The 70,324-nt window shown below is 38.6% G+C and overlaps 6 protein-coding genes across 10 annotated transcripts; 4 read left to right on the top strand and 2 right to left on the bottom strand.

Annotated features, from left to right (window-relative positions):
- Positions 1-7,878: 7,878 nt before the first annotated feature.
- On the bottom strand, positions 7,879-11,364 carry LOC121978471 (caffeoylshikimate esterase-like). Its single transcript, XM_042530812.1, has 8 exons — positions 11,230-11,364; positions 10,616-10,645; positions 10,151-10,277; positions 9,918-10,064; positions 9,685-9,815; positions 9,471-9,608; positions 9,209-9,307; positions 7,879-8,232 (listed from the first exon to the last, which is right to left on the bottom strand). The coding sequence occupies exons 1-8, from the start codon at positions 11,362-11,364 to the stop codon at positions 8,014-8,016; spliced, it is 1,026 nt and encodes a 341-aa protein (XP_042386746.1). The 3' UTR covers positions 7,879-8,013.
- On the bottom strand, positions 10,174-16,188 carry LOC121975797. 4 transcript variants are annotated; one of them, XR_006110422.1, is made up of 7 exons: positions 15,881-16,188; positions 15,664-15,795; positions 14,738-15,121; positions 13,726-13,865; positions 13,250-13,611; positions 10,616-10,645; positions 10,182-10,277 (listed from the first exon to the last, which is right to left on the bottom strand). XR_006110422.1 is itself a non-coding variant. In XM_042527671.1 (6 exons), the coding sequence occupies exons 1-4, from the start codon at positions 15,994-15,996 to the stop codon at positions 13,730-13,732; spliced, it is 768 nt and encodes a 255-aa protein (XP_042383605.1). In that variant the 5' UTR covers positions 15,997-16,188; the 3' UTR covers positions 10,174-10,277; positions 10,616-10,645; positions 13,726-13,729. The 4 variants fall into 4 exon arrangements, 3 of the variants coding, with proteins under 3 accessions (XP_042383605.1, XP_042383603.1, XP_042383604.1); XM_042527671.1 differs by lacking the exon at positions 13,250-13,611 and having other exon boundaries at positions 10,174-10,277; XM_042527669.1 differs by lacking the exons at positions 10,182-10,277; positions 10,616-10,645 and having other exon boundaries at positions 13,014-13,611.
- A 4,360-nt stretch (positions 16,189-20,548) lies between these two features.
- On the top strand, positions 20,549-21,751 carry LOC121975799. The gene is made up of 2 exons (XM_042527674.1): positions 20,549-21,027; positions 21,119-21,751. Exons 1-2 carry the CDS (start codon positions 20,576-20,578, stop codon positions 21,228-21,230), a joined length of 564 nt encoding a protein of 187 aa, XP_042383608.1. The 5' UTR covers positions 20,549-20,575; the 3' UTR covers positions 21,231-21,751.
- LOC121975798 (phytochrome-associated serine/threonine-protein phosphatase 3-like) lies at positions 21,543-26,109 on the top strand. 2 transcript variants are annotated; one of them, XM_042527672.1, is made up of 10 exons: positions 21,543-21,749; positions 22,927-23,073; positions 23,171-23,238; positions 24,222-24,279; positions 24,446-24,556; positions 24,660-24,710; positions 25,035-25,178; positions 25,258-25,350; positions 25,524-25,595; positions 25,737-26,109. In XM_042527672.1, the coding sequence occupies exons 1-10, from the start codon at positions 21,669-21,671 to the stop codon at positions 25,818-25,820; spliced, it is 909 nt and encodes a 302-aa protein (XP_042383606.1). In that variant the 5' UTR covers positions 21,543-21,668; the 3' UTR covers positions 25,821-26,109. The 2 variants fall into 2 exon arrangements, with proteins under 2 accessions (XP_042383606.1, XP_042383607.1); XM_042527673.1 differs by lacking the exon at positions 21,543-21,749 and adding an exon at positions 21,892-21,921.
- A 1,490-nt stretch (positions 26,110-27,599) lies between these two features.
- Positions 27,600-30,419, top strand: LOC121975800 (receptor protein kinase-like protein ZAR1). Its single transcript, XM_042527675.1, has 2 exons — positions 27,600-29,366; positions 29,583-30,419. Exons 1-2 carry the CDS (start codon positions 27,869-27,871, stop codon positions 30,227-30,229), a joined length of 2,145 nt encoding a protein of 714 aa, XP_042383609.1. The 5' UTR covers positions 27,600-27,868; the 3' UTR covers positions 30,230-30,419.
- A 2,304-nt stretch (positions 30,420-32,723) lies between these two features.
- Positions 32,724-37,998, top strand: LOC121975802 (glutathione reductase, chloroplastic-like). The gene is made up of 11 exons (XM_042527676.1): positions 32,724-33,139; positions 33,585-33,810; positions 33,914-34,192; positions 34,275-34,451; positions 34,539-34,592; positions 34,673-34,821; positions 36,541-36,604; positions 36,688-36,858; positions 36,947-37,087; positions 37,234-37,287; positions 37,642-37,998. Exons 1-10 carry the CDS (start codon positions 32,775-32,777, stop codon positions 37,267-37,269), a joined length of 1,662 nt encoding a protein of 553 aa, XP_042383610.1. The 5' UTR covers positions 32,724-32,774; the 3' UTR covers positions 37,270-37,287; positions 37,642-37,998.
- The last annotated feature ends 32,326 nt before the right edge of the window (positions 37,999-70,324 follow it).

Genomic DNA, 70,324 nt, shown 5'->3' on the forward strand with positions numbered 1-70,324 from the left:
TAATAGACCTAAAATCATATACTAAAGATTTTTAGATCACCATGTGCCAATTAGATTGATCCTAGAAAACTCCTCAAATGAGATTGGCACATCCTAATCACCTTAGGAATAATTCTTAATTTCATTTTCAAGGCTTGATTATACCTTGAAAAATCCTAAAGTGCCACCTTTTGCCATGATTAGGTTAACTACCTATTCAAGTAAGGTTGACACACCCTAACTCATCTAGTGTGATTAAATCACGCTCCTAGGAACCCAATACCTATTGGAGTTCATTGGGTTCACTAAATATTCACTAGGGATGACTTCCCTAGCAATCATCCTAATGACCCTCTTAGGCTTTAAAGCCTTGATAATTTGGGACTCATCAAGATCAACTCTAGGGGTGACTCCCCTTGTGACCTTGGTGATGGTCTTCCTAGCCCTAGATTTTGTTCCATAATCGAATGGAACATTGTGATAAGTGGGCTTGACCACTTGGGACTTAGGTTTGTGACCCAAACCTTTCTTGTCCTTGGACATTGGTTTTTGACCCTTAAACGCTAGAGATGACTTCTCCAAGTTCTTAAGAGCCTTTTCCAAAGTATCAAGTCTTGACCTCAAGACTTGATTCTCCTTCTCTAATACCTCAATTTTTAATTTTTCATTTTTCTTTGAGGTATTCCTAGGCATATGTCTAGATGATTTGGGATTTCTATCTAGGTTCTCCTTAGCCTTAGATGAGTTAATCCTAGGGTTGACATTTCTAGTATTATCCTTATCTAAGCTAACATGTTTAGCACCTAAGCACACATATGGTTTTCTATTGTTAACATGCTCATCATTATTTGCAATAGCAATAAAACTACTAGCATGTTTCTTATTTGAATTGCAATAGTGTGCCTTAAAAGGTACCTTAGGGTTTGCCTTAGCTCCCCCTATCGATGTGCATCCCTTGTCCTTGTGAGGTTGCCTCCCCCTTGGACATTGACTCCGATAATGTCCCCTTCGCTTGCATTGGAAGCATACCACGTGCCCCTTGCGTGTCGGGACTCAGGCTCCCTTGACCTTTGGTGCCGGTGGAGTCTTCCTAACCCTCCTTGGACACTTACTCTTGTAGTGCCCAAATTCCCTACACTCAAAGCATATTATATGTAACTTATTTGAAATTACGATGCTTGAGTTACCTAGGGTTGAGGATGGATGAAGGCTCTCTTCCTCATCCCTTCCGGAGGTAGATGCTTCTTCTTGCTCCGATCTTGAAGAAGAGACCTCCTCCTCTTCTTCCTTAGACGTTGAGTGACTCTCAACTTCTAATTCGCTCCCTCCATGATGTGAGCTACTTGGCTCACTTGACTCCTCTTCATGGCTTGAAGTGGAGCTCTCCTCATGAAACTTGGCCAAGTTATTCCACAACTCCTTGGCGTTGTTGTAACCACCTATTCTACACAAAATGTCATTAGGTAAAGAAAATTCAATGATTTTCGTTACCTCATCATTGATGGTTGATTGGTGGATTTGCTCCTTGGTCCACTCCTTCTTCTCTAGGGTTTCTCCTTTCTTGTCCATCGGAGACTTGAAACCTAATTGAACACAACTCCAATTTTCAAGGTTAGTCATAAGAAAATACCTCATTCTTACCTTCCAATACACGAAGTCGCAGCACTCGTAGAATGGTGGAAACGTGATGTCTTCTCCGAGTCGATCCATTCTCTAGCTTGTGCTCCCCCGGGTGTTAATCCGACGAAGAGCAACCTCGCTCTGATACCACTTGTTAGGATCCTTCGTACGGAGGCTAGAGAGGGGGGTGTGAATAGCCGACCCCAAATCGTCGTTTCTTTCTACAAAACGTGTTAGCCCAGCGCAAAATAAACACAGAAACGAAAACAAGAAGATCAAACCTCAACGCGTCGATGTAACGAGGTTCGGAGATGATACTCCTACTCCTCGGCGTGTCCGTAAGGTGGACGAAGCCTACCAATCCGTCGGTGGATGAGTCCCCGGAGAACCGGCTAATAACTACTCCTTGTGGGTGGAGAAACCTCGCCACAATACTTGTAACAACAAGAAAGGAGTACAACAGATACAAGAAAGTAAAAGACAATATGAAACACTTGCTTGCCTTTCTTGTTGACTGGAGTGAAGAAGCAGCAACCTCACACCAGCAGCAGCAGATGAGAATCCAGTCGAGAAGCTCACGCGAAGCTTCAGCAGCGAGGAGCTCAACAAAGCTCTGATCGCAGGTAAGAACATAATCTCTAGAGCACCGTAAGTTCTAAGAAAAGAAGAGCAGCAGCCTTCACCTAGATTTATACCGCGAAGAACCCGCAACGAAGGACGAACCCAGCCGCTGTCACCACACGGCTAGATCCGCACCGATCGCTTCACCGATCGTCGCTTTCGACGGTCGTGGGGACCGATCAGGCCCTGGTCCACGCACTGATCGGTCCTCAGGCCGATCAAAACTCCCTGGATCGGTCCCTGACCGATCCCACCTCAGTGGTAGCGTCCCGATCGCCCCGGACCGATCAGCTCCATGTCGATCGGTCCCCACCGATCGGAAGCCCACGTAACCATGATCGCCATATCCGACGGTCACGCACCGATCGATACACAACGATCATCGGATCGGTCTCAGATCGATCCGAGCTTGGTTTTTGCCCAAACCAAGTCTCAAACCTTCCAAACCAATATCCGTCAACCTCGACCTATTGGTACATCATGCTTAGCATCCGCTCACCTTGACCTACTAAGACTCCCCACCAAGTGTCCGGTCAATCCCTTTGACCCATTTGGGCTTTCCTCGTGCCAAGTATCGATCACCCCTTGATCTACTTGACTTCCCAACACCGGATGTCCGATCACCCTCGATCCATCTGGATTTTCCTCGGCTTAACTCACCGTGACTTTCACCTAACTTCACTCACTAGGGTTTTCACCGCTTCACTCACCAGATTTCCATCTGCCTCGCTCACCAGGACTTCTCCGACTACCGGCTTCACTCACCGGACTTCTCACTAGCTTCACTCACGGGACTTTTCCCGTGCCAAACTCCTGTTTGACTTTTCCCGTCTCCATACTTGGACTTTCCGCGTGCCAAGCTACCTGCTTGGACTTTTCCCGAATCAGGTCAACCAAGTCAACCTTGACATAAGGTTGCACCTACAATCTCCCAAACACCTATTCTTGTCAAACATCAAGAATACAACTCTTTTCTCGTCAAACATCGTCAAACATCAAAACACAACTCGAGTCAGGTCAACTCGAGTCAGGTCAACCAGGTCAACCTTGACCTAAGGTTGCACCAACAGATTCTTCCGTATTACATTTTAATACCTCCGGAGAAGCCGAGATAAACAATAGAGGGTACAATTGGATTTTTTACAACCTCATAAATCCACATGACCTGAAATGGATCTAATTGGACCTATTTAGATCAATCAGTGAGTTTCAAATCATATCAAGTCCAATGTGAGGTTTCTTATTGATTTTTCTTTATTACATTTTAACATCTCTGGAGAAACCGAAATAAACAATAAGGGGCACCGTTGAACTCTTTGCAACCTTAAAAATCCACAAGACCTAAAATGTGTCCAATCGAACATGTTTAGATCAATTAGTGAGTTTCGATCAAAACTCACTAATCTACCTAGATATCACAAATTACAATCATTTTAGGTTCTGTGAATTTCCAAGATTGCAAGGAGTCCAACAGTGCACTCCATTGCTTATTTCAATTTCTCTAAAGGTGTTAAAATGTAATAAAGAAAAATCAGTAAGAAAACGCACGTTGGACTTGATATGTTGGACTCCTTGTAACTTAAAAAATCCATAGGACCTGAAATTGTTCCAATCAGACCACTATAAGTCAATCACTGGTTTTTGGTCAAAATCCACTAATTAACCTAGAGATCACAAATTGTAACCATTCCAGGTTTTGTCGATTTTTGAGGCGGTAAGGAGTTCAACGGTGCACTCCATGACTTATTTCGTCTTATCTAGATGTGTTAAAATGTTTATCAAATGAATCAGCTAAACCCTAAACGTGGGTATGTAATGATTCTATATCAGCCCAACGCGAGTTTGATATGAATCATATTAGGCCGATGTGGAATTTCTTATCGATTCTTCATATTATGCCCAATGTAGGGTTTCTTGTCAAATTTTTTTATTACATTTTAACATCTTTGGAGAAGTCGAAATAACCAATGGAATACACCGTTGGACTCCTTGCAATCTAAGAAATTCATAGGACCTGAAATGAATCCAATCAGATATGTTTAGGTCAATTAGTGGGGTTTGATCAAAATCCATCGATCGACCTAGAGAACTCAAATTGCAATCATTTCAGGTTCTGTGAATTTCCGAGGTTACAAGGAGTCCAACAATACTTCCATTTCTTATTTCAATTTATGTGGAGGTATTAAAATGTAATAAGAAATAATCGTTAAGAAATACTACATTAGGCCCAACGTAGGATTTCTTATCTATTTTTTCTTATTAAATTTTAACATCCCCGGATAAATCGAAATAAGTAATGGAAGCACCGTTGAACTTCTTGCCATCTCAGAAATCCACATGATCTAAAATGAATTTAATTGAATATATCTAGGTCAATCAGTAGGTTTCGGTCAAAATCTACTGGTTGACTTAGAGACCTCATATTATAATCATTTTAGATTTTAGATCTTATAGATTTTTGAGATGGTAAGGATTCTAACATTTTAAGTCCTATGAATTTCTAGGACAATAAAAAGTCCAATCATATTTTTCAATATTTATTATTTTTCTTAAAAAATATATATATTAAAATATTAAACTTTAAACGCCAACTATCCGATATAAACAAAACAAAGGAAAGAGAGAAGCTGGGCAAGAGGAAAGAAAGAGAAAGTAAGGTGGCGTTTGGTTTAGAGGTTTGGGAATGAGGAAATGGATTCATTCCCAAACCTTGTGTTTGGTTGATGGGAATGAAATCAAGATTTTAGAATGAAACCCAAAAATTTAGGTATGGATGAAACTCACCCCCTCCTTTAGGTTTTGATGAAATGAGAATAAAAATTAAGTTTTGGACGAAAATACCCTTAGTATATTTATTCATTTTTTTCATTTCACTCTCTCTCTTTTCAATCATCATACTTTTTCTCTCCTCATTCTATTATCACATTTTCTCTCTCAACATACTTTCTCTCTCCTCATTCTCTCTCATCACACATTCTTTACTATTTTCTCTCTATATTCTCTCTCATCACACACACTCTCATTATTTTCTCTCTCTTCATTCTCTTCTCATTTTTTTCATCATTTTTTCTCTCTCTTCAATCTATTTTACCATACTCTCTTTCCATATTTTATCTCATCACACTTTCTCTAAATTTGGGCCCGAGTTAAATTACCTTTGATCCGGCGGTAAGGACAGGGGACCCCCACTTTGAGGAGTCAACGCCACGTGGAAGTCAAAGGGCCAGGTGGTCCATCGGAAAAGGATGGACCGACCGGACGCTCGAGAGAAGGTCGGACCGATCGGCCGACCGGAGAAGGGTGGCTGACCGACCGGATGGCCGACCGGTGTTTAACTGACGGCCAAAAGGCGCCCCAATGGGAGTCGGGGTTCCGGCGCTCGATTGAACAGGAACGAAGGGCCGAGCGGAAGTCACGCTCGGCCGAAGACATAAGGTAGCATACTGTTAACAGTCTCCACGAAGCGACAACGTTAGCTAAATGAAGACAACAACCATGCAACAAATGACAATGACGATGGTAGCAATCAGTGTACGACAATAGTGACTTGGGCTATAACGACAGCGACATGTCGTGAAAGATTTTGTGGGTAAAATTAGAGTTAGAAAAAAGAATATGAAAGAAATTATAGGAAGAAAAAAAAATTAAAAGAGGAAAATAAAAGTTCGGGACTAGAGAAGGTAGAAGGAAATCAAATAAAGGAAAATTTGACTTGGGAAAAGAGGGAAATGAGTTAGGTTGAAAGGGTTTTAATTGAAATTTTTTGCTAAAAAGATGAGAAAGTTTCAAAATTTATGACTATACATTTTTTTTTATTTATTTGCCCACTGTATTAATATTTTCCTTGAATTTCAGGGGGTGCAACCGTACCCCCTAAGCCTTATATAGCTACGCCCCTGCGTGTACACCTCGGTATGTGTGTACTCGCTTCTCCACAGCCCTATATAAAGGTCCTCACCCTTCGCCAGAGGTACGCGTTCTGGGAGACTTGGAGTCACTTTCTTGTTGTCGAGCTTTGCCTGACTTGAACGTCAGAGGGTCGCCGTCGGGAACCCCTTCCCGGCCCGACTTCTATGCAGATTCGCCAGAGGATCATACAACCAATCGGAGATCCACATCAATGACTCAGAGAACGTCACATTCTCAGCGTCCGTTGATTTAGCTTTCGGACAGGATCAACCTTAATAAATTTAAACCTTTAATTTGTATTAAAAAGCACTACTTAATTTTTCGAACTTTTGAATCCTGATCATCGGTTCAGTAAATGTCGATTTTTCTTTAAAAAATATAAATTATACTTAATTCTACTTTTGAATCTTGACCACGCGTAGCCCGTCTTCGTTCCTCCGCTCTTTAATTCTGACGGCGCTGCGTACCAAACCCACACGTGTCGCGCGCGTGGACCCTCATTTCCCGCGACCGCGCATCCCTGACCGGGACGGGATATCGCTGTCACCTCCAATCAGGGAGCAGCTAACTATTGGTCAGTTGCTAACAAACTGGACGGAGAAGCGCAGTCGCTGTTTGAAATTCGATAGCGGATACTCGCCGGCCTTACCCCAAGGTGAACACGTGCTGACGCAGCATCCCAATCCATTTCCGCCAAGAAACCTTCGTGCCTCCTTCCTTAAGCTACTCCGCAGGCGTATTTAAGGTAAACCCACCCCGCTACGCTGCGTCTCTTCTTTTCTTCCGATAATTTTGCATTAGGGTTAGGGATTTGATGGAGATACCTGTGGTGGCGGAGGCGCTGCGGATTCCCGGACTGGCCGCGCGCCTTCTCTCCGACCTCGCCGGCGCCTGGACTTCCGTCGCCCTCCTCGTCGCTGGGTTAGCCGCCTTCTATGGGTTCCTGCTCGCCCGCGCCAAGCTCGCGCTTCTCAGGTTCCGCCGTTCCGCATCGGCCATTTCGTTGCACTCCAACTTTTCCTTCTCCGGCGATGATGACGAGGACGATGTCGAGTCCTCAGAATCGCCGTCAGATGAGGACGAGGAGGAAGATGATCCGCCGTCGTCGCTCTTCGACGATTCGGCGTCGGGCAACAGCGGCGTGGACTGGAGGTGGGATGGCGGGTTTTTAGATCTGCCGTTAGGCGGCGCGGTGGTGAGGACGTGGGAGGGATTGGGCTTAAGGTTCGACCGCGCCGGAAGCGGCCTGATCTCGCTCGTGGACCTGAACCGCGGCGAGGTGCTCCGATCGTTCCTCGGTCAGAGTGTGGGACGCCAGGGCGTCCGGCGAGCAGACCCCCGCGGCCTCCGCCGAGTGGCGGACCACCCGCCGACGGCGGTTGGTGGGAGTTTCCGGCGGGGAGGGGAGGATTTACATGAGCGACGACGACGGGGTTGTTACGGCGGCGGACTTGAGAAGGGGCCGGTCGCCGCTAGTGGTGGAAACGTGGCGGGAGAAGAATTCACCGCTTTTGCCCCCGCCCAAATGAACAAATTGCTAAACTCATTCGTTACCATCATCATCATTATTTTTTTCCTTAAAAAATCATTAAATTTCTCTCTTTGTAATTGTCTCGAAATTATTTGTTATTTTAAAACAAATTATTAGTGTTCATGATTTATCTCATAAAATGTAGCTCGGAAAATTTGTACATAAGCTTATTACAATTAAAAACTTAAGGAACCTAATGGTCTTATTATGGTATCACGGTCACTGTAACACATCGAATAATTCAGAATTAACATTAATAAATGCTGGAGAATCATATAAGAATGGGCAGTTTTCGATATGAATTACTCTCGGCTCCCAACGTTGTTTATACTCTAGTATGAATTATTTTGGTGTTAAATTTTTTCAACGTGATTGTTCAGCCAAGAGATGATATCGCCAAGAACCTGATAAATAATCTCGTCAGGCTCGCCCTCTAGAAGCGCATGATATGAATCCTTGTAAAGATGCAGTTTCTTGTCAGTGCTGCGAGCTTGCTCATACAGAGCCTTGCTAACTGAAGGATCGGTCACGATGTCAGCCTCGCCGTGAAGGATTAGTAATGGTAGAGATACCTGAGGAGAAACTTGATTGGTGTTAAATTCAGATGTTACAAATGAGTAGGTGCTACAACATATAAAAGCTATTCGATAACCATAAAAAATTAACTATTCACTCATCAAAATTACTACACACAAATCACTATTATATATATAAAAAAATATTAACTTGGTCAAAATTATTAAAATTCATTAAAATCACTTGAAATTACTCAAAATGGCTTTAAAATAGTTATAGTTAAATCTTAATTCCTAAACTCTAAAATCACTTGAAAATAATTATAGAAGCTACTTAGTAACTTTTGCACATTATAGCATTACCGATAACTATTATAACACTATCAAATAAGGAATATTCTGGGAATAAAATTTTTGATGAAGTGTTCCTTTGATTGATTGATTTATTTATTTAATTTTTAAAAAAAGAAGCTTTCTTTTTGATGATTTACATAATTTGGGGCATCCTTTGGATTTGTCTAAAAATTTTTAGAGTTCATCTCTTGTTTCTTAGTTCCTACTGTTAGTACATGGTTTTACTCTATGATGACTGAGTCCATTAATCAAATATATATCAAATTTTGAACTTTAAAGAAAGATGACTGAGTCCATCTCTTGTTTCTTAGTTGCCCATGTATACAATTATTTCTTATGTTTCTTGAAACCTCACGCATCCATCTTAGGCTCTTAGCACTGTTAATATTTACCTTACTACATTAACTTTTTCATGTGAAGTTTCCTAACCATCCAACACTTTGAATGAGTGTCACTGTCTTGGCAAATTAGATTCTAATAAATCTAGAATTCATATGGAATATCATGTCCATTAATTGGTATCATTTCAATGGATTTGCCCTAAATTCACTACAAGAATAATCTAGGGATACGTCTTATTAGATAAATAACATTTGTAATTCATATTTCGACAAATGCTAGATGGAGTATTAAAAGTAATAGCAAAACCTGTAAACAAAATTATTAGTCATGCTCACACCTCATGCAATCGCTGCTCTATCTCCTGGGTTGTTCTCAGCATTTCCACTGCTGTTCTCAGGCGTGGATTTCCCTTATAAGCAATGGCATTATATTTGGTCTGCAATCAAAAGACACTGTTTTATGTATCACTTATATGTTATATGGTTATGAGAAAAGGACAAATTGGACAAAGGAATCGAGAATTTTATAGAATAATACCAAGAATCATATGGGAAGCAATAAGAGATGAATGAATAATCTGATCAAAGTTTCAGACTGACCTGCTGTAATTTCTTTGGATCTCTAAAAGCCATTTCTCCTAAATCCTTTTGAGGAACTAATTTCTTTTCTGGTAAAAGTTTAGCTATACCGATGAGGAATTGCTTCACAGGCCATGGAGGAATAACATTATCTGCTATCTAATAATAAATACTTCATTCTAGGGAACACAGGCCGAACGATGAAAGTTCAAAAGATTCATGTCAAATATTTTACCTTGCACATTGGTGCTACTAAAATTGCACCATTCCAAGAATCTGGTTGTTTGAAATGCACCTTAAGAACCACAGCTCCGCCCATTGATTCACCAAACAGAAAGCTCGGAAGGCCATGGTACTCAGGCTTCTCTGCCATCCAAACAAAGCACGAATTTGCAATTTCAAAGGTAGCAAATTTCTAGTGGCAAAAAAATTGAGCACTTCAAAAACTGAAGAGTAAAGGTGACCCACCTTTGATTTTCGAAAAATGCTCCACGACATCATTTACAAGACTATCGAAGCTTGGTATATAGCCATGAAGTCCTTCTGAAAGACCAAATCCAGGGTAGTCCATAGCAAAAACTCCAAAGCCACATGATGCTAGCTTCCTGGCAACACCTGAGAATTGCAACATGCAGACAATTAGAAGGCAAGTAAATCATTGCCAGAAACATGGCAGAGATAAATACAGACAGAAAGCAAACCTTCTAAGAAAAAGGTACAGGTGTCTCCATAGCCGTGACAGAAACAAACAAGAGCCTTGATAGAAGAATTTTCAGGAAGCCAGCTTTTGGAGAAAATTTCTACTCCTCTAGAGTTCACCTCATATAACTGCATAGAAATACTAGAATATTCATTCCCTAAAATAAGATAGAATGAACATGATCTCTAATTAATATCGAAAGATCTAAAAGATACCAAAAGTTCAGGATTGACATGAAATCCAATCTACCAATGAGCGAGAATGTAGAATACTAATATTGAGGGATAATTTACAGTTTACTCTTTAACGCTGAAGATGTAAAGATCTAGCAATCCATAGTAACAAGCATAAGCCAAGCATACAGAGAAAGAAGGAAAGGAAAGAGGACAAGAAGATGAAAATTGAAGCAGAAGCAAACCTGCAAAGGATTCTATTTTCAAGCAAAAAAAAAAAAAAATGATCTCACCTCTTCTGTCTTTAATCCATCATACTGTGCCTGCAAGTAATGACACAAAGAAGTTATAAATAAACTTTCTTCATGAAGAACTTAACTGAATCATGAAATATTTGAAGAAAAATCAATCTAAATTGACTACTTGTGGAGATTTACTCTCCATATTGCAGCAAAATATATTGCTACAGGGAAGGTACGGTATGTGCAACAATCTATTTTCAAACACATTAATTAAAAAGCATACGTTTTGATTCATATGAATACGTGTCGAATTAAAAGAATAAAAAATGAATTACTATCGAAAAACTCATTCCTCTTGGAAGCATCCAGAGGCCCCATCTCCAGAGGAAGAGTTCAAAATAAAGCAGAATCTGTGGTTAAGTGCCGTAAAATCTATTGAAAGCCCAGTGCTTTCTCGCTCGAACAAATCAGAGAGACAACGCGTCACAATTAAATCACGTTACAATTGCATTTCTGTCTTTTCAAAACTCAAAACCCACATGTTTCAACTTTCAACAATAAACAAACCCTAAGACCGATAGATTGTCGTATATCATCACCAAACAGGCGAGGAGGCAAAAGAAGATCTCCACTATCAGCTAACAAGTTCCCGATGCGAAAAGTACCTTGAGGAGGCAATGGTCGATCCCGAGCTGGACGCCCTTGAAGGCTTCTCGGATCCTCCGGCGGTCGCGCGCGTCGTTCGGCTTCGCCTCCGACACCATCCTCGCGAGCTCATCGTCCACGCCTTCCCACCTCATCCCTTCCCCCCCCCCCCCCCCCCCCCCCCTTTCTCTCTTCTCTCTCTCAATTACCGATCCGAAACGAAGAAGAAATTGAGAAATCGCCCTGCGAATGCAATAGGCGAAGAAAGAGATGAGGCGGAGCGGAGGATGGGAAAAGAAAGGTGGCGAAGAGTCTTCTCCACGGAAAGAAATCAAAGAGGAAGGAAAGCGATTTCTCCAATTCAAGGCCCTTTACACGACGACGCAGTAATGTACCCGCGAGCCACACAAAGGAGTAGGTGGGGCCGGCCTTGTGTACGAGTGTCAATTCCAGACAATAACCACGACTTCAAGCGACATAATTTTAGGGAGGAAAAATGACGTGGCAATAACCTTAATATCTACCAAAAAACAAGCATATTAATAAATACCGCGTTAAGTAGTGATCACATTTAATTATAAATTAACTAGCATATATATATCAATGATATCTCTTAATTGCCACAATTAGACCTCTAAATAGTGAATTAGACGTTTAAGATTTAAATATCAACTGTAATATATTACAATAATTTTTCTCTAATAGGATAGCAAATCTAAGAATACTATTATTTGAATAAATTCTCATAAATATTTTTTAATTTATTCTGATATCGATAAAAAATTTTATAAATATAAACCGATCATCATTAGTCGATTTGAAGATCCCCATACTATCCGATGATAGGTAAGGCAGTGTGCCCATACAATTATAGTTCAATTCTTTTCCAGGAGATATCAAACACCTACAATACTTGAACTACTCATACCGTTCGATCATCCGTTAAAATTTATCTATACTATACAAATTTACCTAGTGTGATCTGCGAAGTAGAACCAGCCATATTCAAAAATAATTAGATCACGAGAACTAGATATCCTAGTAAAAAAAACAAAGATATCTCTTTTAGATTAACACCTAATTACTTTTAAATATTAATTATTAGACCCCACGTGCAACTTACTAACAATATGTTGTAATTTTTTAATGAAATTTTGGCACCCACTGGTTGGCCATGTTCATATGATCTGTTTGAATTTTCATTTGAGAGGCAGACAAGCTTAAATTTTGCACCGTCACTGCATTGATGGTTAACGTGATTTGAGTCCAAAAATTATGTACTTATCTTACATAATATTGACTGAGGGACTATGTTGCTCTCTTGATGTGCGTGGGTAAAATAAATCATGAGTCACTTGATCCCAAATAAAAGGCCACTGTAAACAAAATCTCTTATAATCTACCTCCCTCCCTTAAATCGTAGAAAACAATCCTTAAAAAAATCCCAAAATAAAAACTATCATCTTCTACTACGGTACCTAAACAAGGACAATATTCACGCTCGCGGACTTGCCCTCTCCATCGAGTAGTTCTAAATGACACTTAAGTGAGGGGCGGATCATAGCACTCCATTAATGGCCAACCTCAAAAGTCGAGGCCTACCCCATTAGAAATGTTAAATTCAACTTTCTTCAATCTCTCTGCTTAGCAACAAACTATTCTTCTGCTTAGAACTACTCGATCGAGTAGTTCTAAATGACATTGAAGTGAGGGCAGGATCATAGCACTCCGTTAATGGCCAACCTCAAAAGTCGCGGCCAACCCCATTAGAAATGTTAAATTCAACTTTCTTTAATCTCTCTGCTTAGCAACAAACTATTCTTCTTTCATCATCAAATTCTCTTACACTCAAAACATAATAATAGAATATGCAAAATGTACAATAACAAATTTTCAGTCATATAATTCAAACAGTTTTACCAAATAATTTGTTTACTAGTGCAAAAATAGATGAATGCTTTCAAGATAACTTCTATCAGTTGGAACAAATAATTTACTTGGTAGAATATGTTAAAAGCAAAGTCCTCTGAGGTAACTGACCTCGTAAGCTTGCATTCTTCATTTGTAAGATATCTAAAAGGGCAGTCGGGTGCTCGAGTTCAGTTAAAATGGATTCCAGAAAAATGGTCTTATCTTGCATTGCAAGAGTTTGTTTCCGTGACTTAAACTTGTAACCTCAAAATCACATGATAACAACTTTATAGTTGTGCCAAAGCTCCCCTTCATCATTTGAATATTTCTTTTCGAAGAAGTCATATGTAGTGATGTTGAAAGTGGGGTAGCAGAACGAAAGCAAGCCCAGAGTATTATCACATCCTTGTGGAATAAGATTTCCCAAAGCTCGGGGGCACTGATTGTTCTTCTGTGTGACTTAAAATTCCCACCAGGCATGGAATTTAGTCCTATGATGAGCGTAGTGCATATGGTGAAATTGTAATGTATGGCTAACCCTACAGGCTACATCCACTGAAACTATTATTGTACACATAAATATAGGAACTATGAACAGAACCTACCTCATCATGGCAAGGTTGGAATTGATCCTTTCTCCATTGAAAAGAAGCTTGCCCGTCCATTGTTGACATAGCAATACTTCAACCGCAAACCATCACACTCCTCCAGGTTTTCTAATTCTGATATTGAAGGTGGATTATCTCTTGAAAATAGAAAACGTAAAAGAAAATCATGAATCATTTGAGGATAATGTTGAAGGAGACTTAATATACTGCATGCAGTATATAACTAGAAGTTGCAAATTTCTGTATGAAAAACTAGTAAAATGAACAAAAAATAGCAAACCAAATGACCGCTTCTTTCTTAGAGGATTCCAAACAAGAAGTATCCTAAATATCTATGACAATACAGCAAAATAGGCATTTAGTATGTACCACCTAATATCGTAGACACATTATCTTTCCAAGTGTTTAAATATATTTGACTTGTATGATTAGGCCTTTGACCATGATTCATTGCTCAGTGGGCAAAACAAACAGCAGAGGTCACAAAAGGTGAACTTTAAGTCAAATATGAGTAAAGACAACAAAGTTTGCACGACTTAATAAAAATAGCAATTAGTTAACTAGTATTTGGAACAAGGTTCAAATGCTAAATGAGAAGTCAAATTTGAAAAGCTAAGAAACCACTTGTCAAGACACAATGATGCAATTCATGAATGCATGTTCAAACTTCAAATGGCAAAAGGGATTAATGTAAAGCAGCAAGTAGTCGAGTTGGATGGACAAGACGTATATTATCTTGGATTAGTAAAAGAATAAGTTTATTGATCTATATGCATATTTGCTCATGCATAGATAGCCAATATAAAATTGTTTTCAGGAAATAATTAAACACTGCTTCAAGATTTTAGTATCTAGCAATTACTATATATTTGAATGAAGATAGCTAACTCTACAATTGGTAATACCATGATTTCTCAATAGAAATTAATCAAATATAGAATGGAAATTTGAAAGTATCAGATAACTTATCGAATAAATACTTCAAATAGATACATGTTATATTAGGTACCTTAATACACACAGCAGGAAATCTGGATCACCAGGGGAAGATTTTCTGAACTTGCTGTTAGGCAAGTAAACATTATACAATGGCTTCAGGTTGTTGATTCGCATTCCTTCTAACAAGTCAGAAATTGAATCTAGGCCATCATAAGTCCCCTTATTTTTACATGTTGAAGAATTGGAGCTACAGAAGATTTGATCATTCTTAGATGTCCAAGAGGTGTCACATCGCTGAATTATGTAGCCAAGGGATTTCAGATGCTTATATGCCTGAAAAGACTCCCATGAACACCCAAATTTAGCTCCTATGACCTTCTCATAAATATCTCCAACACTGAGTTTCTTATCATTAGGACTTGTGAGAATTAATGCCTCTTTTTCAGCCAAAAACCTATAAAAAACAAATAGCTCTGAGAGATAGATAAAGGTAGAAAAAAAATAATTAATTTACTTGAAGAACAAATTGCTTTCAGTATGAAAAAATGGATGTCTTTATTGCTAAACTTTGAGAATCTAATGACTCAGAAAAAATAATAATCATGCAATTCAGATGAAGATCAGAGTAGTGAGACTGCCATGGGGGCAATAAATGCCATAGAATGATATCTAGCTTCTTCCATCTAAAGTTTGCCAAGCCAGAACAGATAGCAACATATAAAGGAAAATGAAATGCAGATATAATAAATGGTAAATTTTCTAGAACAATATAAGCTCCTTTTTGAGATTAGTCCAACAACTTTGAAAAAAGGCTACTGAAGGTGAATGTAGAGATTTCATACCCACCAAAATGTAACTTTATTGTCTTTTTATCTAATCAGGAAACTTTGCTTGACAGTCTAAATAAACCAAACAAAAAGGTTGATTACCAACAAGTTATAGACGATAAAAAAATCTCATCCATGAAAAATAACCCAACCGAAAAAAGAGACTCACAATATTTCTTCAATGTGGCAATAGAGCTTGTTAGTTTTTGCTACACCAGTGGTGGACCACAAGCTTCCCTTCTTTTCCACTATCTCCCCCATACCCATCTCTTCAACCCAAAGAGCCTTCGATACTTCACTCCTTCAATTAAAACGAATGCAGCACAAGTTGGCTGTAGTTCTTAATTGCATCAACAAACGTTTTGCAAGGGTACAAGGAACTTTACCGGAATTGATGCTTAGAAGCTGAAGGTTTGTTGACGCTATTAGAAAGGAAAGGGTTTCGATGGTGCTCTTCATCTTCATCTTCGTCCTTTGCTCCCCATCCTCCTCCGCCTTCCATTATTCTTCAGATAAATTAGGCGGCGCTCGCGAGCGGTGGTGGCGACCGGCTCCAGGAACTCGCTAAGCTACGGATGGAGGGCAGCACCGACCAGACGCGAGCGAAGGCGGTGGGGAGGTGGAACGCCGTCGATAAGAGCCGCGCCGGTTCGGGGAAGGCGGCGGAGATGAGGACTCGAGAGTTTCTGTTGGGATTTTGGACGGGTCAAGGAAAATCAAATAAATATTAACCAAAGCAAATCAAATCGAATAATTTTTAAAAACGATAATTAAAGTAAATATTGGTTTTCACACTCTGATTTTTTTTTTTTTTTGCCTTTTAAATATTTTTTATTTATCTTAAATATCATTTTAGTATTAGACACATTTTATTCACTATTTTTTACAAAATAAATATTGAAAAAATATTTTTCAAATTTCATTATTTATTTTTTAAACAATTATTTATTTATTTTTATATAATTTTAGTATACATATCCTCGAATTAAGGTTCATATACGCTATACTAAATTTGAATTTAAGTTTATAGTTTGATTTTATTTGAATTTTCCTAGCCAAATTCTACGCCGCACCAATCGGTCTCTCATCAACGGTTGTACTTGATTATGAAAACTTAGGATCATTCGACTCGGTCAATCTTAAACTAATCTGATCCGAAGATCTCTCTCGACCACCTCTTCACCCTCCCACCACACCTTATAAAACCCCCCTCCCCCACCCCTTCATTCGTCGAAGCCAACTATTTAACCATCGATCAGAGGGATTAATTAATCATAATCCTCGCTTAATATATCCATTTTCCCTCGTCATTAATTAATTAATTAATTAATTAATATATCGCTAATTAGTAATGGCGGAGACTAAGATGGTTGTGGTTGCCTTCCTCCTCGTCGCCATGCTCGTGGCCTCGTCGGCGCCGGCTGTCGAAGGCGCCCACTGCTTACGCAACTGCTTCGCCCGCTGCCCCAAAGAAACGGACAACACCGTCACTTCCTGCCACGACTTGTGCGTGCAATCCTGCATCATCCCCCGAAGGAAGCGTTAACTGAAGCGAGCTGGATCCGGGCGGCGGCGAGGAACGTCTCTTCTTCATTGATTCAATTGGGAATAAACTTGTATTAATTGCTGGTCATTGGATTTGCCATTATATAACTGTTATCGATGCTGAGTGATCATTATTTGGAAGGATTCTTTTGTGGTTTAATTTGGTTTCTTCAAATTATTATCGTTATGGAGAAATTTGGATGTTTGTGGCCGGAGAGCTAGATCTTCGATCGTCTCCAAGTCTTAAAAATATATTCCTATCCTAAGTAAACACCTAGTGCTAGTCTTGCTCCGGCGTGACCCTTCTGATGCCGTGAAATACATCGTTGATGAGAAAAATTATAAATATTCTTAACTCCTGTTAGGATGAGATGAGATCCTCTGTCCCACTTTTTCTGTATCGGACAGATCACGTTAGCTTATACATTATTGAGATCTGACATTATTTAATGTGATCCGTTCTATATGTGAATGCAAAGATTTGCATATTCCTTCTTCTTTTGGCCCAACTAGACCTTAGTCGGTTCGGCCTAAGTGTTGACCTTTTGTCTCAAAAATATAAAATTGTCCCTCTATCTCAAGTTATGATATGATATCAATTATGTTCTTTTTTATTTTAATATTATATAGACCGTCTTTTTTGAATTAGTTCATAGGATAAATCTAAAATATAATTTACGTGCATTCAGAAAATAGACCTTTCAAAATATATTTAAATTCGCTCTCGTAGTTAAAGCTATCGGACGATGGATCAGTCCAATGCATTTCAAGATTTTAAGACTATTCTTTTCCCAACCATTTTCCGAGCTTGAATCTCGTTCAATCGATAAACAAGTGCAATACCATCTCCAACTGAGCGACCACTCGAGGGATCTCATCCAATTTCAGATGAGTGCCAAAGTTGCTAATTCTACTTTACTTTCTAATAGAGTGGTTAATTCTGCAGCTCTGGGAGAGAGTTTCATAATTCCATTTACAACTAGATAGAAGGGAGAGTCCCACGACAAAAAAACCTACTGGCAACTTATTGAGATGTCCAGTCAGTCGGACTACGCCTCCTTCGACTAGACTTGAAGGGGAGGCAAGTGATCCGGCGGTAAGAACAAGGGACCCCCATTTTGAAGAGTCAACGCCACGTGGAAGTCAAAGGACCAGGTGGTCCATCGGAAAAGGATGGACCGACCGGACACTCGAGAGAAGGTCGGACCGATCGGCCGACCGGAGAAGGGTGGCTGACGATCGGATGGCCGACTGGTGTTTAACTGACGGCCAAAAGGTGCCCCGATGGGAGTCGGGGTTCCGGCGCTCGATTGAACAGGAACGAAGGGCCGAGCGGAAGTCACGCTCGGCCGAAGACATAAGGTAGCATACTGCTAACAGTCTCCACAAAGCACATGACCGAGAATCTCCCAAATAAACCACTATATATGTCCGGCCGGACGTAAGGAGGAGGCTGTCCGGCCGGATGTCCGGCAGGGAGTAAGAGGAAAAGGACAAGGGACATCTTTTTCTGACAGCGGGCATGTTCTACGTTCAGGCCATACTCAAAATCCTACAACAGAAGGATCCGCTGTCCCATCAGAGACGTGCTCAAACTGTAGCAGTATGGTGTCAGGTAAGTTCTTCTGACAAGCCCACACTACGGTGTGGGAAAGGACACGTGTACACCTCGGTATGTGTGCACTCGCTTCTCCACAACCCTATATAAAGGTCCTCACCCTTCGCCAGAGGTACGCGTTCTGGGAGACTTGGAGCCACTTTCTTGTTGTCGAGCTTTGCCTGACTTGAGCGTCGGAGAGTTGTCGCCGGGAACCCCTTTCCGGCCCGACTTCTGTGCAAGTTCGCCGGAGGATCATACGACCAGTCGGAGATCCACATCAGCGACTCGGAGAGCACCACGTACCCAATATCCGTTGATTCAGCTTTCGGACAGGATCACATGTAAAAAAGAGAAAAAGAGAATAAAGAGAAAAAAAGAGACTTTGCACGCATAGGAGAGAAGAAAGATAAGAGAAAAAGTTAGTTTTAACATAGGGGTAGAATGAGAAAATCATATAATTGAGTGTGCATTTTGGTAAATATTAAAGTAATGTATGTCTTTTGATCAATTCAGAAATTTACTTACGGCTTTGGTAAATTGTTGAATTTTTTACTATATCCATTTAAGTTGTCGAATTCAAATATAAGAATATATATAGTAAGGATGGAATCAAGAATTTCATATCAGAGGGAGGAAAAAGTTTGTATGTTTACGCTGAGGGGAAGGTTTGGCTGTGTTATTATTCGACCTTCACTTTATAACTCTAATACTTTTTTACTATAAAACGAAATCCATCCATTATTTTAGATAAAATTGGTTGATGGACTTAATTTTTTTTTTTTTGAATTACTTCAAATTAAAATTAATATATTTCTGTAACCCTCCTTAATATATCTATGTTATCAAATTTAAATTTGGAGCAGATCTCTTGGACCACTATTTTATGATCCAGGGGATGTACCACTCGTATTTACGGTCGGATCGTGGTCGTGATCCGGTCGTAATTGGTTGCGATTTCTTCTTGGGTTCACCGCCCCCACCAGATTATAGTTTGATTCGGAGCGGACAGTCAGAGGCTGCCCCGAAGGCCTCCGGTGGTGGATAAGTGGCCAGGTTACTGGGCGCCGAGCGAGGGTGTCCTTCGGGCAGCCTCCGATCGTCCTCTCCGAACCAAACTATAACCTGACGGGGGCGGTGAACCCAAGAAGGGATCACAACCAATTGCGACCGGATCGCGACCACGATCTTACCGTAAATACGAGTGACACATCCCCTGGACCACAAAAAGTGGTCTAGGAGATTCTATCTCTTAAATTTGATAGTGTAAATTGAGAGTAATAAATTTTGAATTTATAAAAATTTAATTAAATTTGTCACACACTCCTAATAAGTTTTTATGACAATGATAATCAACGGGTTCATAGACTCTCCTAATTTAAAAAATATTAAAATTTTAAATTTTTAAATGAGTTTGAGAAAAAATTTATTGATAAATATAGAAAATATTAAATCATTTTCAATCAAAATTAATGTAGTTTTAATTTTTTTTAATGTATCTATACTTTCAGATTTAGATTCGATAGCTTAATAGTAAATTTCGGAATGGACTGCAAAAAAAAAACTTGAACGCGGAAAGAAAAAATTTAAACTCAGAAAGAAACAGAGGTATAATGAAAAAGTATAAACTATCAAATTTAATAAATTTTATAAATTTAAAATTCATTACTCTCAATTTACTCTATCAAATTTAAATATGAGAATATAGATATATTAAGAAGGGTTCAGGAATATATTATATGTTTTTAAAATTTTAAAATTCAGATAAATTAAACCTTCTTCATTCTCATCCAAATGCTTCTAATTGTAACAACAACTTTACTGATCGAAGCCGCTATTTTATTTTATTTTATTTTATTTTATTTTCAATTAGCTGAGGCACTGGTTTCTCCTTTCTCGCCTCTGCTTCAATTAATCCACCAACTCGTAGACCCATCTTATGTCCGGCTCCTCCGCCCTCTCCTCCGCCCTCCCACCCACCGCCGGCGCACCCGCCGCCATCTCGCCGCCGCCTGACTCGGGGCGCAGTTCCTCGACGGAGTGCGCGAAGAAGCATATCTTCCGGGCGCAGGCGGCGCCGGAGACGCACATCCGCGTCCGGTACCGCGTGGGATGGAGCCAGAACTCGAACACCCCGTGCGCGAACTCGCAGCGCTGCCCCCGCCGGCACGCCCCGCTCTGCCGGAACTCCGAGCACGGCACGCCGTGGTTGGGGAACTTCCTCGGGTCCCGCCGCCGCGCCTTCTCCCCCCGGTGCGCGTACGGACACGTCATCCACTGGTGCGGGTACGTCTTCCCGCACCGCCGCACCTTGAACTCGTACATCAGGAACTCGTCCAGCTCCGCCCGCGTCACCCCGTACGCCAGCCGCGCCGCCTCCGACAGCCGCAGGTACGCGCACGGAACAGCCAAATAAGGCTGCTGCCCCTCCATCAATTACCCTACATTGCCAATTTGGGTCACGAAATCGACGTATTTGTAGGGGAATCCTTTTGTTTGGTTGCGCATGCATGTTAGGCAAGTGTAACCACGGACTCTGCCACCAACTCCAGTGGTTAAAGTCACTCGAGGCTCGGAGAACGGTAACGAGTTAACTTTGACACCGCCGAAGTAATTGCGCAGAGGAGCTTCGTCTCAGGGTTGGTGGAGATAAGGCGCCACCGGGGGAGGAGGTGGAAAGCGAGGGGCGGCGGCCGCGTGGAGAGGCTTCATTTGAGAGGTTAGGGGAAGAAACGGCTGGGAGGTTCGTTTGTCGGAGCTCGCCGGCCGGCAGCTGACAAAATGTCTATGAACTCGATTGTTATTTCTAGTGGGATGGAAGAAACCGTTTTAATTCTGGAAACAAATCGGGGCCGATACGCTACATAGTTATATCTGCTGCTACGGCAAAAACGCTGCGGGTTGATTTTGCTATTTTCCACATTGTAGCGCTTCGGCCCTATTTCGGAACTCTACGACCTCGATTCATCGTCTCGCTTTGGATCGATCGGAGAGCGAAGCGGCCCGAAGGTTAGGAATTTGTGCTCTTCGCCATGGAGTTGGATCTGTGGATCTCCAAGGTGAAGGAGGGGCAGCATCTCGAGGAGCACGAGCTTCAGCTTCTCTGCGAATATGTACGCTAGGGCATTGTTTTCGTCGTTCCTCTTGATCGCAATTTATGTATTCTTTTTCGAATTCTTTTTCTTATTAGTACCGTTTCTGTTGATTGTTTGTTGGCGTGTAATCCAGCCATACGTCCCTCTGCAACTTTTTGGATCGCTTGGAAAGGAAATGTTCCGTTTCAAGGTTCACACTTTAGATGCTTTGAGAAGGTCTAACTGTTTGGAAATAAACCTGAACCTGTAGCTTTGGGAAGGAATTGTCAGTTTTGTAAGATTATTATAGGAGCTGAAGTTCGTGTAATCTAACGTAATTGTCCATGGTATGCGATGTCATTATTATACGTTTTTTTTTTAATTGATTTGAGTTGGAGAGTGCATTCATGGAGGACAGTTGGCTATACTAGTGCACATTTCGAACTTATCATTGATTGAGAGAAAACTCAAGATTGACTTTTTTGTGACCCCGAATATTCAGGTCACTTTTTCTCTTGTTTCTCTAGGTCATACTTCCTCTTTAGCATCCTCCCATCTTCACTGTAGGTCACTTGAAAACGTCATGTGACCTTGACAAACATCTTGAGAACTGTTAGTAATAAGCTCAGATTTGTTATGGCTGACTAGTTCCTTACACCTTCCAGTTTTTTGACATGCTAAAGTTCCTGTCCTCACACCATCCAACCATGGTATCCTGAGGAAATGGTAGGTTGTCCAATTCTTTTGCTATGTAATGGAAGTTTGATAAAGTGAGTTTGTGAAGAAGTTTTAACCTTTCTAATTGATGCATTCTCTTTCCATCTCTTGTAGCATAGTTCTCACTTATAATTAAACAAGTTTCATAAAAAAACTTATTATTAAACAAGTCATCTTCATTGTTAAGATGCACTTTGTCAACTCTTTGGGGTAGCCTGCATGAATCTTATACCTCCATTGAGCACTACACAATACTATGAAGTAAAAAAGATATTTGTGCCAGAAATCATGCATTAGATCTCCCTTCCCTGGCTATATAGAGTATTCTTTTACTAAAACTATATCTTTCTTGGATAATATTTTACTTCTTTATGTTTGTTAGACTAAGCTCTTAAAAGGCAACGTCTTACTTCAAGTAAAGTTTTAGAATCTGCTAGGATAGTGTTATATTTTAATGATCATAATTGTTGTCCCCTTTTCTAATTAATTTCCTTGACAGGTCAAAGAGATACTTATTGAGGAATCAAATGTACAGCCTGTTAATAGCCCTGTCACTGTTTGTGGTGACATTCATGGTCAGTTTCACGATCTAATGAAGCTATTTCAAACTGGTGGTCATGTTCCCGAGACAAATTATATTTTTATGGTAAATTTCTCATTTTATAAAGTATATTGATCCATTTTGATCGATTATATTTGTGCGAGAATACCTACTATAAATTTTTTCTCAATATCATTGTTAGGGTGATTTTGTAGATCGCGGTTATAACAGTCTTGAAGTTTTCACAATCCTTTTGCTTCTAAAAGCCAGGTAATCAGTACATGTTTGTGATGCTGTTTGTCATTTACTTTCTTAGTCTCTTTTTTTCCTTCCTTTCTCTGTGCAACATGTCATAGTTGAAAGTGTTTGTTTTGCAAAAATAACAAGTTACTGGGCATTGGATTGGAATGATCTGGAACTGATATGTCAAAAGCCTAAACGTGTTATTGGTGAAATATAAATATGATTAAAATTAGTCAATATATTTTTTGAATTAGATTTTGGTCATTGTACATTTGTGGCGGTGATGGATTACAGCACATTAGTCCCTCTCTAGAAATTCTTACCTTCCTTTGTGTTCCCTTTCATATTCCTCTTGTTCCTAATAAAACTGCAGACAATGAGTTGCATAAATTTCTTTAGCAAATTGGGCTTACTAGTTATGGAAATTTGTGTATATCATGTTCCTGAACAACTTGGAAAAATGTATTCTCAAAGAACTTAAATGTTCTCGTAGCCATATAATGTGACGAATTTGTTCCTTTATGAATACTGAAGTCAATCAGCTTGGAATCTAATATTCCAAACATATACGACATCTCCTGGCCACTAAAGATAGATAAATGCTCAACTAGTACTCACTGCTCTTCAAGCTGATTTGCTATTAGAGTTTATATTAGTAAAAGTTGAGCTCTATAAATACAATTTACAAGGCTACAAGCCGTGTGCATGCTGCATTCTTTTTCTTGTTTGTGAAGTGTTTCTGTTTAAATACCTTGAGCCTACTGTTTTTGCCTTACTTCCCCTTGGAAGTGATACAAAGGTCTAATTCATGCCTTTTATTTTGTAGAATATGTTTATAATTTTCACCTAGGGAATTTACTCTTATGTATAGCAGTTTCAATATTTTCTTAAACTGGCCTCTGGAACTAATTTTTTTTATTCCTTATTATGAGCTACTTTCAGTCACTTTACTGAGTTTTGCGAAGTACTTCAAGCTCATCTTATTTGATTTTTAATTTCTTGTATATCAGATACCCTGCAAATATCACCCTTTTACGGGGCAATCATGAGAGCAGGCAGTTAACTCAGGTACTTAATTTGGTAGCATGTTTTGCATATTATGGAGTCAATCATGAGCTTAAACCACCTATTCATTTGTTCCTTTAAAATTTGGTTAATTCTCTAATTCATCCATTTCAGGACTTAATTAATTGTATCTCTTTTATATATTTTAAGTTTGAGTGTGTTTTTTTAGGTATATGGATTTTATGATGAATGTCAGAGGAAGTATGGAAATGCAAATGCGTGGCGCTATTGCACAGATGTGTTTGACTACCTTACTCTATCAGCAATTATAGATGGCACTGTAAGCATGTTTACACTTGAATGCACATAAATTTTGTATATTGTGAATTAGATTTCCCCTGCTCTGTCTCAGATTGCTTGATTGACATAGTAATTGAATGCAGGTGCTTTGTGTCCATGGCGGTCTTTCTCCAGATGTGAGAACAATTGACCAGGTTTGTCTTTTTTTGTCTTTAAATTGTGTGCAAAATCTTAAACAATGTCTGATTTCTATGCTTTTTCCATCATTTGAGCGGTGTCCTAAGTTTGCATAAACTTTTAAGTATGACCCTTGTTTTGGGCTGAAGCACCTTGTTGCCACTTTTGTTACCTTAGTGGAAGATATATTATTTCTAGATATGCAGAACTACATTTAGTAGTGAAAAAGTGAAAAATGCAAGTAGATGTAAAAAGATGCAAGTCTGTGGGAAATGATTTCTGAGATTAATTTATTTTGTATTAATAATATCCTCATTCTTTTTTTTTTCTTTGGTGAGCAGATAAGGATTATTGATCGCAACTGTGAAATTCCGCATGAAGGTCCTTTTTGTGATCTCATGTGGAGTGACCCAGAAGAAATTGATACTTGGGCTGTTAGCCCTCGAGGTGCTGGTTGGCTATTTGGATCAAGGGTTACAACAGAAGTAAGAAGATATTTCTTGGGTTTTTTTAGCTGGTTTATAGCTAAGCTGGTTGGACTGATCAAATGTTCTGTATTCGCAGTTCAATCAAATAAACAAACTTGATCTTGTTTGCCGGGCTCATCAGCTAGTCCAGGAAGGTCTCAAGTATATGTTTGACAAGGGGCTTGTAACTGTAAGTTATTCACAAGCACAAACTGCTCTCTTCCCTTGTTAACCGCAACACAAGTTTCTCAACCTTCAATTGGAATCTTTCTTTATCTAATTCCGCAGAGAGCTTTATGGATTTTTATCATGCAGCATAATTTCACAAATTCTAATTCCAGTAGACTGCATAATCTTTTCCAGGTTTGGTCTGCCCCAAATTATTGTTACAGATGTGGGAATGTGGCTTCAATATTGAGCTTCAACGAAAACATGGTACGACAACCACACTTATATATAGCTTTGGTTTGTTTGTGAACTTGCTAGCAAAGAAACGTATAAAGCTTTCTGAAGTTGCCTTGCTAACTCATATCGGACACTCGAACCACTTTTGAGTTTCCTTATTGGTCATTGCAGGAAAGGGAGGTGAAATTCTTCACAGAAACGGAGGAGAATAATCAAATGCGTGGGCCGAGGTCTGGAGTCCCCTATTTTCTTTGAATGAAATGGCATTGGCGGCTCAAGTACATTTCCACACCTCAAAGAATCTGGTCAGTAAGATGAAAGGTCGTCGTGGGTATTTGCTGATCAGATCCCAACCCATTGGCAGCTACACCTTGTATACGTCTTATGCCACACAGTAGAGATTGTCGGTGTTCCGTATTTACTGTTGTTTTCTTACATTTATAGGTTGTGATTTACAATTGTTATTTTGATTTAGGAGTTCTTGGTGAGCTAATTTGTTGTTGATACTTCATAGGTTATATTTAAATTTTCTAACTTGTTTCCACTGACTCTTTTATTCTGTCACTATGCATCTGCTTCTCCTAGAGAGTTATCTGATTGAATCAATTGATTTTCTTTTGCATAAAACTAGTGACATTTATTGGAATTAGGGTTTTGGCTATTTTTTTTTTGTTAATCTAGGATTAATAGCGGCCTTCCCCTCTGGTTGGTCTACCCGGTAAATTCAAAAGTGCTCATGGTAATTCGTCCAGCACTCAACTTTTACAATCGAAAATCCACGGTAAGGTAGAGTTTGTTCTGGCCCCAGTAGAGTTTCGGGCCATAGTATTCTGAATGTGTTGCTGTTGCACCGTGTGGGATGAAACTGAGCTGCCATCCCTCTTTAATTTAACAAAACTAAGCCGTTGGACGAGCATTCTCAACCTTGAGCCCGAGGGCCTGTTCATTTACACAAATAAAGAAATATAAAAGATGCAATTCAATAAAATCCCCAATTTCATTTGTTGTGCTAACGGCTATTTCTTAGATTCCATTCCCCAACTTTCCTTGTTGGACGTATTAATATTTAGATTGCATCGGTGGGCCCAAATCTCACCGACGGTCGTGTTATAGTAATGGAATAAGCAACTAATGCCCTCTTTGTATTTATGTAATATTGTTAACTTACAATCGTACGACTGACTGCTCTATTTTTTTTAAAAAAATAAATATTGAGAACTTACAGTTCAATTAATTTTAAAGATGGACTGTTCAATTTAGTTTAAATTTTTTATCGACCAAAATACATGACTCCAGACGATGAGTTCCCTAAATTTAGGATACCATCCATACCAATTTTTTTATCTAAAATGTATAATTTAGGATAAAAAAATTACTTTATTAAATTTAGATATCCATTTTTCAATACATCATATATCAACTTTGCTAATGAAATTTATTTCCTAAATTTAGAGAAGTACTGTTCATAAATATATAGTTTAAGTAATCGATAGAGTAGCTGATGTAAAAATTTTTTAACTATCTTATTCAAAATTTAAGGTAAAATTTTTGAATAGGATAACTGATGTGAATATCCTCATCATAAAAATTGAGACGGAATTCCTAAATAAAAAGTGTTCAAATTTAACCCAACGCACTCAACCGTTCGCATAAGATCGAATCCGTAATCTCTAGATTAATCTGATTGTACGAGTTGGAAACTTGATTATAAAAAAAAAATGAATATGCAAAATCTTTCTCTTTTTTAAAAGTCTTCGATCTGGGATTTAGCAAATATTTTGTGACATTTGTAATAGTAATTACAGTCCTAAGATAATAAAGAAGGTTTTTTTTATCAGAATCAAACAGTTAGGCATAAAGTAAAGATAATTTGTAAAAATAAAATAGAATGTGATAAAGAAAAAAATAATTATATACACATGTCACAATTTTTCTTTGGTATTAAAATTTAGTACTTTTTAATCAATTACTCTTAGGAATATTTTGAAGGACAAATTGCATAAATCACCCTACATGTCAGAATATTTTGAAGACAATTGTTTTAGCCAGATGAGTCCATGCACACTGCAACTTCCTTTCTATTCAATTTTCTCTCTCTTTCGCTTTCTGCTTTCTCTTCTCAGATTCCTCTGTTTTTTTTTCTCTCTCACTCCTCTCTCCTCTTCTTCCCCAACTGATCGCTCCAAAGCTCTCGCCTTTGTTCGGCTGAAGGTCTCATTGCCGATTTCACTTCTACGTTTCATAATTCTTGCGCGCGCTGTGCTCTCCGACGGTCAAGTTCAGTCCTTGGAGTCATCTCCCTCATGGCCTCGCCGCCGCCGCCATTTCCTTCCCCTTACTTGCTCCACTTCCTTCTCTGCACAACCTCCTCGCTTCTCCTCGTCGGCGGCCTCAACAGTGAAGGCACGGCCCTCCTCTCCTTCAAAGCTGCCGTCCGAGACGACCCGAGCGGCTCCTTGGCCAACTGGAACTCCTCCCACTCCGACCCCTGCTCCTGGAACGGCGTTACTTGCAGGGGCGGCTCGGTGGCCGCCCTGAGCCTGCCGAAGAAGAAGCTGGTGGGCTTCCTCCCCTCCGCCCTCGGCTCGCTCCAGTCCCTCAGGCATGTTAACCTCAGGAACAACAGACTCTTCGGAGGCCTCCCCGCCGGCCTGTTCGCTGCCCGTCGGCTCCAAAGCCTGGTACTTTACGGCAACTTCTTCTCCGGTTCTGTCCCGCAGGAGATCGGGAACCTTTTGTACCTCCAAAGCTTGGATCTCTCCCGCAACCTGTTCGCCGGCTCCCTCCCGAGCGCCTTGACGCAGTGCGAGCGGTTAAAAACCCTAATTTTGAGCCATAACAACTTCACCGGACCTTTGCCCCTCGGTTTTGGCGGCAGCCTGGCTGGTCTGCAAAAACTTGATCTTTCTTACAATGGATTCAATGGCTCAATTCCTAGCGACCTTGGTAATCTTTCCAACCTTCAAGGAACCCTAGATTTGTCCCACAACAGGCTCTCTGGTTCGATCCCGCCGGGACTCGGGAACTTGCCGGAGAAGGTCTACATCGACCTCACTTACAACGATCTCAGCGGCCCAATACCTCAAAATGGGGCTCTGGAGAACAGAGGACCGACGGCCTTCATCGGAAATCCCAATCTCTGCGGGCCGCCATTGAAGAATCCCTGCCCTTCTGATTCTCCATCGACTAATCCCTTCTTGCCTAACAATTATTCTCCAATGGCACTCGAAGGAAATGCCACAAATGGCGGAAGAAGAACCAACACTAGAGGGCTGAGCAAAGCTGCAGTCATCGCCATCGTCGTGAGCGATGTGGTAGCAATTTGTCTGATTGCATTGCTGTTCTTCTACCTTTACTCCAAGGCAACTGCTTCACTTGGGATCAAAGAGGAAACATGGAAATCCGATTCGTGTTCTAAGTCGAAGAAGGAGTGCATATGCTTTAGAAAAGAGGATTCAGAGACCTTATCAGACGATATCGAGCAGTATGAGCTAGTGCCATTAGATAAGCATATGGCATTCAATCTCGACGAACTTTTGAAGGCTTCGGCCTTTGTTTTGGGTAAGAGCGGCATTGGTATCGTCTACAAGGCTGTCCTGGACAGTGGCCTTTCTATGGCTGTCAGGAGGCTTGGGGAAGGTGGATCACAAAGGTTTAAAGAGTTCCAAACCGAGGTAGAAGCAATTGGTAAGGTTCGACATCCCAACATCGTAGCCCTGAGAGCTTATTACTGGTCGATCGATGAGAAGCTTCTCATATATGACTACATTCCTAATGGCAATCTCTCCACTGCTATTCATGGTACTATTTCAACTCCAAATTCAATGTGTTCTTCATATGCAAGTAAAAATTACTTTGGTGGAGATCATTAGTTGCTAAGTTCATGTAACAAGATCTTAAGATAGCATTCATTGATCCATTTGATGCCAAATTCATCTAAACTTCAATCGAAATTTACATGAATATTTTGTTTTTCACCTTTTAGTATCTTCACTCGATTACCTCGGCTTATGACAGGGAGATCTGAAACAATGAAGTTTGCACTCTCATGGGAGGTGCGCTTGAAGATCATGAAGGGGATAGCAAATGGTTTGGCTTTCTTGCACGAATTCAGCCCGAAGAAGTATGTTCATGGGGATCTCAAACCGAACAATGTGCTTCTTGGATTAGACATGGAACCCCACATTTCTGATTTCGGTGTCGGTCGGTTGGCAAACATTGCCGGAGGATCTCCATTCCTGCAGTCTGATCGAATAGCCGCTGAGAAGACTCAAAACCAACAGCAAGATGTTGGATTTAGTCCCATTATAAGTAAAGGATCTTGTTATCAGGCTCCAGAGGCATTGAAGACCCTGAAACCATCGCAAAAATGGGATGTTTACTCGTATGGAGTAATTCTGCTGGAGCTCATCTCAGGCAGGTCGCCGGTTTTCCTACTGGAGACCTTCACAATGGATTTGGTGTGTTGGATCCAATTCTGCATCGAAGAGAGAAAGCCACTCTCCGATGTGCTCGACCCTTCTCTATCGCAGAATTTAGATCGACAAGATGAAATAATTGCAGCCCTGAAAATTGCTCTGGCTTGTGTTCAAGCTACCCCCGAAAAGAGGCCGTCAATGCGATACGTCAATGATACTCTGGAAAGGTTGATCAATGGGAGCTAGTTTCTGTAAGAATGCTTTGGTTAGAATTGAATCGATGAACTGGAAAGGGTAAGAGAGGCCACTAAATTGAGATATGTTGCTTAATTATCCTTTCGCTTACATATTCAAACATGCTTGTATTCATTATGAATGTTATAGTCCTTTAGTATGTTATTAAATATGTAAAAGTTTCTCTTTTCCTCTTCTCTAATAAGGGGAGTCTAGTCTCGATATAACGGTGAAATTAATATCATGTGATTTTGAAGTCATGAGTTAAGACTGAAAATTGATTCAATGTGGTCCGATTCTTCCTCAAAATTATGAACTAATGGGAGATTTGTGTATTAAACTATTTTTTTTTCCTATTCTCTAAGAAAATGCTGCAGCAACTTTATATCATAGGTTTGTACAAGCTTGAAATCATCATCTTTGTTTGACATCTGCGTCCTCTTTTATGATGGCTGGAGCCCAATGTGAGTTTCAGATACAGTGAGACAGGCAGGCAGAAAGGGGCCACCTTCATCTCCTTTTTCTTTCAACCTCTGATCTATTACTGGATGTTATGTATCAAAAGGTCGGCATGATACCAGCACTCTTGCTTAAAATTTTGAACTTTGGGTAAGAGGTGTGAGGTTTGAATGATCTGGAGAGCCATGCCATGGAATCTTGTGCACTTTACGATGATGATGAATCGTTTTCAGTCAGGAATCTAGCTCTTTAGTGTATGACAGTATGAGGCCAAAGGAGATCCTTAAGATAATCCTATGCGATCTTTATCCACTTTCACATAGCTAAGGAGGAGCTTTGAAGTTATCGTTAATGCAAAGAGGAAGGCGACGCAGGAAGAAGAGTTGTAAGAGAAGTTATTATCATGGGTGTTACGGTGAAATTCTACTATTTCCGGACTCGGCCAGTCATAGGGTGTCGATCTATTCAGCCTGGTAAAATGTATAGGTGATGGAACGAAGAAGATTATTAAAAACAGAATCATCATATCAAAATCTCTACTTATCTACTCTATTCAGTAATGGTTATGATGTTCCTCTTTATGCATCAGCTTTTCTAATTACAGAATTTATTTTAAATTTTATTTTTTATATGGAAAGATTTTTTACATAAGTTATTTTATCCATTTACTAAATTTATATTTTATAAATAGTAATTTTCTAAATTTAAGAATATAATAAAATTATATTACAATAAAAATAAATTTTTATATTTTTTTAAAAAATAATATAATAATCTTGAATTATGGAAAATCATGATAAATCATGCATAAACCGTGAACGATTCTAAATCGTGAATCGTAATTGTCTTAAATGGTTACGGTTAAGGGTTGACCCTTCAAGAACGTTCGAACTAACAATTTCAAACTATCGAACCGACGATTCCAAATCGTTAAATAATAGATTCCAAATCAAGGTCGGATTTACCCCCTCCCTCCCTATCAAACTTCTATTATGAACACTTGAGTACCTTCATTTAGGAGCCACAAATTCCTTTGCATCAAATGCCTGAGCGCCAAATCATTTCTTCATATTGGGCTAGATCTTTATGATCAAATTATTCTGCGACAAAACTTGCATACCCTGATACTCAAGCTTTTCGCCTCCCCTAGCATGGATTCTTTAGGGAGTATTAATTGTCTCAGGATGTAGCACAGATAGTAGGTACATCATATCTCTGATGTAATAGTCAAGGGTCGATTCCTAAGAATTGACGACTTGTAGTCACTCCATCATGCACCTAATATCTGTGTCTTATGTATCTATATTTATCTCTTTCTATATTTGTGAGATCGATACTAAAAGGATGGTTAAGATAATAGATCTATTATTTTTTAGGGAGTATTAATTGGAGATATTAAGTAAATATTGATAATATTTAAACTCATTGAACATCCATGTCAAATTTATCATAGATTTATTATATTATTTATTTAAATTTTACATAATTAATTATATTATTTTTTAAGCCATTAAATTTAATCAAGTTTGTTTTTTATCTTCTCACTTAATTTGCTTATTTGACATGATTTCTTATCATACAATCATAGCATTTATTATGCCTAGGTTTTTTTAGTTATGTTTGAGTCATGATCCAACATTAAACTCTATAACATATTATATCTAATTATTATTTTATAAAATTTCTCTTTAAATTTTATTCGTGGCTCATCTATAGTAATTTTTTTATAATTTTATATGAGATTATTTATGCCACTTTTTTTTTTGGTTAATTACGTTCACTAAAGGTCTCTTCCTTTTTATACACATATAAATATATATATTCCAATTTTAATTTATTCAGCTTCGGAATTATATATTTTAAGATAAATGAAAAATATCAAAATTCTATGACCATGAACTGGAAACTTTATGGAATACTTATCTCGAATAAGTCTCCTTTTTTTTGGTATTTTTACATTTTCTAAAAAACGATTTAATGATTTATTTTAAATAAATATAATTGTGATTGTGCCTTGTCAGAATTTCGGGATAAGTGGTAATTTTGTATTTATGCGCTCAGTCTCTCCGCTGCTGCTCGCTTTCCAGTTTTGACTACGATGTACCCGATAGCGGCCGTCCTCTCTCTCCGACCACCGCCTCCGGCCCTCTCCGCCGCCGCCGCCCTGAGGAGCATCTCCACGACGTTGCTCTCCATCCCCTTCCAATCTCCCTTCGCTTTCTCCTCGCGGGTCCTCCTCCCTTCCCGCCTCCTCTCTCGCCGGCTCCCTGTCCGCGCTTACGCCGACGGCGGAAACGGAGCCGCCGACTCGAACCAGTTCGATTTCGACCTGCTCACTATCGGCGCCGGCAGCGGAGGAGTCCGCGCCTCGCGGTTCGCGGCGGCCTATGGCGCCAAGGTGGCCATCTGCGAGCTACCATTCTCGACGATGTCTGCGGACAATGCCGGCGGGGTCGGAGGAACGTAAGATTCCGCTTTTATACATGTACTTCATGTGATTGACTGAAATTTACCATTGATTCATGCTGTTTTTCTTTTAAATGTGGGAGTAGCATCCGCTGTTAAAAATTGTAGTTCAGATCAATGATCATTAATCTATTGAAATTTCCGCTTTCATCCACGTGTTTCATCTAATTGACTGATTTTATCCTGATTAATATGTTGCTCTCATACTGTGAAAGTAGCATCCCCTGTGAGATGATTTGGCTGTTCAACTTCATGATATCAATGAGTAAAGAAGTTTTGATCTAGGATTGCTTTATCAACCTGTTAGAACTCAATCTGTTTTTCAGTCAATCTCACTGATTATGAAAATCACACATCCAAAGCAAGTGACTCATACTGGTTCCTCGAGTTAGAATACACAAAAGGAAGCATATTTATTTCGTGTGTTCTTTCTGTTATATAGATGCGTGCTTCGTGGGTGCATCCCCAAGAAACTTTTGGTGTATGCGTCTAACTATTCTCACGAATTTGAAGAGAGTCATGGCTTTGGATGGACCTATGAAGCCGATCCAAAACATGACTGGAGTACACTTATTGCTAACAAGAACGCAGAATTACAACGTCTCACAGGAATCTACAAAAATATCCTTCAAAATGCTGGTGTCACTCTAATTGAAGGCCGTGGGAAGGTTGGATGTGCTTTTGAAATCAGTTTAAAATTTTTATTCACTTTACCGCATAAGATTTTTGATCACTAATAATTTATTTGTTTTCATGGTCCTACTGGTGCAGATAGTTGATCCACATACTGTTGATGTCAATGGGAAACGCTATACATCTAGGCATATACTTCTCTCAGTTGGCGGGCGCCCTAATCTTCCTGATATTCCTGGAATAGAATATGTTATTGACTCAGATGCTGCATTAGACTTGCCTTTAAAACCAGAAAAGATTGCAATAGTAGGAGGTGGATACATTGCTTTAGAGTTTGCTGGTATCTTCAGTGGATTGAAAAGTGAAGTTCATGTATTTATACGACAAAAGAAGGTGCTGAGGGGCTTTGATGAGGAGGTGAGAAAGCTAAATTGAATTAAGAGGAACATTTTTCTGCTTTTAATTGCGAATCCATTCCCTAACAGTTTGGTTCCTGCAGATTAGAGACTTTGTTTTGGAACAAATGTCGTTGCGGGGCATTGAGTTTCATGTAGAGGAGACTCCTCAGTCAATTCTTAAGTCAACGGATGGAAAATTATCACTTAGAACTAACAAAGGAACAGTTGATGGTTTTTCACATATAATGTTTGCAACAGGTCGAAGACCAAATACAAAGGTTTGCTATTTGGGGCTTGAATTTATCTTTTATATTATGGTACACCCTACTATAGTGGCTACATATAGTTTTTTTTCATACATGTAGAACTTGGGACTGGAGGATGTCGGAGTAGAATTGACTAAGAATGGTGCCATTCTGGTACCTTTACTATGCTCTTTATTTACTTACTGGGAAGTCTTTCCAAAACATCTTTGACCCTATGTATTTGATTCCTCTAGGTTGATGATTACTCTCAGACATCAGTTGATTCCATCTGGGCAGTTGGAGACGCTACAGATAGGTTAAATTTAACTCCTGTTGCACTAATGGAAGGAGGGGCATTTGCTAAAACTGTCTTTCTTAATCAACCAACAAAGCCAGATTACAGGTATGTATTTACAGCATTTCAGGGGCATTAAAGAGTGATAGAGCTATGATAACTGAAAGAAGAGTCACAACAAGAGAATGTTCAGAATCTTTCATATCGTAGTTAAGATCCAGTAACTAGATAGTTGTTCTTCTAAGTTTATCTTTTCATTTACTTGTCTAGATCCAGTAGTTAACTAAATAGTCATTTTTCTGAGTTTTAGTTATCCTATTGAAGATGGATCAGTTTGTTTACAGTTTCCTATTTGATTTTTTATTGTGTTTTTTCACATTTATTCTAGTAATACTTACTGTATTTTGTTGGTTGTATTTGGTCATACATATATGATACTAGCATTTTGCTGCCTAACATTATTGTTAGAATAGTAAAGTTCAGAATGGCTTTGTGAAGAGTTTCTTATCCAAATTGTAGATATCAGTATTCAATTTAAAGGTTGCTGGGAGACACATTCTGAATGTTCAAAGTTAAGACATAGCTGAAGAAGAATCTCATCACAGATGAAAAATTTACTGAACTTGATAACTTTGTTTCAGAAAACTAATTGCATCAATAAGCAATGAAATGTTTTCATATGCCCTGAGGTCAAAAATTTCAGACATATGGTAACCATGGCAATAGCTCCTCATCAGCACTTATGGAAATGCTTTTGGGACAAATGAATTTGTTTGAGAATGCTTTAGTAGCTTGAATTCTTTCATCAAGTCTAAGCTGTAGAGTGCAATGAGGTAGTTTACTGGTGAAGTTCTGTTACAAGCACAGGGCATATTAGTTAGCGATTAGAAATCATTTATATATCTATGCCAAATTTGTACACGTAGTTAGGAAAAATGATTTTCTAACTCCCATTCTGTCCATGGGAAATTAGATCTCAATGCTCCTCTTTATCCCTTTACAAGATCAATGTTCTCCTGTTCATAACAAACATCAGAGTGATGGGTTCTCTCTTGTAATGGGCTTGCAATTTTTTCCTTCTCCCATGGGAATGATCCTTGTTTGTATCACCTACATTGTTTCCCTTCTTTTAAGGCACATAATCTTTGACGATGAATTCAGGTAGGTTTCTTCAATCCATAAGCTTCCCACAATTTTAATGTGTGGAACATGTTCCGCTGGTTATTTGCAGGAAGATCCGAAGAAACCTTTAAAAGTGTTAGAGCTTCTAATCATTGCTACTTCCGAAGCTTGACCCACAGTAGGAAGGTTAAAATATAATACCGTAATTCATGGAGTGCTCCGGTTCTAGGTTTATCTGGTTGATCTTTAGCACCAAACTATTTGTAGTCCTGATATTGTTCAATGGTTTATATGATACTTGCTAACAGAATAAGAAACCCTCACATATGCTTCACTAGACCACAGGGCTTCTTTTCTGTTCCTGAGGATTAGGTGCTACATGTGCATTGCCTGTTTAAACAGAAGATTACCTGTGAACTTTGATAATTACCTTGGAGTTTTGAGTATGATACAGTTTTCAGGTAATATTGCTTGTCAGCCTTGTGTACTTGATCAATCAACAAAAATGCAATAGTGGATATTGAAGATGAACCTTCCTTTATGCCACCTAATTTTAATAATTATGTGTGCAGTACATGCCAATATGTACTTCTAGGCTCCCCACTCCAGTTTATGATTCAAACACTCAAATAACATTACACAGAAATCTTTTAGTTTGGTAAAGTTGATGAATTTATCTAACTAATTCTTTTGTACTAATGGCAGAGCTGTGCCTTCTGCTGTATTCTGTCAACCTCCAATTGGGCAAGTTGGTCTAACCGAAGAGCAGGTGAGGCACACTATATATGTAATAATAGTACTTACGAATGAGCTTTCGTGTTTATTTCCATATGAACAATTCAACTGATGTAGGCTATCCAAGAATATGGTGATGTTGATATTTATACCGCCAACTTTAGGCCTCTTAAGGCTACCCTTTCTGGTCTGCCTGATCGTGTGTTTATGAAACTCATTGTGTGTGCAAATACAAATAAAGTATTAGGTGCTCACATGTGTGGGGACGATGCACCAGAGATTATACAGGTTAGTACCTTCACTTCAATTGCATTCTTCACTGATTCCCAGTTGCCTCATATTTTAGCCTACAAAGTTCAGTTTCTTTCTTGCTCAGGGAATTGGTATTGCTGTAAAAGCTGGACTAACAAAAGTAGATTTTGATTTCACTGTTGGAGTTCACCCGACTTCTGCAGAGGAATTTGTGACAATGAGGAACCCAACTCGGAAGATCCGGAAGGAGACAGTTCCAGCTGTGGTATGCCAATTACTATTATTGAAGTCTTATTGCCCATAAAAATGAATTTTTTAGGCTTTTTCCCCCCACTAGGCTAAGCTGGTATGGACGTTTTGATCTTTGTTTCTTCTGAAGGATGATCATGTTCCTTCTTGCATGTTTTATAGGAAAGGAGTGGTGACAAGATAGAATCAGCAGGATAAGTAGCACATCCACATCAAGTAGGTCATCGTATTTGCTTATTTATGGTTTGAAAATAGTTGCCTGAATATAATTTTATCCATCACAATTCTTGGAAGGATAGTTACTATGGTTGGTTATGCAACTGTACAAGTATATGTTTGTTTTGAAATCACAACGCTTACATATACCTTTGTTTTACTGTTCTTTTGAACTTGATAAATCGACATGTTGATCATGAACCAACTCCATTGTGCTTTAAACTGCTATTTTCCTTCATGTGATTTCAAGGTTTGAACTGAATTTATGTTGGTATTTCAATTCTTTGTTCTAAGGAAGAACATTGATCGGGTAGACTCAACCACTCACACGAACACACATTGTTTCTCTTGCAGGAGAAATAAGATCTTACCATCACTAATGGGATTGGCTGTACATATGGGGCCTTTACTCAATGGAGATCCAGATTTCTTCTACTCTATACGGTGTCAACCAATTCCACATATGAAACATATTTGGCTGTAAATTTTTTTCTTCTTTTTGCATTTTGCCGAAACAAAATCTTTACTTGTACATATCTTAGACTATATATGTTTCCTGTAGAGTTTTAATTTTAGTTGTTGTTGTTCATCAGTTTTGGAAGCCTATTGTGTTCATGTATAACAGGGCAATCCACACTGACAGAGAGACCAAACAAATGATTTTCATGAGATAATTTTATTTACTTCCCAGATTTTTATTGCTTTTTAAAATATGCCCTCTGTACTTTCAGTATTATCGTTGCACTCTTCGCTTTCAGTGTTATCAAGTTAGACATTTATATGTCCATAATGATGATTGTCACACGAATTGATACAGTTGATATCTATATGAGTATTTGTTTTAATGGATTTTCAGTAGATAAAATACTTTGTTGATATCTTACCTCCTTATATTTTGTCATGTGATCGGCGATATTGAGTTGTTTTGGGTAAATAGTATCATCTTTTGCTCCAATAATAAAAGTACAAACTGAGATCAATTCTCAATTGATATAAAATATCTCACTGAGTGTCTGACTTCCTCATTGTGCTAGGATAAATGTTCCTCGTGATTTATCGGTCATCTTAGAGGGGTCGTTAAGATAACAGCTTCATCTTTTACTCCAATAATAGAGGTGCAAATGAAATGATTTTGTTCACGAGCTTTTCAAGTCGGTTTGATGAATATTTGATTTATATTTGAAATTATCAAATTTAAACTGAATTTGAATATATTTGACAATTTTTTAAAGTTGAATTTAAATTCATACTATTTTGTTTGATTGCTCGTAAGTTGCTCATGAATCGAACTTGAATTGTGATTATTTTTACATAATTTTAATTCAAATATGCTTGAATTGTGATTATTTTTATATAATTTTAATTTAAATATGCTAAATTTTAGGTCCAAATTATATGAATTTCAATCATTTCAAATTACAATTTGATTCTTGGATCAAGATTTGAATAATTCGAACTCAAGCTTAAATTGTATTTTAAATCGAGCTCAAATCAAAATTAATTATATTTTCAGGTTTTGAATCAAATTAGAATATAATATAAATTTTTTAAACTCAAACCCAGATATCAATATTTTCATATTATTCGATTAAATTCCGTTCATCTACCCCCTAATCCATAAATAATGGGGAGGCGAATCGATATCATTTATAAAAGTGCCAGGGGTGATTAAAAATCACAGGATCATTTCAGAATAGCAATACTTATAAGGGTGAAAATAAAAGTTTAAAAGTTTTTTTTTAACCCTAATTATTTTCATTTTTCATATTTGACTTTGACGAGAGATGTGGTGCTCTTCATCCTTTCGAGTAAACATGTCTTTAATGGCTTAATCTTCATCCTTAGCAATGTCGAAAGTACAAACAGAGTAAAAATAGGCCCCTAACAAGCAATATGATTCCTACTAAACTCATTAACAAAGCAATTTAGCTAACCGAGTTATAGATTCTCTGAAGGATTAGTCAAGCACAAACTGGAAAACCATACAGAATTGTCCATCAATACGCAAGTAATCCAGGAATTTCGTCGAAGAACTTCCCAGAAAAGAAACTTCTTCTTGGTGGTCAGTAAGCAACAAACTCACAGAAGTGAAAACATACTCCAGAACAGCATAACTATCGTTTCGGCAACACTTCGTATCTGTTTTCCTCGAATTACTTGAACTAGGAAATCGATCTAATGGTGCACAATCTGATAAGATATACTAGCAAGTCTAACAAAGCATGATGGTTTGGGCCATTTCTTTCTCTCTGGCGCACAGATTGATTCAACAGTGAGAAAGAGGTATGAACAAGAACTTGCAACTATAGCAATAAAGAAGTGATACAACTTGTTTCAAGCAAGTAACCAGAGAAGAACTTCATGGTGAAAGCAAGAGCAAGGACCAAGTTTATGATTTAGAACTACTTCAATACTAGTAGTAACTCAATAAAGCAGAATTACAGATTGTAACCAAACTCACGATTACAAATGATGAGGATTATTCCACAAGAAGACAAATTAATAGACAAACTGTAACTACATGTTTTTGAATTTTTTTTTTCAGATGCATTATGTTCCTCAAAGCATCAAATAAGTGAACTACAAATTCTGATGAACCATGGCAACAAGAACATGAACATTAATTGGTCTGTTTGCTATGACTTGGAGTAACTTGGCAACAAAAGACCTTAATTTTTTTTACACTTCTTGTTTCTCAAAACCTTCAATTTGATTCAAAAAAGTTCTGTAGCGCATGATACATGCAGTTGTTCCTGATCCAGATGTCAAGAACACATGCTGGACAATGGGCAACAGTATAAGAAGCTATAAAATTCAGAAACAATTGGACAACTTAACAACACTCTCAATCATGTTGGATTATAAAAGGAAATTCCAAAGAAGAAAAATAATCCAAGTGAGGCCAGACGAACGATCACATTTCTGTGCTATAAACTAATCTGTTATAGCAAAAACATTTATAAGCTATGAGATCTCCATTATATGTATAAGAAAACAGTATGAAGAAGAAAACTATATATAGATTAACTCAGATTGTAGCAATCTGAACTGAAGAGTGAGGAACTCCAACGATTCTCAAATCCGACTAAAAAAAGAAGACAAATTCAAGTAATAAAGATTGCTCCATCCATTTTCTACTCAATCTCCTCGAAATCGATCAATCCGATAAAGTCGAGTAGAAGAGGCAGTAGCAAAACCCCACCTTTGGGCTCAATCGGTTCCCTTCTTCTTGACTACTCGGCGCCTCGTGCTCCGCTTCCATGGCTGCATCACGGAATCGTGGAACCTCGAGGGCATTGCCGATGGCCTCTTCCTCCCCTTCCCCTTCGAACAAGATTCAACTCCGCGGTCCACCTCTCGCTCCGCGTTCATAGCTCTTTCCCCGAACACTTCGATGACGGCCAGCACCAAGAGATCGAGACCCTCGCAGCGGCTTGCGGGATCACTAGAAGCGGCCATCGAGGGAGCGAGGTCGGAAATGGAGCTCAAAGGTGGAGTCTTGGATGCTCGAATTCTCATTGAAAAAAAAAAAGAAAAGCCGCTTTGTCGAATTGGAATACTGACCGAGAATCGGCAGAGGAGAAATCTGAGATGGCAATCGGATGAGAATTGCGAGAGGAGATTGGAGAAGGCAGAGCAAAGGAGACGCGAGATCGAGGAGAAGAGTAGAGGAGGCAAATGGTGGAATAGATGGCCTGCGATATATGAAAGAGGGCTGTGCGCGAGAATATGTTTCTTTTGTGGGGTTGCATTGTTATGTAGATATATATAAAAATTGAACCGGACCAGTTTCGATACCAATTTAGTTGTCGGACCGGTGGATCAATCGGTCGGACCGATTGACTAAACCGAGTTGGGTTTTAAGAAACTTTGACTCGACTCAAGTTTAACTTTGGAATTAAAAAATTAGGAAATAAAATTATATATATATATATATATATAAACAATTTACTAAATCGTGTCAAAATTTTGGAATTACTATCCCACTATCGTATTCAATTTTCATGCATCCAAAAGTATGTATCATAATCATGTTATACTCCAATTTTTTCACTTCTAATATTTACTTATTCATTGAAAAATTTATTACTCTCAATTTATATTTTCAAATTAAGATTTGATGGTATGAATACATTTAGAATATTTTCAAATTAAGATTTGATGGTATGAATACATTTAGAATATTTGAAAGAGTATATTGATTTTGGTATAGAGTGGTTGACAAGTTTCTAGATCAATATATAATTTCGGATAAAATTTAATAATAGATCCAGTTAGAGAATTCTGAATCACTTCAAACTATAACCAAATATACTCCGGTAAATTTCATAAATTTACAATATCATTGGATCTGAATTCGACAATATAAATTTAGAACAATGAATTTTTAAACTCTACTTCATAAAATTTGTTATAAACTCATTATAAAATCTATGACAATGATACTCATTAATTAACAACACCAATGTATTTCTATGACTCTTCTAATTTAAATAAATATTAAACTTTTAAATTTTGAAATAGTGTAGATTCATCAATCAATTTCAAACAAAACTAGTTGATGAACTTAAAGAACACCAAATTACTTCAAATTAAAATTAACTACTTCTGAGGCCTCCAGACTCCTTAATATATTTATACCAATATAAATTGATAATATTAAAATTTCAATGGGTAAGTAAAAATTTGAATATAGAAAGAAGAAAGAGCATGGTGGAAATATGATATGTACTTTTGAAATTATAAAAATTAGACATGTGAAATGAATAATATTAAACACTTCCTCGCACTTGTGAGTAAAATGTCAAACAAAATATGTTAATAATTAGTGAGTTAAATGACAACTTAAAAGTTAATTTATTAATATTAATAAATTTTGTGAATTTCAATAATCCGTTATTTGTAGAAGCAGATCTCAACCCTATAGCCCAATTATGTGTAAATAAAATGACTTTTCCTTCGCTGTCGTTGCTTATGCACCGCTTAGGCATTTGCTTTCTAGGGTTTTTGTGATTCGATTTAGTTGATTTCAAAGCTTGATGTTTGGGGTCTCCTCTCTTTGCATCATGTACTTCGCCTCCATGAGAGGCGTGTACACGCATGCAAAGAGTCACTATACTTCAAAAGCTTCTTGTTAGCTCCACCGGATCTCTTGCACTGGTGAGTAAGTTTAGTTAAACTGAACAAATCGATAGAATCGATCGAATTTAAAAATTTAGTTTGATTATTTCATTTTTTTTAAAAAGTCAATCTTTAAGTTAATTCGGTTCAGTTTTAAGATTTCAGATTGAATAAAATAAAAAAATAAATTGAGGCGCTCACATGTGGGGGGAGGATGCACAAGAGATTATACATACAAAGTATCCTTTACTGCAAATTGCATACTTCACTAATTCATGGTTGTCTCATATTTTAACTTACAAAGTTCAGTTACTTCTTGCTCAGGGAATTGGTATTGTTGTAAAAGCGGGACTAACAACAGCAGATTTTGATTTCACTGTTGGAGTTCACCCTACTTCGGCAGAGGAATTTGTGACAATGAGGAACCCAACTCGGAAGATCCGGAAGGAGATAGTTTCAGCTGTGGTGGCCTTTTTTCCCAAGGTTATAAACAGATATGGACCTTTTGATCTTTATTTCTTCAGAAGGCTAATCATGTTTCTTCTTGCATGTTTTATAGGAAAACAGTGACGACAAGATAGGATCACTATAGCATATCCACACCAAGTAGGTCATCGTAATTTAATTTCTGTTGGTAGTAAACATTTTACTTGTACCTTATCTTTGCACTTATTCTAAGCATGATGCAACGCTGCTAATTTTGTTGCTCGAATATAATTTTATCCATCATTGGTTATGCAACTGTACAAGTATATATTTGTTTTGAAATGGCAACACCTACATATACCTTTGTTTCGCTATTCTCTTGTGTTAGTCCTGTGCAGTTACTTTACTCAGTAAGGATGTACAATTAAATTAAACAATTCAAGACAATTAATATTAATGAAAATAATAACAACGTAAAAAAGAATAAGTAAGAAGGTTAAAATTTACTTGGTTACAATGTAAATAGTTATTAATCCAAGACAGATGAAAGTATTAGAAAAATCTCCTTCGATGAAGGCGGAGAATCCTCTTACACTATTTGATAACTCATAAAGATACTAGAAAATAAATACAGAAGTTGTTGTTTATTTCCTAGCTCCAGGGGTCTTTTTATAGTTCTTGGAAAACTCTATCCATAGTTTGAAGGCGCCTTCAATAGGCTAAGGTTTATCCGTCGGAGATAAAGTTTTATCTTCGACTAACGGCTATGGAAGACGCCTCCAACGGGCTAGAAGACATCTTCGATATTGTTCATGGAAAATATCTTCCAAGCCATTAAAGACACCTTCCCTGAGCTATATAAGCTCCTTAGCTAATCTTCTTCGCGTGGGTGATGCTCCGGTCAACCGTAATTGAGCTCACTCAAACCCAACTTCGACTTTCTCCTCGAGCAGGTTTCCTTCCCAGCTTCTCATCCCTTAAAATGTCGCGTACGTTCTTCTAGTCCACCGGCATACTCTTTCGCAACACCTCGTCCCTCTGATGCACTGAGTCCGTTGACTCCTTTTCTATGTCATCCTTCTCGCTAGCTGCGTCTTTCACTCAACTTCTTATACTCCTAAGTTCCTGCATACTTAGACACAAGGCATCAAAAACCAACAAGACCTAACTTAACTTGGTTGACCATATCAAAACTACCACGAGTACTTACAATCTCTCCATTTTAGATGTGCATTAACCCAAGTTAAAATTAGGGTTAAAAACAAAATAAGTACAAGGATAAAAATTCTAAATTCTAAAAATATCCTAACTTCCATTAATTTGTACCTATTTCTTCCTCTTTAATCATATTAAAATAGGGGTTTAAATATCGAAAATAGAGTTATAAAAATGCTAAGGAATACATAAGTAGTGACAAACACTCTGAAAAATTCTGAGAATTATTTTTCAAAAATTTAAATTTTTTCAATTTTAAAACTAATTTTTTGAAAAGATAATTTTAAAATGATTTTAACTATTTGAAAATTCTAAATTTTTTTTGTCATAGTTAAACACATTTATCCAAAATATAGTTATAAAATTTTCACGAATAAACAAAATTAATACAAGTAGTAAGAAATTATTTTATATAGAGAGATGTATTTTTAAAAAATACTTAATAAATAAATTTTGAGCTCTAAAATTCTTGTAATTTTTTCTCAATATAAAACAGAGAGTCTATCTATAGAAAAATAAAACATTCAAAAATTAACATTTTAAGAATTTTTAATATTAAAAATTAACATTTTAATAAAAAATCATAGAAATTAAATTAACGGTAAAAGAATTTTGAAAAAAAAATTTTGATAGACAACATAATATTTTATCACAGAAAAATTATTTTTTTTAAAAAAATAACTCTATGGAATAATTTAAAATTTTAAAAAATATTTTTGTTAATAATTTCTTAGAAAATAACTCTGTGGAATTATTTGCTTGTAGATAATATTTTCATTTTGCACAGATAAAATTTTGAGTAAAAAATATGACTAGAAATTGATGAAATAATTTAAAAAATAAATAAATTAAGCAAGTTTTTCTAGCATGCGAAAAAATTAATTTATTAAGTTGCATGATTTTGATATCCAAAATAAATTATTTACTAATGGGTTAATCAAAAAAAAAAATTTGGTATATGATTTCTAGAGATTTTTCTAATTTGACTCTTGTGAAATCATAAATACCAGTTTAGTCCTCCAAAAGATCTAAAATTATTTTATAGAATATTTAACATGCATGATTTATTTTTTATTTTAATTTTTATTTTAATTCTTCAATTTAATTTTTCATCATTTCTAATGAACATGAATGTGCTAAAATTACTTTCAAGTCTAAAATTTTCTTATTTAAATTATTAATTTTTTATTTTAATTTGCATAATGATTTAGACACTTAATATCTTCGTAAAGTTAATTTGGAGGAAGTAGACATACCTCGCTTACCATATCAAGTTCGAAGTTTGTCTCTCCCTCTTCACTGTTACTTTCCTCTGAAGTGACTCCTTCTTCGTCGATGCTCTCCTCTTTCTAACTTGTCATCAGTGCTAATCCGCAGGCCCGGACCTTTAATGTAAATTGTGAGGCAAATATCTCGGGCCCAAAAATTTTAAAAATAATATATATATATATATATATATATATATATATATATATATATATATATATATATATATATAATATGAGAGTTGTGATATGCTGCGCGACGCTACTATGCACGTCGCACAGCATATCAACTTTCTCTTTTTATTTAAATTATTTTATTTTAAAGATTTTGATTTCTTTATATAAAATCTTAATACATAGATATATCCGCTAAACATATTACAATACTCCGCAAATACTTAAATTTATTTTATTTTTAAATTTTTTTTTAACTAAATACTATAATCCAATTAGGAAGCCTGAATCTATAGGTAAATTTTTTTTAAAAAAATTAGTCTAAAATTATAACCCAATTGGGAAGCTGAACTCTAGAAAATAAATCTTAAAAAATATTTTAATTATTTTTTAATTCAAAAATAAAAAAAAACAAAGAAATTTTGAATTAAAAAAATCAATATTTCCTTATATAAATCCCTAATACATTAATATATCCCTTCAACATATTACAATACTCCGTAAATACTTAAATTTATTTCATTTTTAATTTTTCTTTTAACTAAATACTATAATCCAATTGGAAAACCTGAACCCTAGAGGTAAAATCTTAAAAAAGAAAATTAGCTTAAAAATTATCACCCAATTTGGAAGTCTGAACTCTACAAATAAAATTTTAAAAAATATATTTTAATTATTTTTTAATTCAAAATTTTAAAAAAAATAATGTTCTCTGATTACTGCGCAACGCACACAGTTCGCAACTGTGCGCGTCACACAGTAGATTATATATATATATATATATATATATATATATATATACTGTTTTATTTATTTATTTTCTTCCCCTAAACGCTCTTGCTTCTCCTCTCCTTATACCACATCCTGTTCGCCCCTCTGCAACGGCAGAAGTGCTGCAAGCTGCCTCCGCCGTGTCACAGCTATTGCTCCCATCGACGACTCAACGACTGTTGATTCACCTTCTTCCGCTCACCTTGACGGCTTGGCCTCCCCCTCCCCCATTTAATCAATACTTTCCCTTCTAAAACTGCGAGGCGAGCAATATTCAAGTGACATACATTGGTTTGGAAGATGAATTTTATATTTTGTTCGGATCATTTTGACTTTATTCATATTTGCTTATGACATATTGTTTTGGATGATATATTTTTTTATCTTTTATTTCTAGAATTAAAAATGTTGTTATATTTACATTGATTGAAAAATATATGAATGTCAAACTTTGAGGGCACCATTTTTTGTGCTCGCCTCAGGCCCCAAAATAACAGGTCCGACACTGCTAATCCGGCATACTCTTCGACTTCGGACTCCGATATGACTCATCTCATGTTGCCTTTAAGTTTTTGTGCCTTGATTTGGTTGGCTATTTCTTCTTCTCCTTCATCTTCAGCTTTGGGCAATCATCCTTGATGTGTCCTTCATTGCAGTTATAGCATCGAACTCGTCTTTTGTTTCATGTAGACTTCTTACCCTGCCACTTATTGAATTTATTAGTTTTAAATTTTTTTTTGAGAATTTTCTTACCACATAAGTCTTTTCGTCTTCGTCAAAAGAAGTGTCGGTGTTTGACTTGACTGTTTAGGGTGATGTTGTTGTTTGGCTCCTTGTTCTTTCTGATCCCTACACATCTAGATTCATGTAGTTCATAGGTAAAAAATAAATTTTCTAAACTACTTACCTTTAGGTCCTTGGATATATAGAAGGCATCTACGATCGACGTCTGTTTAGCAGTTCTCAGAAATGCATTCAATGTGTACCTTAATGAGTTTCGATTTGTTACTTTTTTTTGGAGATTCGTGAGTTTGGTGATCAGTTCTTTGATCCTCGAGTGTAGATGTGCGACTGTTTCACCTTCTTCCATCCAAAGATTACTGATTTGTTTCTAGAGTAGGTCCCGTCTCACGAACTTTGCTTCGGACGTTCCTTCATATTGTTCTAGGAACTTCTCCCAAAGTTCCTTTATCGATTCGTAAGCTCCAATTTGACTAACTTCTTGGGATGAAAGTACGCTCAGTAGGTGAAATTTGGCTCGTCCGTTCGCTACGAAGTCATCTTGTTTTTTTTTGTTCATTGGTACTCTTCTTTTTCGGCTCCTTGTTGGTCCTTGGGGGCTACAAAATCATATTTAATTATTAAGAATATTTTAAAATTTATTTTTAAAAATACTTCCATGCGTTTCTTCCATATCGCGAATTTCCCCTTAAACTTTGGCGGGTAAATACTCGGTGCGACCATCATCTTGTTTGGTTCGGTTGGTGGTTGGTCCTTTTAAAGAGGTTGGACTCTGATACCACTTGTTGATCCCGTGCGACCGGCAAGAGGGGGGTGAATTGCCTAAAATCAGAGTTTAAAACAAAATATCTTTTGCTTTTCTCACCAAGGATGTACAATTAGATTAAGCAATTCATGACAATTAGCATTAATGGAAATAATAGCAACTTAAAAAAGAATAAGTGAGAAGGCCAGGATTTACTTTGTTACAACCTAGGTGGTTGTTAATCCAAGGCATGAAAGCACTAGAAAAATCTCCTTCGATGAATGCGGAGAAGCCTCATACACTCTTTGATTGCTTGGAAATATACTAGAAAATAAATACAGAAGTTGTTATTTATTTCCTAGCTCTAGGGGTCTTTTTATAGCCCCTGGAAAACTATATCCATAGCTTGAAGGCACATTCAAGTGGGTTCAAGGTGTCGTCAATAGGTTAAGGTTTATCCGTTGGAGATAAAGTTTTATCTTCAGATAACAGCTATGGAAGGCACCTCTAACAAGTTGGAAGGCGCCTTCAACACTGTTTATGGAAGATGCCTTCCCTGAGACAGATCAGTTCCTTAGTTGATGTTCTTCACATGGGTGATGTTCCGATTAACCGGAGTTGAGATCACCCAAACCCAACTCCGACCTTCTCCTTGAGAAGACTTCCTTCCCGGCTTCTCGTCCCTTGAACATCACGTACGTCTTTCTAGTCCAACGGTATACTCTTTCATAGCACCTCGTCCATCGGATGCACCGAGCTCATCGGCTCTTTTCTCATATCATCCTTCTCGCTAGCTGCGTCTTCCACTCAACTTCTTGTGCTCTTAAGTTTCTGCACACTTAGACACAATGCATCAAAGATAAACAGGACCTATCTTAACTTGGTTGACTAATCAAAACTACCACGGAGTACTTACATCTTGAACTTGATAAATTGACATGTTGATCATGAACAGAGGTGAAGCTAGGAATATAGTTCAAGGGAGGGGTGCAAAAGTCAATGGTATATAATTTCAAAATAGTCAATAAATATACTTAAAAAATTTTTACATTGAAATTATAATTGTTCATCACGATAAGTCATGATCTGAAATCATTGCATAATAGCTTCATTATCAATTCTATTAAAAATATCTTTCTCAATGTATGAAACCATACAAGCATAAGTCAATCATCTTCCATTTGGTTGCACAGTCGATTTTTATAATCTTCATCACAGAAAATACTCTCTCTACACTCGTGGTAGCATCTGGCAAAGTCAATGCTAAAGTAACAAGCATATAAACTAAAGGATAAACCATATGTTTTCTTGTTTATACCATTTTCATAGTAAGATATGTAATCCCATCAATTGTTGAAAATTCACTGCTTGTATGCATATCAATAATATAATTCTCAAGTAACACAATATTGTTTGTAGAAAAATTTTTAGGATATAATCTAGCAAAACTATTTATTTTCCTTATTGAAAGTAGAGAATGAGTCTTTAGAATTAAGGCATCCCACACAATGAAGTAATTCAGTATTTGTCTCAGAGAAACGACTATTAATGTGGTAAAAGACGATTCGCTCACCCCAGTGCCCTCGCCAACCCATCCTTATGCCAGGACAGAGGAGGTAAATCATGAGTGACTACTAGTCATTAGTACAGTGACCAAGGGATGGGGGAAGACATGCTTGAATGGGCCGAGTTTTGACCCCATGACCTAATGTGGCAACACCCCATGCCTTAACCACTGCACCGCCCGAGGGGACAGAGAAACAACTATTAAGTGTAAGATCGTAGCGCACGTTGTTGGTGCAACATCCCTCAGGTCAAGGTTGACCTGGTTAACCAAGCTGAGTCTTGGTTTGGGTTTAGATGTTTGACAATAAGATATTGATCGAAGAAGAGTTAAGTAGGTCAAGGTTGACCGGATACTTGACTGGGAAGTCCTAACTGGCATGTTAGGCAGAAGGAAGTCCTAGTGAGTGAAGCTAGGCAAAAGGAAATCCTGGTGAGTGAAGCCAGGTGAAAGTCCTAGTGAGTGAAGCTAGGCAGATGAAAGTCCTAGTGAGTGAAGCTAGGCAGAAGGAAAGTCCTAGTGAGTGAAGCTAGGAAGATGAAAGTCCTAGTGAGTGAAGCTAGGCAGAAGGAAAACCCTAGTGAGTGAAGCTAGGTGAAAGTCCTGGTGAGTGAAGCCAGACAAAGGAAATCCAGATGGATCAAGGATGATCGGACATCTGGTGTTGGGAAGTCCAAGTAGGTCAAGGGAGTGACCGGATACTTGGCACGACGAGTAAAAGTCCAAGTGGGTCAAAGGGATTGACCGGACACTTGGTGGGGAGTCCTGGCAGGTCAAGGGAGTGACCAGATGCTAGGCATGATGTACCAACAGGTCAAGGTTGACCGAATGTTGGTTAGGGAGGTTTGGGACTTGGTTTTGGGCAAAAACCAAGTTCTGGATCAATCCGTGGATCGATCCAGGCTCTGGATCGATCAGTGGATCGATCCAGATTCTTCCCAGCGAACAGAGAGCTTCTGGATCGATCCGTGGATCGATCCAGAGGTCCTGATCGATCAGCCGATCGATCGGGACGATGCTGCTTCGCGCGATAAGCGCTGGATCGATCCGTGGATCGATCCAGGCGCATTTCCAGAGCACAGAGGCGCTCTGGATCGATCCGTGGATCGATCCAAAGCCTCCCCGATCGATTCGGAACATTCGAATCGATCGGGATCCGACCGTTGCGTCGGGTTTAAAGCCGCAGGCGAGCGTGGTCTTCGGCATCTCTTTACGAGCTCTTCTCAGATTCATTCCAGCTCTTCACCAGCTTCTCCACAACTCTCTACAAGCACGTGATCGCCAGTTCTTGAAGGTTCTTGGAGGCTTTCCAAGTCAAGAGGCGGATCCATTGCAAGAGGAAGAAGTTAGGGTTAGGGTTTTCACTGCATTTCTTGTAAGCTTTTACTTAATCTTTACTACCCTTTCTTCTTCTTGTACTGAGAGTCTTGTAGGGCTTCTCCGCCCTCGGTAGTTACTGAAAAGGAGTGTTTCATAGTGGAGGGTGCGTGCGTGGTGTGGATCCTTGGATTAGTCACCTCCTTTGGAGGTGGATACCAAGTAAAATCCTAGTGTTAGCGTGGTTGTATTTGTTTCTGTATTTTCCGCTGCATATCCTTGAAGAAACAAGCAACGCCAAGCAACGAAGCGCACCGAGCGAACGCGACGAGCTATTCACCCCCCCCTCTAGCTACTTTTGGTCCTAACAAGTGGTATCAGAGCGAGGCCGCTCTTCACCGGAATCATCGCCGGAAGGGTCAAGCATATCAAGAAAAGCTAGAGGGTGAAGAAGTTGGAGCAAATTCTTCAAGTTCAAGACTTTATCAAGCTCAACTTCAAGATGCAATTCCAAGATGGACTTGGATTTGACACAAGGGTGGCTCCACCATACACATCCACAAGCTTCGATTCTTGGAAATCAAGAATCGAAACCTTTCTTATGATGGAGATAGAGCAATGGTTTGCTCTAATGGAAGGCTTCGAAGCTCCAACAAACTCCAAGGGCAAGCTTCTCAAGAAAAGCAAATGGAGCTCGGAGAAAATCCAAAGGTGCGAGGCCAATGACAAAGTGACCAAGCTTTTGGTCAATTTATTGCCAAGCACCATCCTTTGCAAAATGGAGAATTTGAAGATGCAAAGGACTTATGGAGCAAATTGGCCAAGCTTCATCAAGAGATCCCCTCCACTGTACAAGAGCAAGCAGAATCCAGAGAGGGTGACTCTTTGGAGCAAGACCAAGAGGAGGATTCCGAGGTTGAGAGATGCTCAACCTCCGAAGAAGAGGAAATCCAAGAAGCTTCATCCTCAAGGGAATGCAACGAAGGGAACAAGGAGGGAGCATACTCCTTGTTTCATATTCAAGATGATGAAGCCTCCACCTCTAGGATTGAGGGGGAGCAATCCTTGGTGACACCGGATCAAGAGGAGGAAGAAGCTTCTACCTCCACAAGTCAAGAAAAATCAAATGGAGAAGAATCAAGGTCCGATCAAGAGGAAGCTTCTACCTCCGGATCCAAAGAAAAAGATGCCACCCCTACAAGCAAAGGTATAAATATTTCAATTAATAATAAAAATCATATTATATGCTTTGAATGTAGGGAACATGGGCACTACAAGAGCAAGTGCCCTAAATTAGCCAAGAAGAAGGGCCAAGTGGCACAAAAGGGCAAGGTGAAGCCCAAGGAGACCATCCCCAACACAAAGAAGAGCAAGGAGCATATTATATGCTTCTCTTGCAATCAAAAGGGGCATTATCGTAGTCAATGCCCCAAGGGGAAGAAGAGGGTCAAGGCTCAAGGAGGCACTAGTCAAGGGGGAGCCTCCAAGGTAAAGAAGAAGGTAACATTTATTGAGCCTACTCCTTTACATTATGGTAAAAAGCATGATAGGTCTAACTTTTATCATTTTAATGCAATTTACCATAAGAATAGAAAGCATAAGGGCTTTAAGGAAAAGCATGTGGCCCTACATGCTAAGACTATCACTCCTAGGGTTAGGAATGTAGGTAAAAGTCTAGGCAATAACTCTAAGGATTTTAGATACAAGCCTGGAAACCAAAATGCTCATGGACTTAATGAAAAACCAAATTCTAAGGATTTAATGATAGAAAATCAAGTCTTGAGATCAAGACTTGATAAAATGGAAAAGACTCTAAAAAGGATGGAAAATATCCTAAAAGGGCAAAATGAGCAAAACCTAGGGCTAGGAAAGTCAAAGCCATCAAATAGCCATAGAGGTTTGGGATACAAACCAAAGGCTAAGAAGGATGTGCCTAGTTATCATAGGGTTCCATATAGTTATGGAACAAACCCTAGGTTTAGTGGTCAAGTCAAGAATACTAGGGAAGTCATCCCTAAGAGTATTTCTGCAACCAAAGTGACTAAGACTTCTAAGAAGTCTAAGAAAGTCACTAACAAGGTCACAAGGGAGGCTATCCCTAGGGTTGACCTAGAAAATGTGACCAAGGCTTCTAAGAAGCCCAACAAGGTCACTAGGAAGGTATCTAGGGAAGTTATCCCTAGTGAGTACCTAGAGCATCCAAGGAGCACCAATAGGTGTTGGGTTCCTAGGAGCATCTTCTCTACCCCATAAATGGGTTAGAGAGTGTCAACTACAATTAGAAGGGTAGTTAACCCAACTTTGAGGAAATTGACACTCAAGGAGCATTTTCAAGGTTTTTGTTAACCTTTGAAAATGAAATGGAACTATTATTTACTCCTTGAAAGAGTAAAATGTGCCTAGTGGTGAAAAGTTGATTTTAATCTTAAAAGGCACATATTGGGAAATTCATAAGAGCTACCAAGTTGGGATTTTGGTATGTTCTTAGGAAATTTAAGGTAATCCGGGCCTTAACTTTAAAGTGCTACTCTTGTGGAAAAATGAAATATGCCAACATTTGAGGAATATGCTTAATTTCAATTGGCATAAATTAATCAAGGGAATTAGAAATGCCAATTTAGGTTTTGTGTTTTCTTGACGCACTTAAGGGCAATCTAGGTTTAAGTTGTAAGTTTAGCTAAGGTTTTAAGGATACTTAGATAGTTAATCTAGGTATATTTTATTTATGCTAAATCTTGCCATGATTGTTTGCCCATCATATGCGCCATGACATCATGTCTACTTTTGCATTCATGACTTATTATGAAAAATACAAAAATACCATGTCATGACATTCATACATCATGTAGTTATAGGATATTTTCTTTTGAAAATTATTTCCTTTTGATGTATGCCATAACATTATCATGCATTAAGTTTAATTCCTTGTAATCAAGGATAAAAGGCATTTAACAACACTTATTAACAAGTGACATCCTAGGTGGGTGTCTAATATCTCCAAAATGCCTAGATAGTATGCATGATCCCTAGATTAGGGCAAAACCAATCTCTACATCTCACAAAGACCTATAAGATAACTTGTATGTGTTTTAGTGCACATTAGATACAAGTGAGATGTTAGGATGATGAACAAAACTCAAGATGTTGATTTAGTGCATTCTTTTGAGTTTTAGTTTCATCAAAACAAACAGATATGTGTTTTCCCATCATTGGGAAAGCTAATGTACAAGTCATGTGCATTAAGCCCAAGGAATATGGTGGGATATTGGTTTGAAAAAGGTTTCAAAATGATTTTGGAAAACCTTGGTGAAGGCTATCTTTTGATAGTAATCACCATTGAATAGTTAGACACAAACTTGAAGAAAACACTAAAGTTTTTGCAAGTTTTCAAGTTTGTGTCAATCTTTGAAAATATGATGTATTTTCATAGAAAACTATTTTTCCTTGATAATATATGCCCTAAACAATGTCTACACGAAATTTCATAATTTTTGGATTTTTGTAGAATTTTCTAGGGGTTTCTGAAGTTGACTGAAATGGAATTTCAGCAACTATCAGAGCTCCGATCGATCCATGGATCGATTGGAGTGCCTGAATCGATCCATGGATCGATTCAGAAGGCAAATCTCGCGAGCAGTAGCTCGCTGGATCGATCCAGGTAGTCTGAATCGATCAGTGGATCGATTCAGAAAGGTTCAATCGATTGGAACCCAACTCCAATCGATTCAAGTTGCTGATTTTGGCTGGGAAAGCCTGATTTCAGCACTTTGAACCTATTTTAGTCTAGGTAACCATTCCAAACCCTTAAAATACATTTGTATACATAAAAAGGGTGTTTTCGTGTTGAAAACAAGGATGGAATGGTTAAGGAAGACTTCATTGAAGTTTAGGTTGAGGTTTGTTTCAAATTTTGAACATTTGAACCTCAAAACTTCTAAATCTGGGTTTCCTAAAGGTTTAGGGATTCCAAGTCATTGTTGGTGCAATGACAGAAGTTACCACCATGTCTTTAGGGGGAGGGACTCTTTAAAGACATGAAAATTTATTTTTTTCATGAACCTTGGAAGGTGGTTAACCTTCTGTTTGAAAATGCTCAAGGTTGAGCGATTGAACTTTAATGGGGAGTGGATATCCTCATTGTTCAAGTGTTTTCAAAGGATAATGCTCAAGAATGGGCATTTACCTACATTGGGGGAGAATGTAGGGTAAGGATAATGAAGGGTATGGGACCTTCAGTATCGTGTTGATCACAATAAGTGATGTTGTGAACAACGATGAGCAACTCTTCAGGGGGAGAGTTTTTCAACAATGGATTTGTTGAAGTGTGCCCAAAATTGGAGCATCGGTTGATGTGTGTCCAAAGATGGGTTGATGTGTTTTTTATTAGTAAGGGGTTGATGTGTGCCAATAGGGGGAGATTGAAAGGGCTTGTGAAAGGGAGTAAGTTAGGCTTTCATTACCTAGAGGGAGTTTGCCCTCTTAGGGGGAGAATGAAGAGCTTAACTTATGCTTTCATTACCTAGTGGCATGAAGAATGAGGCTATGGGATTAGCCTAACTTACATGTGGTATTGTAAGTGTGATTGTAGTATTGTCAAACATCAAAAAGGGGGAGATTGTTGGTGCAACATCCCTCAGGTTAAGGTTGACCTGGTTAACCAAGCTGAGTCTTGGTTTGGGTTTAGATGTTTGACAATAAGATATTGATCGAAGAAGAGTTAAGTAGGTCAAGGTTGACCGGATACTTGACTGGGAAGTCCTAACTGGCATGTTAGGCAGAAGGAAGTCCTAGTGAGTGAAGCTAGGCAGAAGGAAATCCTGGTGAGTGAAGCCAGGTAAAAGTCCTAGTGAGTGAAGCTAGGCAGATGAAAGTCCTAGTGAGTGAAGCTAGGCAGATGAAAGTCCTAGTGAGTGAAGCTAGGCAGAAGGAAAACCCTAGTGAGTGAAGCTAGGTGAAAGTCCTGGTGAGTGAAGCCAGACAAAGGAAATCCAGATGGATCAAGGATGATCGGACATCTGGTGTTGGGAAGTCCAAGTAGGTCAAGGGAGTGACCGGATACTTGGCACGACGAGTAAAAGTCCAAGTGGGTCAAAGGGATTGACCGGACACTTAGTGGGGAGTCCTGGCAGGTCAAGGGAGTGACCAGATGCTAGGCATGATGTACCAACAGGTCAAGGTTGACCGAATGTTGGTTAGGGAGGTTTGGGACTTGGTTTTGGGCAAAAACCAAGTTCTGGATCGATCCGTGGATCGATCCAGGCTCTGGATCGATCAGTGGATCGATCCAGATTCTTCCCAGCGAACAGAAAGCTTCTGGATCGATCCGTGGATCGATCCAGAGGTCCCGATCGATCAGCCGATCGATCGGGACGATGCTGCTTCGCGCGATAAGCGCTGGATCGATCCGTGGATCGATCCAGGCGCGTTTCCTGAGCACAGAGGCGCTCTGGATCGATCCGTGGATCGATCCAAAGCCTCCCCGATCGATTCGGAACATTCGAATCGATCGGGATCCGACCGTTGCGTCGGGTTTAAAGCCGCAGGCGAGCGTGGTCTTCGGCATCTCTTTACGAGCTCTTCTCAGATTCATTCCAGCTCTTCACCAGCTTCTCCACAGCTCTCTACAAGCACGTGATCGCCAGTTCTTGAAGGTTCTTGGAGGCTTTCCAAGTCAAGAGGCGGATCCATTGCAAGAGGAAGAAGTTAGGGTTAGGGTTTTCACTGCATTTCTTGTAAGCTTTTACTTAATCTTTACTACCCTTTCTTCTTCTTGTACTGAGAGTCTTGTAGGGTTTCTCCGCCCTCGGTAGTTACTGAAAAGGAGTGTTTCATAGTGGAGGGTGCGTGCGTGGTGTGGATCCTTGGATTAGTCACCTCCTTTGGAGGTGGATACCAAGTAAAATCCTAGTGTTAGCGTGGTTGTATTTGTTTCTGTATTTTCCGCTGCATATCCTTGAAGAAACAAGCAACGCCAAGCAACGAAGCGCACCGAGCGAACGCGACGAGCTATTCACCCCCCCTCTAGCTACTTTTGGTCCTAACACACGTAAGAGGGGGTGAATCATGTGGTTTTAAAAATCTATCTTTTTCAGTTTTATAAAACGAGTATAGACGGAAATAAACAAAAACGGAAACGAAAAACACAAGTACACGATTGGTTACTTGGTTCGAAGCTTCCGGCAATTCCTACTCTAAGACTTATGATCCCTTAGACTATATCTGTAGGATTAAGTTAGACCTTCATTCTCATATTAGCATGAAGTAAGTTCAGGTTATGAGATTAGCCTAACTTACAAGTGGTATTATTAAGTGGTATTGTCAAACATCAAAAAGGGGGAATTGTTGGTGCAATGTTTCCTAGGTCAAGGTTGACCTGGTTGACTGAGCTTGAATTGGTTCAAGCTCGAGTTTTAATGTTTGGGTTTCAATGTTTGACAATACATGGAGACAAGACATGGAGATTGCATGAAAAGACCTAGTGAGTGAAGCTAGGCAGAAGAGAAATCCTGGTGAGTGAAGCCAGGTGAAAGACCTAGTGAGTGAAGCTAGGCAAAAGAGAAGTCCTAGTGAGTGAAGCTAGGCAGAAGAGAAATCCTGGTGAGTGAAGCCAGGTGAAAGACCTAGTGAGTGAAGTTAGGCAGAAGAGAAATTCTAGTGAGTGAAGCCAGGTGAAAGACCTAGTGAGTGAAGCTAGGCAGAAGAGAAGTCCTGGTGAGTGAAGCTAGGCAGAAGAGAAATCCTGGTGAGTGAAGCCAGGTGAAAGACCTAGTGAGTGAAGCTAGGCAGAAGAGAAGTCCTGGTGAGTGAAGCTAGGCAGAAGAGAAATCCTGGTGAGTGAAGCCAGGCAATTGGGAAAGTCCTGGTGAGTGAAACCAGACACAAGGAAATCCAGATGGATCAAGGCTGATCGGACATCTGGTGTTGGAAAAACCAAGTAGGTCAAAGAAACTGATCGGATACTTGACACGAGGTGGAAAGTCCAAGTAGGTCAAAGGAACTAACCAGATACTTGGCGCGAGGAGAAAACTTCAAGTGGGTCAAAAGGTTGATCGGACACTTGGTGAGCGAGTTATAGCAGGTCAAGGGTGACCAGATGCTAGGCATGATGTACCAACAGGTCATAGGTGACCGGATGTTAGTTTAGGGGGCTTTGGACTTGATTTTGGGCAAAATCAAGGAGCTGGATCGATGAGCCGATCGATTGGCTCATGCCCAATCGATCGACCAATCGATTGAGTGAGTCCCCGCGAGAAGCTTCCTCCCAATCGATCGGTGGATCGATTGGGAGAGGCTCACAATCGCACAAAACAGCGCTGGATCGATCAGCCGATCGATCCAGAGCTCCCAATCGATTGGGCGATCGATTGGGAGGTGCGATTTCGCGCGATGAGCCCTGGATCGATCCGCTGATCGATCCAGGAAATTCCCAGGAGCACAGAGGCGCTCTGGATCGATCAACCGATCGATCCAAAGCCTCCCCAATCAATTGGGAGCAATCCGATCGATTGGGATCCGACCGTTGACGTCGTATTTAGATGCTGGCGAGCTGTTCTCTCGGTAGAACTTCCACGGCTTCTTCTCCAGCGAGCACAAATCTTCACAGAGCTTCTCCACAGAGTTCTCACCGCCAGTTCTTGAAGTTCTTGGAGGTTCTTCCAAGTCAAGAGGCGGATCTACAGCAAGAAGAAGAAATCTAGGGTTAGAGTTTTCTTGTGCTAACTTGTAAGCTTTTATCTTGTATTTTGCTCCCTTTCCCTTTCTCCTTGTAGTGTGAACTTGTAGGGTTTCTCCGCCTTTGGTAGTTACTATAAATGAGTGTTTTCATAGTGGAGGGTGCGTGAGTGTGTGGATCCTTGGATTAGTCACCTCTTGTGAGGTGGATACCAAGTAAGTCCTCTTGTTAGAGTTGTGTATTTTGTTTCTTTGTATTTTTCGCTGCATATCTTGAAGAAACAAGTAACGAAGAGCAAGACGAGCGCACCGAGCTATTCACCCCCCTCTAGCTACATAATCGGTCCCAACAATATCGATGGGTAATCCACTATAAAACTCTTCTAAAACCATCGGAAGAGGGAATTGTTGGATCGAAAGCGCTAGAGGGGGGCTGAATAGCGCTCGTGGCTATTTCGTTCGTTTCGTATTCGGAAATCGTTCGAGAGTAATGCAGCAGAAATAAAGGAAAAACCAAACACAGAAAAGACCCAAGTGTTTTTACTTGGTTCGGAGCCTTGGACGACTCCTACTCCAAGGCCCTCGCTCGTTGAGCGATTGCTTTGGACAATTCACTAGTAAATCACAATACTATAGATATGAATTAAGTACAACAGAATTAAGTAATACCGACAACAAAGAAATGAAAGCTGAAGCTCCGGGTCGTCGGGATGATGTTGTAGCACTTCGGGATCGTCTCGTTAGCAGCTTGTAGCGTTAGGATTGCTCGGAAGTTTGTTGGAAAAAGGTGCTGCTCGAATCCCTCTTTTATACAGTGCTAGAGGCGCCTCTAAGGTTGTCCGAGGTGCCTCCAAGCCCCGAGTCCGCCGCGGTGATAAGCGCTGATCCGGTCGCACCTTATCCCTTTGAAGGCGCCTCTAAGATGCTCCAAGGCGCCTCCAACGCCTGGTCCAAGGCGCCTCCAGCGACGTTCGAGGCGCCTCTAAGTCTTCTACGCAGACTTTTGCTGGCTCACACCCGAGGCGCCTCCAAGCCCCATGGAGGCGCCTCGGACACTGCTCATGCGATGCCAAAGTTGCTTCTTTGTTCCTGCAAAATGTGTTAGTCTCAAACACATACCCTGCAAAATAAAGTTAGCACAGAAATAATAATATGAATAGAATATTTCAACAGTCTCCGGACTGTCCGATTCTGATTTCAGATTTCCGTCCGAAAACCCTAGGTCGAACCGACGCCTACTGTTCCCTCCGCGGGGAATACGTCATCACCTACTCCACTCAGGAGAGCATACCTGATGCCAGTCCGGTCCTCCAGGCCGACTGGACTTTCTGCTTAGGGTTACCACCCCCTAGGACCTAGGGTTACCGCCCCCTAGAGTTTTTCTCCACCTAGGGTTACCAACCCCTAGGACCTAAGGTTACCTCCCTTAGGATTTTCCTCCACCTAGGGTTACCAACCCCTTATGATTTTCCTTCACCTAGGGTTACCACCCCCTAGGACCTAGGGTTACCACCCCCTAGGATTTTCCTTCACCTAGGGTTACCAGCCCCTAGGACCTAGGGTTACCACCCCCTAGGGTTTTCACCTTGCCTAACCGTAGCTAGGACTTTTGTCTAAGTATCACTTAGGACTTTCCTGCAAGCTCCATGAATCTTGTTAGATAACACCACAGCTTAACCTTGAACCCTTTGCCATAATCAAAACTCAGATTCGATCGTCTGGTGCTCACTGCACCAACAGGAATCAAATATAAGAACGATGTAAAAGATAGTGTTACAACCTACACTGCCCTAGTAACAAAAATAAACAACTTAAACAAAATTGTTACCAACATAAGGTTTGTCAAAGTCAAGAGTTCGGTGTTAGTGCCAGTTAGCCGATAGCAGTCGAAAGTAGCAAAGTGGTAGCACGGTAGTAGCACAGTAGATTTGACACAGTCGAAGTAGCAGAAGGATCGTCCAAGCTTGTATGGAAGTTCTTTATCTTCTGATGGCTAAATACCCCTTTTATAAGGTATTGGAGGCACCTCCAATGCTACTGGAGGCGCCTTCAACCCCAAAACTCATCCCCGAAGAAGTAGCTCCTCATTCTCAACGAAACCTTCTACGTTATCCACTCAAGGGCACCCTCATTGAGCTCTAAGGAGCCTACAACACTCTGAGACGCCTCTCTGCAGGCCAAAGACGCCTCCCCTCAGTTAGTTCAACGCAACAATTTTTTAAAACTCATATTTTTTGACTCCGAACTCAGAATCAAGCTCTGTCAATTGCCACACATGCAGAATGCAAAGATCTACATTTGTCTCTACATCATAGAGTTAGAAAAATATATACATGAACAATTTATATATATTTATGAGTTAGATCATGTTTTACCAAGACCAGTATCTAGTCACAGTCTCACTCTAGGTTTCCAAAATGAACTCAAAGTGGACTTGCGCCTAAAGTCCCAAATTGGGACTCATCCTCACTGGACACTCTCCTCCAGTGACTTATGTTGGTCTCGGTGCGGCTGACAAGAGGGGAATGAATTGCCTGTAAGTTAGAATTTGATACTTCTATTGCTTTTCAGTTTAGCAATGAACACACATTAGCTAATTTAAAATAATGATATAAAAATAAGTAAGAGACAAATAGAATTTTACTTGGTTTGCAACTAACGAGGTTGCTAATCCAAGACAATGGAAGCTCACTAAGATTCTCCTTTCATCGTAGGCGGAGAAGCCTCTTACAAGCGTTGAAAGCCTAGAAATTAAAGACAGTTCGTAATTGAAGTACATAGTGTGTTGTGTTAGTAAGACAAACTTTATCTCCACGCAACGACTTCACAACAACTGGAAGATGGAATTTTTCCATGTCTAGGTGCCCGAACCATGTCCGAGCACTCGGATCGTTGCTGACGTGGATCTAAAAGTGATCCACAGTAATGACCCTTCGATGAGATGCCTGTTAGGCGCCTTGGTCGTCCGGGCACCCGATCAGTTAATCACGTGCTGACCATCCAACGCCTTCTATGGTCGCTGGCTTCTTCTCTGATCGCTTGAGTGATCTTCCAGTCTTTCAGAGTTGAGCTCAGCCGAACCCAACTCCGGCCTTCTCCTCAAGCAATCTTTCGCTCCGGCTTCTCGTCCCTCAGAAGACCCGCGCGCGTCCTTCTCGCTAAACCCGTCAAGTCCTGCACATTTAGTAGAAAGGTTAAATCACATAATACCTAATTTTAATCCATTTATCATTCATCAAAACTTAAGTTTGACCATTGATGGCAACTACACCAACATTAAGCTCCATAAGTTGTTTGTCTAAAATAGCACAAAATAATTCATAATGATAATGAGACAAGTTAATCTTTTCTTGAGTTCTTCATCTTGGATGACCAGAAACTATGAACTTTTCATCTATATTTATGATCATAACTTCATGTGTAGAACAAAATGAAGAAACTTCATTCAATAGAGAACTTCATCCATCGTCTGTCATAGATTACAATCTTAGTTTTGATATAAGAACTAATCTCATAGCATTCTCAATCTCATGCTCTTTTCTTTACAATGCCAATGACAAGTCATTAGTAATTCCCAATACATTTTCATTAAATGTATAATGAATATAAACTCAAATGATTGCATTGTATCTAACAATATGCATGCTTCAACTTTCTGGTATGTGCTTACCTCATCATCCATAATAAGTTCAAGTACTTCAATTATAGATGAAAACATGGAAGTGAACCTAACTAACGTACCATAATGTGAACACCAACTAGTATCGTTGGCTCGTTGCAAGTTAGTTTCTTGATTCAATCCACATCCACTAAAAATCTCCCCTCTCCTTTGTGTTTCTGTAACTTTTTCATGTTGTTTGGCTCTGAGAATATCTTGCCTCTTACAAGATGCTCCAACAACATTCATATCCTTCGATGTGATCTCAAAAAGATATTGAACTTGAAAATAACTTTACGACAGCTACTAAACTCAATTAGAGTTGATGAGTGAAGCAATGAACATAAAAAAGTACATAAATTTTCTTATAAAATAAGAGTTTTCAAGCCTTTAAGTGTTGGTGCAGGAAGCACCAGACGAACGAACCTAAGTTTTGATTATGGAAAAGGGTCCAAAATTAAGATGTCTTGTTATCTAACAAGTGTGAATGAATTTACAGGAAAGTCCTAAGTATTCTTAGGCAAAAGTTCTAGTGGATTCTAGGCAGGTGGAAAAACCCTAGGGGAAGGTAACCCTAGGTCCCAAGGGGTGGTAATCTTAGGTGGAAAGTCTTGGCGGGTCGAGCACTTTGGGCGAAACCCTAGAGTTAGGGACTCTAGGTGAAAATCCTGGTGGTTGCGAACCAGGTGGAAGACTGGACGGGTCGGGGATCAGACATCCAACGAAAAAATCCTGAAGACTAGGACGCTGAACAAAAGTCTAGTCAATCTGGAGGACCAGTCTGGCAATAGGTAAACTCTTTTGAGAAGAGTAGGTGAGGACGCGTTCCCCGTTGAGGGAACAGTAGACGTCGGTTCAACCTAGGATTTTTGAGAAATCTAATAGTCAAAATCGGGCAGTCCAAAGGTTGTCAATCACTTATATTATTCATATTTTATTGTCTTAACTTTGTTTTGTAGAGTATATTTGATATTTTGGACTAACATATCTTGCAGGGAGTAAAAAGGACTTAAAAAGCTCTGATGAATAGTATCCAAGGCGCCTCCGGGGCTATTGGAGGTGCCTCAGGCATCCTGGTCGCAGCTGCGCAAGAAGCAGGGCAGAAGGAGCCTTGAAGGAGCTTGAAGGCGCCTTGGATGCTGAATGGAAGGCGCCTTCCATGGAGCTTGAAGGTTCCTTCGGATGGATAAATGTGCAGGCTTTGGAAACTATCGTCTCCAACGTGGAAGAGATAAAAATCTCTGCTGGAGGCCCCTTCTATGGAGGCTGAAGGCGCCTTCAGCAGGCTATTTAAGACAGTCTCGAGCAGGTGTTGAAACACACTTGTTCTTCGCAATCTTTCTACTGCGCGCTGCTCAAAAGATGATCCGACGAAGCTGTAACACAACTTCGACAACCGAAAGCCCGAAATTCCTTATTCGTAGTTGTTGGTATACTTTCAATTATTATACTCTAATTATTGTATTTGTAATTTCCAGATTGATAGTGAATTGCCCAAAGTAAACACTCAACAAGTGTGGGCCTTAGAATAGGAGTCGTCACAGGCTCCGAACCAAGTAAAAAAAGGTGTTAGCGATTGTTTTGCTTCCGCTTTATTTCTTATTTCCGCTGCATTACTCTGTGCTTTATGAAACGAGTGAAAAAGCCACGAGCGCTATTCACCCCCTCTAGCGCATCTCGATCCTACAATTGGTATCAGAGTGAGGCCACTCTGAATTAGTAAAACCACCAATCGAAAAAGTCTTGCTTTGATTATGAAATATTACAATTTAACAAAACTTTGCCATAATAATTTTTATTATTGTTTTAGTATTTTTCTCAAAATTCATGCAACACTACTTGAGCAATTTCTTTACTTTCCGCACTAATAATCCAAAACTAAGTCTTGGGACAAGTTTCTATATTTGTTTGTGTGTAAGATCTTTTTTTTTTCTAAATAGCCCACTAAGAAGGTTATAGATCCACTCGACCACCACTATTCTCTGGAGAAGTTTTCGGCTACTGGTAGGGCTGAATGGAGTACTATCTAAAGATCGATGTAGAAATGTGGATAATCGTCCAAACCGACCTCGCGCTTCCACTCGACAACACTAGAAAACTAGTATCATGCGTAAACTGAGACACAAGTCTAATGAAGAAAATTGAGGCTGAAGCTAAGGTGACTCGAGCCCTATAATGCGGCCTAACAAAAGAAGAGCTGAACCGAGTCAACCCCTTCTCAAGCGCCAAAGACTTGTAGGAGAAACTAATCGAGCTACATGAAGGGATCTTTGATACTAAGGTAAGTAAAAGAGATCTTATTTTAAATAAATTATATAACATAAAAATGTAGGATGGTAAATCAACGAGTCAACTGCACGCACACATCCAAGATCTTTTCAACGGTCTCCACGCGATCGGACAAAAGGTGGAGAATGGTGACGTCATCAGGTATGCACTCAATGTATTTCCGAGAAACACATTATGGGCATCCATGGTAGATGCTTACAAAGTTTCCAAGGATCTTTCCTTAATTAAATTAGATGAATTATTTTCTGAATTCGAGCTTCATGAACAAACTAATACTACTTGGGTCGAGAAAGATATTGCTTTGATTGCAGGAACAAGCAGAATGCGGGAACCAAAAACCAAGCGCAAGACTGAACCCGAGTTCGAAGATAAATCAGACTCAGAAGAAGACGAAATCACCACCGAACTAATCAAACTAGTTCGAAAAGTACTTAAGAAGAAGAAGGTGACTTGATTGAACATGAAGTTTGAAGTCACCTGCTATGCTGTAACAAAAAGGGATACATCAAGGTAAATTGTCCAAATTAGAAGGAAGTGAAGAAGCAACGAAGAAAGAAGGCGCTACAAGCAACATGGGATGAATCATCATTGGAAGACTCCGATGAAGATACAAATAAACAAGTTTCCTCGCATTTCCGGCTCGAGAGCAAGTCGTCGAATCCGAGTCTGAGACAGAATCGGAAGCTGAGTCTGAGCGAAGTCACGGATCCGTATCCGGTTTAGAAGGTTCCCAAACTAATGTAAGTATTTCTTTAATTAGATCACACAATTTAATTTCATACTTGTCAAGAAAATTAGCCAAGTCCAACCTCCAAGTCAAGTCACTCCAAGAGGAGGTCAAAGCCCTCAAGGAAGTGACCATCCCAAGCTTCTTGACAGAATCAGTTCAGACTGAAACTTCAACTCAAGGCCAAAAGCTTGAGGAAGAAAATTTCAACCTAAAAAGTCAAGTCAAGGAACTAAAAGATACATTGGAACAGTTCACCTTGGGTTCTAAGAATCTTGATCTGATTCTTGGTAAACAAAGAACTGTATACAATTGATCCGAACTTGGATACAAGGCTAAGCATAAATTTAAATCCTATTTATCACTTGTGAATTGAACAAATAGGAGAATAGTCCAAGCATGGATATCCAAGTCTAACTTGATTAATCAAGTTGGACTTGATCAATATTGGATCCCCAAGGATCAAATCCATTACCTTGATAGGTCCTATCGAGACTATGATCTAGGGGGAGCTAATAGAAAGACGATATTCATTAGATAAACTTGCTCGATGTATGTTTTTACTGTTTTCTATTATTCATGCTTAGATTAGGGTAGATAAGGACTTAGGCTTGATTCACACTTGACTAGTTAGACCTAGGATTTTCAGAAAGGAAATTAAATATTCAATTTCTTTAAAAGGTTTTGTCTAGAAGTGGTTGACGATCCAATACTCAAGAAGGTTAAGTGTCTTGCCATAGCTGGAAGCCAATTATTGAAATAAATATTTAATTAACTAACCGTTAAACCTTAGTCTAACTCAAATGTAAATCAATCCTTATACATTAATTAAAATTGAAGATAAAATTAACCATCTAATAAAACTTATAAGGTTCCTTGATTGTAAATCTAGAAAAGGGTGAGATGGACCTAAGTTTAAAATAAATAATAGTTAACCAAATCTAAATTAATTAAACTCAGTTCAATTAAGTTAACTTAATTAAAATTCAACTAAAATTAATTCAATTTAACTAACCTAAGTCACTTTAATTAATTCAAAAGTTTAATTAATTTTAAATTCTTAATTAATCTCAAAAGTTTAATTAATTTTTAATTCTTAATTAATTTCAAAAAAATCTAATAATTTTAAAAATTAATTAATTTTAGCACAAACTTTAAAATGCAATTATTTTCAAAACAAAAATTATATTTTCAAACTAAGTCACTCTTCAAATTAAATTTTAAACTTAAAATTTTAATTTTAATTTGTTAAAATTAAATATTAAATATTAATATTCAAAATTAAATATTTTTGAAATTCAAAATTAAATATTTTAATATTCAATATTCAATATTTTTTCAAACTTAAATATTTTTTAGAATTCTCTCAATCACTCATAAACTCATAAGATGCACATGTTTGATAATTTAGAAATGCTGAGATGAAAAATTAGGAAAATAGATAATTACTTTTATCTTATTTGCTTGGACTCTAGGACCCTCAAAAATTAAATAATTTTTATATTTTTTTTGACATTAATCAAGGGGGGAGTGAAAGAACTTAGGTTCAATTAAATATTTGTTTTGGTTAAATATTTTCTCAAAGTTAACACATTTTCTTTAAGTTGATTGTTTTGGTTTAAGTATTTTTGAAAAGAAAGTTTAATATTTTGAAAAGCAACTTTAAATATTTGAAAAAGGAAGTTCAAATATTTCTAGCTAAAAAAAATCAGTTTTTGAAAAAGTATTTTTAAGTATTTTTCAAAGAAATCATTTGCTTAGCTAATTATTTTTGCAAGGATTTTTTTTTAAACTAAGTAATTTAGTTATATTTGTTTTAAAAAATCTTTTAAAAGCTAAGTGTTTAGTTAATTTTTTTGAAAATCTTGCAAAAACTAAGTGTTTAGTTAAATTTTTTAAAATCTTCCAAAAGTTAAGTGTTTAATGTTTGACTATCTTTGAAAAACAACTTTAAATCATTTTTAATTTTTTTTAAAAAATATTTAGTTAAATTTTTTAATAAAATATTTGGTTAAATGTTTTTCAACTTTAAGTGTTTAATGTTAAGTGTTCTAAAGTTAAGTATTTAGTAAAACTTTTTAAGAAAATCTTTAATTAAATTTTCTTAAGAAATTTTTCTAAAACTAAGTATTTAAATTTTCTTAAGATATCTTTCAAATTTTAAGTATTTAAATTTTCTTAAAAAATCTTTCAAAAACTAAGTATTTAATTTGTTTCCTTTTCAAAGGTATTTAGCTAAGTACTTAAAAGCTTTTATCAAAATCTGTTTAAAGATGATTGCTTAAGCTTTAAAGTTGTTAAAATGTTTTCCTTTTAAAACTAATTAGGTCCTTTAAAGTTTTTTTTTTTAAAAAAAACTTAACTTAGTATTTTAAATTCCTTTCAAAATTAAAATTATTTATTTATAGGAGAGCTTTCACTTAGTATCTTTTTGATGTATGTCAAAGGGAGAGAGAAAGATTAAAGTTAAGTTAAACATATAATCTTTGATTGAGGGGAAGCATAAGGGAGGTTTTTTTTTCATAAGTTCTTTTAATTATTTCACTTATGCTCATGCTTAAGTTCTTTACTTAACTGTTATGTTTTACTTAGCTTTGAACCAGATTGTCATAATACAAAAGGGAGAGATTGTTAGTGCAGGGAGCACCAGACGATCAAACCTAAGTTTTGATTATGGAAATGGGTTCAAAGTTAAGATGTATTGTTATCTAACAAGTGTGAATGAGCTTGCAAGAAAGTCCTAAGTGTTCTTAGGCAAAAAACCTAGTGGATTCTAGGCAGGTGGAAAAACCCTAGGGGAGGTAATCCTAGGTCTTAGGGGGTGGTAACCCTAGGCGGAAAGTCTTGGCGGGTCGAGCACTTTGGGCAAAACCCTAGAGTTGGGTACTCTAGGAGAAAATCTTAGTGATCACGAACCAGGTGGAAGATTAGACGGGTCAGGAATTGGACGTCCAGCGAAAAAGTCCTGAAGACTCGGATGCTGAACAAAAGTCCAGTCGATCTGGAGGGCCGGTCTGACAACAAGTAAACTCTCCTAAGGGAGTAGGTGAGGATGTATTCCCCGTTGTGAGAACAGTAGGTGTCAGTTCGACCTAAGATTTCTGAGAAATTCAAAAATCAGAACCGGACAATTTAAAGACTGTCAATCACTTATATTATTCATATTTTATTGTCCTAACTCTTTTTTGCAAGGTATGTTTGGTATTTTGAACTAACGTATCTTGTAGGGAGAAAAAAGGACATAAAAAGCTCTGATGAACATTGGCCGAGGTGCCTCTGGGGATGTTGGAGGCACCTCGGGCATCCTGGCTGTAGCTGCGCAAGAAGCAAGGCAGAAGGCGCCTTCCATGGAGCTTGAAGGTGCCTTCAGATGGATAAACAATGCAGGCTTTGGAAACTATCGTCTCTGACGTGGAAGGGATAAAAATCCCTGCTGGAGGCCCCTTCCATGGAGGTTGAAGGTGCCTTCAGCAGGCTATTTAAGCCAGTCTCAAGCATGTGCTGAAACACACTTGTTATTCACAATCTTTCTACTGCATGTTTCTCAAAAGACGATCCAACAAAGCTGTAACACAACTTCAACAACAGGAAGCCTGAAATTCCTTATTCGTAATTGTCGGTATACTTTCAATTATTGTACTTTAATTATTATACTTATAATTTCTGGATTGATAGTGAATTGCCTAAAGTAAATATTTAACGAGTGTGGGCCTTAGAGTAAGAGTCATCACAAGCTCCGAACCAAGTAAAAGAAAAGTATTAGTGCTTGTTTTGTTTTCGCTTTATTTCTTATTTCCGCTACATTACTCTGTGTTTTCTGAAATGAGTGAAAAAGCCACGAGCGCTATTCACCCCCCTAGTGCATCTTAATCCTACATTAGGTTCTCCATTAGTATGGCGAGCCAACTTCACGCACGCATCCAAGACCTCCTCAACAGTCTCCACGCAATTGGAAAAAACATGAAAAATCATGACGTCATCATGTATGCACTCAATGCATTTCCGAGGAACACTTTGTGGGCATCTATAGTAGATGCTTACAAAGTGTCTAAGGATCTTTCACAAATTAAATTAGATGAGTTATTTTCTGAATTCAAACTTTATGAACAGACTAATGCATTGCCGATTGAGAAAGGTATTGCTTTGGTCGCCGGTACAAGTAACATGCGGGAAACAAAAACAAAGCGCCAGACCGAACCCGAGTCCGAAGATGAACTAGACTCAGAAGACAATGAGATCACTGCCGAGCTTGTCAACCTTGTACGAAAACTCTATAAGAAGAAGAAAAGATTCACCAAAAAGGACATCAAGAAGGTGATCCAGTCAAAAATAGTGAAACCATGTTCTAAAGCTAAGACTAAAGTAACTTGTTACGGCTACAACAAAAAGGGACACATCAAAGCCAATTGTTCGAAATAGAAGGAAACAAAGAAGCAATGAAAGAAGAAGGCACTGCAGGCAACATGGGATGAATCCTCTTCAGAAGATTCTAATGAAGATGTTGAACAGACAAGTTTCCTCGCACTTACAACCCGAGAACAAGTTGACGAATATGAAACCGAGAGCGAGTCAGAAACTGAGTCCGAGAGAAGCCATAGATCCATATCCTTTTCCGAAGGGCCAAACCACTTTGTAAGTTCTCTGTTCGCTGGTACTCAAATAGATGAATTACAAAATTTAATTGAATACTTGTTAAGAAAATTGACTAAATCCAATCTCCGGGTCAAGTCACTCCAAAAGGAGGTAACAGTCCTTAAGGAAGTGACTAACTCGAGTTCTTTGACTGAGCAAATTCTAGAAGGAACCTCAACTCAAGTCCAACAACTTAATCAGGAAGAGAATTCCAATTTGAAAAGTTAAGTCAAGGAACTTAAGGGCACATTGGAATGATTCACCTTGAGTTCCAAGAATCTTGATCTAATTCTTGGAAAACAAAAGGTCATATATAGCCGAACCAAACTTTGATACAAGGCTAGAAATCGATTCAAATCTTACTTGTCTTTAGTGAATCGATCAACTAAGAACCTAGTCTAAGCATGGGTCCCCAAGTCTAACTTGACCAATCAAGTTGAACTTGATCAATATTAGATCCCCAAGGATCAAATACACTACCTTGATGACCTTATCGAGGCTATGATCCAAGGGGAGCCAATCGAAAGACCATTTTTATTAGATAAACTTGATTGATGTCTGATTTACTGCTCTCTCTTTATACATGCTTAGACTAGGATAGATAAGAACTTAGGCCTAATCTACACTTGATTAGTTAGACCTAGGAATTTTAAAAAGAAAATTAAATATTCAATTTCTTTAAAAGTCTTTGTTTAGAAGTGGTTGATAATTTAATACCCAA

Source organism: Zingiber officinale, chromosome 4B (genome assembly GCF_018446385.1).
Source record: "Zingiber officinale cultivar Zhangliang chromosome 4B, Zo_v1.1, whole genome shotgun sequence".
In the NCBI taxonomy this organism is placed as follows: domain Eukaryota; kingdom Viridiplantae; phylum Streptophyta; class Magnoliopsida; order Zingiberales; family Zingiberaceae; genus Zingiber; species Zingiber officinale.

What these genes read in the sequence shown, in the direction of transcription:
- LOC121975802 (XM_042527676.1), top strand. Translation starts at nt 32,775, where the DNA reads ATGTACCCGATAGCGGCCGTCCTCTCTCTCCGACCACCGCCTCCGGCC. An exon ending in TGAGGGGCTTTGATGAGGAG is followed by an intron (nt 34,193 to 34,274) that starts GTGAGAAAGCTA and finishes TGGTTCCTGCAG; the next exon opens with ATTAGAGACTTTGTTTTGGA. An exon ending in CTAAGAATGGTGCCATTCTG is followed by an intron (nt 34,593 to 34,672) that starts GTACCTTTACTA and finishes TGATTCCTCTAG; the next exon opens with GTTGATGATTACTCTCAGAC.
- LOC121975797 (XM_042527671.1), bottom strand. Translation starts at nt 15,996, where the DNA reads ATGGAAGGCGGAGGAGGATGGGGAGCAAAGGACGAAGATGAAGATGAA. An exon ending in GCTTCTAAGCATCAATTCCG is followed by an intron (nt 15,796 to 15,880) that starts GTAAAGTTCCTT and finishes TTTTAATTGAAG; the next exon opens with GAGTGAAGTATCGAAGGCTC. An exon ending in TGCCACATTGAAGAAATATT is followed by an intron (nt 15,122 to 15,663) that starts GTGAGTCTCTTT and finishes TGTTTTTTATAG; the next exon opens with GTTTTTGGCTGAAAAAGAGG.
- LOC121978471 (XM_042530812.1), bottom strand. Translation starts at nt 11,364, where the DNA reads ATGAGGTGGGAAGGCGTGGACGATGAGCTCGCGAGGATGGTGTCGGAG. An exon ending in CTGTACCTTTTTCTTAGAAG is followed by an intron (nt 10,065 to 10,150) that starts GTTTGCTTTCTG and finishes TGCAATTCTCAG; the next exon opens with GTGTTGCCAGGAAGCTAGCA. An exon ending in ATCCAAAGAAATTACAGCAG is followed by an intron (nt 9,308 to 9,470) that starts GTCAGTCTGAAA and finishes TTTTGATTGCAG; the next exon opens with ACCAAATATAATGCCATTGC.
- LOC121975798 (XM_042527672.1), top strand. Translation starts at nt 21,669, where the DNA reads ATGGAGTTGGATCTGTGGATCTCCAAGGTGAAGGAGGGGCAGCATCTC. An exon ending in AGACAAATTATATTTTTATG is followed by an intron (nt 23,074 to 23,170) that starts GTAAATTTCTCA and finishes TATCATTGTTAG; the next exon opens with GGTGATTTTGTAGATCGCGG. An exon ending in CTTTTGCTTCTAAAAGCCAG is followed by an intron (nt 23,239 to 24,221) that starts GTAATCAGTACA and finishes CTTGTATATCAG; the next exon opens with ATACCCTGCAAATATCACCC.
- LOC121975800 (XM_042527675.1), top strand. Translation starts at nt 27,869, where the DNA reads ATGGCCTCGCCGCCGCCGCCATTTCCTTCCCCTTACTTGCTCCACTTC. An exon ending in TCTCTCCACTGCTATTCATG is followed by an intron (nt 29,367 to 29,582) that starts GTACTATTTCAA and finishes GGCTTATGACAG; the next exon opens with GGAGATCTGAAACAATGAAG.
- LOC121975799 (XM_042527674.1), top strand. Translation starts at nt 20,576, where the DNA reads ATGTCCGGCTCCTCCGCCCTCTCCTCCGCCCTCCCACCCACCGCCGGC. An exon ending in GCCGCCTCCGACAGCCGCAG is followed by an intron (nt 21,028 to 21,118) that starts GTACGCGCACGG and finishes ACGTATTTGTAG; the next exon opens with GGGAATCCTTTTGTTTGGTT.